Raw genomic sequence first — 72,089 nt, 5'->3', positions numbered from 1 at the left:
TACTCGCATGAATATTTACAATAATTATGTTTAAAAGTTTACAAATGGGTGGTAGTAATGATTGTGTCTAAATGTTCACACGAGTAGGGTGTCATCTGAGTTCTAATGTCTTTCATATGAGTTGTGTGCCCAATGTTATAATTATTATCTTCATCGCATTAAATGATTTCAATTGAACCTAAACCTATGACACGATAATAAACAGTGTGTTATTTCTTATTGGATATATTCGTTATTACATTGTCATAAAATGCTAAAATGATTTTTGCTATTATAGCACGACATTTGACATATCTATATTCTCGAGTCGTTACTATCAATTATATTTTTATAAAGATTGTTTATGATAATTATATTAGCAATTATAATGGGATAACCCTTTAATGATTCACATGATATGCATTGGTTCCAATGATAGTCGTTATAGTTACGTTTAATTGAGCCGCGAATATAACTAAGTAAAGAAGTGCAACTAAAATCCTGATGATTTAGGTAATAATCGTTCATTAATAAAGATAGGACTGAAATGAATATGATGAACCTGTAAATTACGATATATGAGACGACACCTAAACTTGTTTTGTTTAAAGGAATTGAATTGAATTAAGTTTATCTGATTTTGAGTTTCGTAGTAAGCTGTAAATGGATTCTATGACGGCCTGTTATAAGATTTATGTTAGGAAAATTTTTCACCGTCCCGTAAGAAAGTAAAAGTTTTGAAAATGAAGTAAATCTTGTCGTATGAGTATAAATTCAGAATGAGATTTCCAGTCAGTGTCTGGTGGTATGGTTCCATGATAATTTTGCTAGTCTGGGGGAATGAAACTAGAACGGAGTCACAAGTAGTGGGTTAATTTAGTCATGTTGTTCGTTCATGTAGCGAATTGGTGGGTTGTGGTTAATTACGAATGTCAAAACGGGAAACGTAATGTGGTGATTTAAGTGAGTTATGTGTTAACATGGTATATTAATTGTCTTTGGCAATGGATTAGTTAACTTAAGCGAGAGTTGAGAATCTTTTATCCTCTTTCAGTTGTTAGCAGTAGTTTGAGAACGTTAGTTATAATAATGAAGGTTACGAGGACGTAACCATGTTTTTAGTGGGGTAGGATTGTAAAATCTTGATGCTTAATTTGCACTTGTTTGTAGGTTATAGTTGACCAAGTTGACGTTTAGTTGTGGGGTACCTATACAAATGAGTTCTATATGTTTTGTTCCTACTTTTGTTAGTTGGTCGAGGCGTAAAAGGTGAGTGTAGTTAAACTACTGGTATGGAGTTATGAGTAGTGGGGCCTTTGTGCCGAGTTACGTTTGCGGTCCAGTGTGACCATGGTGATTGAGTTACTTGAGTTGAGATCGGAATTTAGATGGAAGATGACGGTGTTCTAAGATGAATATTTAGTTATTATACATTTGTGTTCTCAAATAGTTAGTAGTTGTAGTTAGTGGGTTAAGTAAAAACGAGCTAAACTTCGGGACGAAGTTTATTTTTAGGAGGGCGAAATGTAACATTTCCGTATTTGTTATGTTTAATTGATGTGTCAAAAGTGTGTGTTAACCGTGTTAGAATTGCGTGACGTCCATAAGTACAATATACAATATCTTTCTTTGTTGAGTATGGGAGCGAACTTTGGGACGAAGTTCATTTTAAGGGGGGAAGACTGTAATACCCCGTATTTTTATATAATAAATTAAACGGATATTATTGAATTAAACGGATATTATTAAACGGATATTATTATATATTAACTATTATACATTTTTATATTACTAATTAAGGCGGGATAATTGCTGAGTCGATAATTACGTAAATTATTTTAATTAACCGCGTTGTATCGATATAAGTTAATTGTGACGGGTTTATATGGAATTCGAAATGCGAGTCTAACCTTTCTCGACCTATCATATTTTGACAACACATTCTACTTTTATTAAAATATATCTTTATTATATATATTATTATTATTCTAATATTATTATTACATCATTACTACTACTTTACTTTTTACTTTCCTCTTTCTTGGCTTTCTTTTCTTTCTTTACTCTCCTTTTAGCAAAGCATCCACCTTTTAGCAAAGCAAACACATGCCTTGTTCCCTACTCCCTTCATCAACAACAAACATCGAATCTCACGCATAAAGAGAGGGAGAGAGTGAGCTGGGTTGTTGTCAGTGCAGCAAGGAAGAGCTAGGGACTGTCTTCGACGGTCATGGGTGGCCGTGGTGGCTGTGGTGGTGGCTGCAAGGTAAGCACTCCACACCCTTTTCTGTTTTCATTGTTATGTCGGGGTTTTGGTGGTTGTTTCGTGTCTTAGGAGGGGGATATGGGTGGTTGGTGTCGGGGTATTGGTAAAGGGTGGTAAGGGACGAGTGCTTAGGTGGTGGTTAGGGTGGTTATAGGTGGTGTTGGTGGTCGTGAAAGGCGGCAGCGATAGGGGAGCAGAACACGGGTTTAAGCAGGGGATTCTCAGGTGGTTTATGTGGTTAGGTTGGGGGGTGGCACCACTGTGGACTCGGGGGAGGTCGAAACAGTGGTGCCATGTCGTCTGGGTTCATGGGTTGGCGGTGAGTAGGCAGGTGGTGGTATGGCAGGGGTTAAGTGATGGATGCGGTGGTGGTGAGTCGAGAAAATGTGGCGGTTGGTGAGGTTTGGCGGTGAACCAGGCCAAATGCCAGCCCTGGTTCGACTCGCCGGCGGCAGTCGACCAGGCTGGCGGTGGTTGTTGGTGGTGGGGTCAAAGTGGGCAGCAGGTGCGGTGGTGGTCGTGGTGGTTCTAGTGGTGCGTGAAGGGTGGGGGTGAATGCGAAAGCCGTGTGTGGTGTAGTCGATATAATTCGTTTTAGTTATTATTTAAGTTATCATATTTAGTAATTAATTTAACTTCCGAGTTATTTAAATAATTAGAGAACGGGTTTTGAATCGGGTTGTTGAGTTGTTCAATATTTGACTCGGGTATTTCTTAATCATATAATTCGTTTAATCTTTTATTTATCATATTAGTTATTTAATTTAATTCCCGAGTCATTTAAATAAATTATTCCCGAGTCAATTAAATAATTTATTTAATTTAATTCCCGAGTTGATTAAAATAATTAAAGACGGTTTTGAGTCGGGAATGTTAGAGTTGTTCAAATGCTTGATTCGTTTCATCGTATAATTCGTTAAATCCTCTAATTATCGTTTTGGTTTAAGTTACGAGTTAATTAAAATAAAATAATAATTAATAATAATTAATTAATTAAAGGCGGGTTTTTGAGTCGGGTTTGTTAAAAGAGAAAAGCTACTACATCGGGAAAGTTTCCATTTTAAGAAATTCTACTTTAGTAACTGTCTATTTTGGGAAGTTGGGTCAAATACTAATCGGGTTATTTTAGCTATCAATTGGGCATAAGTTGGTGTCGGGATTGTATTTCGGGAAGCTTCTATTTTGGGAAATTGCTATATTTAGTAGTTAGTAATTATAATTATTATAATTATTTTAGGTGACGGATTCGTGAAGGATCGATAATCAAATTCATTGCTTTATTTCTGGACTGCTTAACTGCTTAATTGGAATTGCTGGCACTCTGAGGTAGGGAAATACACTTGTCCTATTATCGTCATAGTTGAATTGTGTTGACTTGATTCCTGGTTGTTGATTTACGTGATCATTTATATTCGGAAAGGTGGTTGACTGATTTGATCGTATTGAGTATGATATCACAACATCGGGTAACTGGCATGACTTTATGATTTATCAGTTCAGTGAATTATATACATATTGCATTGCATTAATTACTGTTGAGCATGTCATATGCATTGGAGTTGGAGGATGATGTGGTGGTGACGAGGTTGAGATACGATGTGATGTTGTGATAAGGCCCAGGCGGGTTCTGCAGGACTTGACCTGGTGTCCTCAGCTGCGAGCTGGTAGATCGGCTTCGGTCGATATATATAGTCTACCGGGATCGGTATGGGTCAAGGCGTTTCGGGTTATGAGATGTGTGTGATGAGTTGAGATGGAGATGGAGGTGACAGAGTATCATGCATATCATATTTTATTGTTTATTGTTTTCCCTACTCAACCTCGCGGTTGACCACCGTATTCGTGAACACCTGTGATGAACCGTTTTATGGGGAGCAGACTTGACAGGTTTAAGAGATAGGACGGGAGCTGGATGGGCGTGAGACACTGGATCAGACGACTTAGTAACTAGATCATCATCTAGAAGACTTCACTTTTATTTATGTCAGTTCTTGTAATTTAATTTGAAAAGAGAATTTGTAGTAATTAAGTTGAAATATTATATAAATTGCCTTGGAGTTTAATTTGTTATTCACTACCTCGGAAAACCGAGATGGTAACAATCCGTTTATTAGAGAATGTCTTGACGAGGACTTCTTTTATAAACCGGGGTGTTACAAAGTGGTATCGAGCGAACGATCCTCGTGCCTGAACCAATGAGCCCAATGAACATAGGATGTGTCTAAATAAAATGAACTCGGATAGAACTCGTTAGGAGCACACTACGGCAAGGTATGAGTTAGGGGCCCCTCACACCGAACCAAAGTGGTCCTCTCGGTTGAACCGGAAACCATGAGGGTATACGAGAGAAAGGGTAGAATAGTTGATTAAGGTTGAACAGGAAATTCATCTATCATTGCCTAAGTGTTAATTGATTGATACATTGATTATTGCAGGACAACGCTGCGGTAAGTATTTTGTATGAATGATGTGTTGATAGTACTACTATATCTAGTAATATGCGGTTATGTGATCCCGAAGCCATGTTAGTATAGTCTGGTGATAGTTATTAGAAACACTATTGAATTGCACGTTTATAGTCATAGCAATCGTGAGTTAGATATACGGAGTAAGATCGAGACGCGAAGGGATTCTATGGGGTAGATGTTACAAATTGTATAGTGTGAGATTTAAGTTAAGATGAGTTAGTATCGATAGTATGGTGGTAAGAATTTGAAACATAGAAAATGAATGACTTAGTGATAAAAACTCGTTTTGGTTGGTGTTACCCTTTAATTGACCTTACTACCACTTCTTCTCTGTTTATTGCCTATGGATGAAAATTTTATGAGAGGTACCCTCGTGAGTTAGTGTTCATTTGACGTTGGTTTCATGCTTATAAGATATACGGATTAGGAGTAATAAATATTTTGGTGGGCTGTGGTCGGAAGTTTTACGCACAAAGATGTTTGATCAATGATTTTATAAAATCCTCACTTAAATTATATTAATAATTTTCTCATAATTCCAACTCCATCGATCGGAAGATTCGCATATATTTTCAAATTGATAAGCCACGAAAAATCATGATGTCTCAATATTAAATAATAAGTTTTGCAAACTGACCCAAATTTTAGACCAATTGCTGTCACATGTTTGTTTGGACCAACTAAGTTGTAAAATTCTTTAAAAATGGAATTCTTATGCTTTAGACCTAATTATTTTTCCCCTGTGTTTTTAATTCTCCGTGTTTTATAAAAGTAATATGAATCAAGTTTTAATCGAGCAATTATTCATTCGTGATCTTTGAGAGTTACAACGTGAATCATGACTTGTAAAATGTGTATTCTAGGTTGAGTTTTCATACATTTGTTTGGTTAATTCATGAGCTTTAATATTGCGAATTTATAATGTTTTATATGACGACAGTAGCACGCATGTTCAGTAATTATGTATCTTAACAAGTGACAAAAATTTAAAACTTAGTTGATAACATGGTTGGCATGATAGTATGAGTAAAATTGGATAGCTTAATTTGATTTTAATCGAGGGTGAAATATTTTTATAGTAGTCGGATATATATAAATATAAAACTATATTGTCGTGTCTTGGTAAAGTTGATGGCACTAAAAGTTAATTTGATTGTTCCAATATACTCGCATGAATATTTACAATAATTATGTTTAAAAGTTTACAAATGGGTGGTAGTAATGATTGTGTCTAAATGTTCACACGAGTAGGGTGTCATCTGAGTTCTAATGTCTTTCATATGAGTTGTGTGCCCAATGTTATAATTATTATCTTCATCGCATTAAATGATTTCAATTGAACCTAAACCTATGACACGATAATAAACAGTGTGTTATTTCTTATTGGATATATTCGTTATTACATTGTCATAAAATGCTAAAATGATTTTTGCTATTATAGCACGACATTTGACATATCTATATTCTCGAGTCGTTACTATCAATTATATTTTTATAAAGATTGTTTATGATAATTATATTAGCAATTATAATGGGATAACCCTTTAATGATTCACATGATATGCATTGGTTCCAATGATAGTCGTTATAGTTACGTTTAATTGAGCCGCGAATATAACTAAGTAAAGAAGTGCAACTAAAATCCTGATGATTTAGGTAATAATCGTTCATTAATAAAGATAGGACTGAAATGAATATGATGAACCTCAAATTACGATATATGAGACGACACCTAAACTTGTTTTGTTTAAAGGAATTGAATTGAATTAAGTTTATCTGATTTTGAGTTTCGTAGTAAGTTGTAAATGGATTCTATGACGGCCTGTTATAAGATTTATGTTAGGAAAATTTTTCACCGTCCCGTAAGAAAGTAAAAGTTTTGAAAATGAAGTAAATCTTGTCGTATGAGTATAAATTCGAAATGAGATTTCGATCGAGTGTCTGGTGGTATGGTTCCATGATAATTTTGCTAGTCTGGGGGAATGAAACTAGAACGGAGTCACAAGTAGTGGGTTAATTTAGTCATGTTGTTCGTTCATGTAGCGAATTGGTGGGTTGTGGTTAATTACGAATGTCAAAACGGGAAACGTAATGTGGTGATTTAAGTGAGTTATGTGTTAACATGGTATATTAATTGTCTTTGGCAATGGATTAGTTAACTTAAGCGAGAGTTGAGAATCTTTTATCCTCTTTCAGTTGTTAGCAGTAGTTTGAGAACGTTAGTTATAATAATGAAGGTTACGAGGACGTAACCATGTTTTTAGTGGGGTAGGATTGTAAAATCTTGATGCTTAATTTGCACTTGTTTGTAGGTTATAGTTGACCAAGTTGACGTTTAGTTGTGGGGTACCTATACAAATGAGTTCTATATGTTTTGTTCCTACTTTTGTTAGTTGGTCGAGGCGTAAAAGGTGAGTGTAGTTAAACTACTGGTATGGAGTTATGAGTAGTGGGGCCTTTGTGCCGAGTTACGTTTGCGGTCCAGTGTGACCATGGTGATTGAGTTACTTGAGTTGAGATCGGAATTTAGATGGAAGATGACGGTGTTCTAAGATGAATATTTAGTTATTATACATTTGTGTTCTCAAATAGTTAGTAGTTGTAGTTAGTGGGTTAAGTAAAAACGAGCTAAACTTCGGGACGAAGTTTATTTTTAGGAGGGCAGAATGTAACATTTCCGTATTTGTTATGTTTAATTGATGTGTCAAAAGTGTGTGTTAACCGTGTTAGAATTGCGTGACGTCCATAAGTACAATATACAATATCTTTCTGTTGTTGAGTATGGGAGCGAACTTCGGGACGAAGTTCATTTTAAGGAGGGAAGACTGTAATACCCCGTATTTTTATATAATAAATTAAACGGATATTATTGAATTAAACGGATATTATTAAACGGATATTATTATATATTAACTATTATACATTTTTATATTACTAATTAAGGCGGGATAATTGCTGAGTCGATAATTACGTAAATTATTTTAATTAACCGCGTTGTATCGATATAAGTTAATTGTGACGGGTTTATATGGAATTCGAAATGCGAGTCTAACCTTTCTCGACCTATCATATTTTGACAACACATTCTACTTTTATTAAAATATATCTTTATTATATATATTATTATTATTCTAATATTATTATTACATCATTACTACTACTTTACTTTTTACTTTCCTCTTTCTTGGCTTTCTTTTCTTTCTTTACTCTCCTTTTAGCAAAGCATCCACCTTTTAGCAAAGCAAACACATGCCTTGTTCCCTACTCCCTTCATCAACAGCAAACATCGAATCTCACGCATAAAGAGAGGGAGAGAGTGAGCTGGGTTGTTGTCAGTGCAGCAAGGAAGAGCTAGGGACTGTCGTCGACGGTCATGGGTGGCCGTGGTGGCTGTGGTGGTGGCTGCAAGGTAAGCACTCCACACCCTTTTCTGTTTTCATTGTTATGTCGGGGTTTTGGTGGTTGTTTCGTGTCTTAGGAGGGGGATATGGGTGGTTGGTGTCGGGGTATTGGTAAAGGGTGGTAAGGGACGAGTGCTTAGGTGGTGGTTAGGGTGGTTATAGGTGGTGTTGGTGGTCGTGAAAGGCGGCAGCGATAGGGGAGCAGAACACGGGTTTAAGCAGGGGATTCTCAGGTGGTTTATGTGGTTAGGTTGGGGGGTGGCACCACTGTGGACTCGGGGGAGGTCGAAACAGTGGTGCCATGTCGTCTGGGTTCATGGGTTGGCGGTGAGTAGGCAGGTGGTGGTATGGCAGGGGTTAAGTGATGGATGCGGTGGTGGTGAGTCGAGAAAATGTGGCGGTTGGTGAGGTTTGGCGGTGAACCAGGCCAAATGCCAGCCCTGGTTCGACTCGGCGGCAATGATCGACCGTGGCGGTGGTTGTTGGTGGTGGGGGCAAAGTGGGCGAAAGTGCGGTGGTGGTCGTGGTGGTTCTAGTGGTGCGTGAAGGGTGGGGGTGAATGCGAAAGCCGTGTGTGGTGTAGTCGATATAATTCGTTTTAGTTATTATTTAAGTTATCATATTTAGTAATTAATTTAACTTCCGAGTTATTTAAATAATTAGAGAACGGGTTTTGAATCGGGTTGTTGAGTTGTTCAATATTTGACTCGGGTATTTCTTAATCATATAATTCGTTTAATCTTTTATTTATCATATTAGTTATTTAATTTAATTCCCGAGTCATTTAAATAAATTATTCCCGAGTCAATTAAATAATTTATTTAATTTAATTCCCGAGTTGATTAAAATAATTAAAGACGGTTTTGAGTCGGGAATGTTAGAGTTGTTCAAATGCTTGATTCGTTTCATCGTATAATTCGTTAAATCCTCTAATTATCGTTTTGGTTTAAGTTACGAGTTAATTAAAATAAAATAATAATTAATAATAATTAATTAATTAAAGGCGGGTTTTTGAGTCGGGTTTGTTAAAAGAGAAAAGCTACTACATCGGAAAGTTTCCATTTTAAGAAATTCTACTTTAGTAATCGTCTATTTTGGGAAGTTGGGTCAAATACTAATCGGGTTATTTTAGCTATCAATTGGGCATAAGTTGGTGTCGGGATTGTATTTCGGGAAGCTTCTATTTTGGGAAATTGCTATATTTAGTAGTTAGTAATTATAATTATTATAATTATTTTAGGTGACGGATTCGTGAAGGATCGATAATCAAATTCATTGCTTTATTTCTCGACTCGCTTAATCGCTTAATTGGAATTGCCGGCACTGAGAGGTAGGGAAATACACTTGTCCTATTATCGTCATAGTTGAATTGTGTTGACTTGATTCCTGGTTGTTGATTTACGTGATCATTTATATTCGGAAAGGTGGTTGACTGATTTGATCGTATTGAGTATGATATCACAACATCGGGTAACTGGCATGACTTTATGATTTATCAGTTCAGTGAATTATATACATATTGCATTGCATTAATTATTTGTTGAGCATGTCATATGCATTGGAGTTGGAGGATGATGTGGTGGTGACGAGGTTGAGATACGATGTGATGTTGTGATAAGGCCCAAAGCGGGTTCTGCAGACTTGACCTGGTGTCCTCACCAAGCGAGCCGCGGGCGATCGGCTTCGGTCGATATATATAGTCTACCGGGGATCGGTATGGTCACGTTTCGGGTTATGAGATGTGTGTGATGAGTTGAGATGGAGATGGAGGTGACAGAGTATCATGCATATCATATTTTATTGTTTATTGTTTTCCCTACTCAACCTCGCGGTTGACCCTGTGTATTCGTGAACACACCGTGATGAACCGTTTTATGGGGAGCAGACTTGACAGTTTTAAGAGATAGGACGGAGCCGGATGGGCGTGAGACACTGGATCGATCGACTTAGTAACTAGATCATCATCTAGAAGACTTCACTTTTATTTATGTCAGTTCTTGTAATTTAATTTGAAAAGAGAATTTGTAGTAATTAAGTTGAAATATTATATAAATTGCCTTGGAGTTTAATTTGTTATTCACTACCTCGGGAAACCGAGATGGTAACAGTCCGTTTTATTAGAGAATGTCTTGACGAGGACTTCTTTTATAAACCGGGGTGTTACAAAAATACTCAAGTGTGTTCTCTGTCGGTCGACCGGCTGCCGGCCCACCGGCACAGGAACACACCCGTTATAAAAGACACCAAAATTTCATACACTCGCTGCCGGCTGGGTAGGCCGGCTGCCGGCCCACCGGCAGGGACATACAAAGGCTATTTTCCCAATTTTTCTAACTTAGAATTACAATGTGACACTGCCGGTTGGGGAGGCCGGCTGCCAGCCCACCGGCAGGGACACCCTGTACACGAAAAACCCAATGAATGACCATCCAAAGTTCTACAATTTCAATCATCTTACATTCAATCATTTCATACTTCTTTAATATGATGAATACTCAGAAAATTTGGCATAGTAGGATAATTTAAACATATGACATCAATCATGAACCTTCAATTAAGATAGCATGTCACTCAATCATATGAAAATGCTCATAAACCCACTTCATTCAACACAATAATGTAATGAAACATGAAAGTTACCAACTTTAACATTTGTATGCATCCAAACACACATAAAACACCCAAATTTGACTTGTAAGTCGAGTAACCCATCACCGTTACCTTTTGCACTTAAATCCACAATAGATTCGTCTACCTTTAAAGAATCCACTTCCGGGTTAACTAATCTTTCACCTAAATATAAGAAAACACAAATTAAGACTAAGAATCGAAATTAGAAAAGGGTACCATGTATAAAATGGCTCGACAGCCCTATATAAGGAGGAAAGTCGGTTCCTTTCTTACCTAGAAAGATGGAGGGCGATGAGAGGAAGAGATAGACACGAAAATCACTTGATTCAGATAAGAATTGAGCAAGTTATGGAGTTTTGAAGATTTGTAAGAGAAAGGTGTAAAAATGGTGTTTGTTGAATATGGTGTGCTGAAATTTTGAAGAGGAGGATGTAGTTAGGGTTTCCTTCATGATTTTTATGAGAAAGAAATAGTAGTATGTGCGCCCAATAGTCATACTAGGCCCAACATGCAAAATTGAGTCGATACACACTAAAATTTACGTCTCAAGGCCACTACAACTCAAGACGGAACATATTATTATTATTATTATTATTATTATTATTATTATTATTATTATTATTATTATTATTATTATTATTATTATTATTATTATTAGACCAAAATATTTATTTTTGTATAAGCTAAGCTTTAAAAATATAATATTTATAAAAATCATGTTTAATAATAAAATTAATTAAATTAAATAGGGTAAATTGATAATCACTACCAACATAAGTGCACTTTTTCACAATCACTACCAACATAAAAAAAGTTTCATAATTAATACCACAAAACCACCTCCGATCTAAAAACACTACCATTTTGCCGGAAAACCTCATTAAAGACGAGAATTTCAAATTTCCCTCCAATAGTCATGTTTTTTATCCCCAAACTACCCTTCCCCTGTTAATTAAAACCTCCTTCTATCCTATTCTACTCCTCCATTGTTCCTAAATCCCTAAAACGCATCTCCTTTTGTCCCCTTCTTCTTTCTTCCCTTCCCTCTGCTTATTTTTTCTGGTTAAGGTATTCTTCTCCCTATATCTTATAAATTTTTGTTATCTACCATTTTTTTATCTTGTATTACACTTACCCATTCTCATCCCCCTTTTTATTTCTTGCTAAATCTGGGTTTCATTGACATCTCTTATGCTTACCCATTTAATTATGTTCCATTAATTTGATTTTAGCATTGTTATTTGTTGCAAAAACAGAATGGAAGGTGATAATAGGCGACCTAACTACAAGTGTCATTGTCGTGTTCCACCTGCTATTATCAAGTCCTGGACTAGGGACAACCCAGGAAGACGTTTCATGACCTGCAAATTTCGCCATTGTGATTTCTGGAGATGGTTAGATGGTGATCAAAGTGAGTGGCAAAGAAATATTATTAACGAAGTTATGTTGGACAAGCAGATTTTGATTAGTGAGAAAAATATGTTGAAGTCTGAAAATTCTCATTTAATGGAGAACAATGAGAAACTCAAGGCTGAGAATGCTTTACTTAAGACAAAAATCATGGATCTTGAAAGAGAGATGGTTATCCCAGTTTATGAAGCAAGGGGCCACGGCATGAAGGCAAAGGCAATTTATGTTCTTTGTTTAGCTGTTGTTGTGTTGTTGTTGATTAAGTTTAGTACCTAGTATGTTGCTAGATTAAGCCGTTTGATTTAGTACCTAGTATGTACCTAGTATGTACCTAGTATGAAGCAAGTAGTATGTTGTTAGTGCAAATTATGCCATTTTCAAGTATAGGCATAATCTGCCATTTCCAAGTCCTGACATATTTTGCCATTCTCAAGTGTAGGCGTATTTGCCATTTTCAAATGTAGGCATATTCTGCCATTTCCTATGTGTTGTACTCAAATATTGTTAAAGAAATGGAATGCAATGTTTTTCTTTGATTAACCTTTCAAAGTTGCATCATTCATTAAAGCTCCATACATCAGACTGCATACTAAATTAAAGGTCCATACATTAGACAAAATACTAAGATAAGAAATTACAGTGACTGTCTACTTGTACTCCCATCAAAGCCTAACTGTCTCCTACCCTTCTTAGTCTTACATTTCAAAGTTGATTGTTGACTTGGTTGGCTACCTCCATGACTTGATTGTTGACTTACTTGATGTTGGCTGCCAGATGCTATAAACTGAAGTACCTCAGCATCATGTTGCTTTTTTGCCTTCCTCTTGTCAACTAAGGCCCTTACTTTGTTAGTCCACTCAGAGGTGGGTCTTGACTCACAGCAGGGCGCCTTTGGATTGTTCTTACAGGTCTTCACATTATGGCCTAATTCTCCACATTTTCCACAAGTTCTTTGCATTCTTGGCCTTTTAGCTTGCTGTGTACTAGTCCCCTCACCAACTTCTTTCCTTCTCTTTTTGAGGCTAGGTCTACCTGGCAACTTCCTATATGGAGGAGGCAATGGTTCTACCTGACCCACCATTTCCCATTGACATATTCCAGGCATTGGAGGTATAGGAGTTCCATATGCAGCTAAATACTTGTCTTTTGTGTATGCCTGATGAACATAATCCTCATAGGTGGCCCTTTGATGGTGGATGACAGCAATTGCATGTTGGCAGGGAAGCCCACATAACTGCCAATGACCACAACTACAATTGCGTGATGGCAGATCCACCACATACTGCTTGCTCATGTACTCAACCTCAAAAGAATCATCAGAAGATGCATATACATCACAACAGTTTGCCTCATCCACAGCCCACTTCAGAAACTTCTCAACATAGGGCATCAGCTTACTAGTATAACCATTTACACCTTGTCTTTTCTGATAATGTCTTTTCATCACATATCTCCTCATCCACTCCATCATTGTTAATATTGGTTTATCCATAACCTCCTTCAAGACAGAGTTGAAACTCTCACACATGTTGTTTGTTAACATGTTTGATTTGCAGCTTGTGTTGAATGCATGTCTACTCCAGTGACAGGCACCTATTTCATTCAAATAGGTGTAGGCTCTTGCATTTAAAAATTTGATCCCATTCATTTCAAACTTAAATTCTGCCTGTGGAGTCAATAATAGTAGATTGTTAGCAGTGTACATGTGACATTCATAGATTATAAAGCATCAGGGAGTTAAATAGGTACCTCTGTTGATGCCCTAGCTGCTTTCCAGAAGGCTTCTTTGAAAAGTATCCCTGGGAATTGGACTTTGAAGTTGGCCCATATATGCCTCACACAAAATCTGATGTGAGCTTTAGGAGTAACAACTTTGAATGCTTCTCTTATTCCCTTTTGTCTGTCTGACATGATTGTGATGCCCAGTCCTACTTCCATGCCAAGATCTTCCATAAGCAACCTCAAAAACCAACACCAGGTCTCCCCATTCTCAATTTCCACAACGGCCCATGCAACTGGGTAAATGTTGTTGTTACCATCCATCCCAACAACAACTAAGCATAAACCAGGATATGCCCCTTTCAAATGGCAGCCATCCACACCAATAATGGGTCTACAACCATTTAAGAATCCTTCTTTAACTGGTTTCAAGCAAATGTACATCCTTTGAAAAAATGGAGGTGGTCTTTCAATGTTGTCAACAACAACAATAGCAGTTGAACCTGGTATGAATTTCCTTACTGCTGAAACATAATCCCAAACCCTCTTATACTGATCTGAACAATCACCATAAATAATGAGTTTTGCCCTAACTCTTGCTAACCAACACAATCCATATTTCACATCAACACCTAAATCTCTCTTTATCTGCTTTTTCCACAGACTTATCTTGAGGTTAGGATCCAACCTCCAATCCTCTAGATACCTCTCAGCCAAATACTCTGCACTCACCTTCTTATTGACCCCCTTAAACACACACTTGTGCTGTAAATCTACTGTCCTAATCTGACATATGCCAGTACTGCCCATTGCAATTGCATAAACAGTATATGTACACTTTCTAGTAGAATTACAGGTGCACTTACCAAAGTTTGACCTCTTTGTGTTCCACTCACACATACACTTGTGTCTGCAATAAGTTGTTATTCTTTTGCTACCATTATGCTCATAATAAAAGTCATACCTATTCTCTATAGCATGATGAATAAGAGCCTTCTTCAAAGAATATTTGTTAGGAAACCTCAAACCCTGCATCAAAGACACTTGTTTTTTAAAATCAACCTCAGGGTTGAACATTGGCCACTTCTGCTTATCTTCATCCTCAGATCCATCTAAACTCCTTAATTCATCATCATCATCAAGAAAGTCTTCTTCTCCAATAATTGGATCCACATCCTCAAAACCTCTGACCACCCTACTATTTGACAAAGACTTGTCAACTTTATCAATTAGAGACCCCTCTTCAACAGCCACGAATATGTCTTCTGTTCTCAAATCATCTTCTCCCAAGTTGAAATCTATATCAAATTCATCATCAACAGAATCCACATCACTCAATTCAAATTCATGTTCCCATTCCTGATCTACTTTCTTTGATTTACTTTTCTTCAATCCCTGCTTCTTTCCCTTACCTTTCTCTACTTGCTTCCCCTTTCCCTTGTCTTTATGGAAAACCTGTTCTTTTCCCTTACCTTCTTGCTTCCCCTTTCCCTTACCTTTCTCCACCTGTTTCCCCTTCCCTTTATTTTTCTCAACTACAACATCTTCTCCATTACCATTATCCACTTGCTTCCCCTTTCCCTTATCCTTCTCAACTTCTTGTCCCTTAACTATTTCTTTAACCACTTCCTGCCTCACCTCATGCCTCACCTCTTTACTCTGTGCCCTTCTTCTTGGTATAAGTTTTCCCTTACCCTTTCCTAAGTTATCATTGAATACATCAGATATGGGGTGGTTTCTTGGACTTTTCCTTGTAGGTGTACAAGAGTTGAGATTGGAAATAGGAGATTCAGGAGAGCAGTTGACAATGGTTATGCTATTGCTGCCCGTAATAATAGAGTGAAATCTAGGACTTTTTCTTATAGGTGTGGATGGACTAGGCTTTATTTTTGATGGAGCTTTTGAATCTGGGGATGAATTTTTGGGTAAAGGGGGAGTATGTGAAGTGGAGGCATCTTTTGTCCTTAAAGTAATATTCTTTCGGACCACAAATGTGTTGAGATACAAATCCACCATATTTAATTTATCCCTTGACTTCAACACCTCAACCATATCCTCATCCTTAGCAATTACTGCCCTACCATTTGTCAAATTCTTCCCAAACTGTCTATAATACAGTATGGGCATCATGTCTTTGCCAATTAACTTTTTTGCCATGTCATATAGAAACCTATAACTCAATGTGTTTGAATAAACCTCGGGTATAAACCTTGTCTGACCATTAACATACTCAGTTTTATGTTTCGCATATTGAAATTCACCCCCAAAGTGTAGTCTAATGCCCACTGTAAAAGGTGCCACATCCGTCATTCTAGATAAATCGAAAAGAAAAAAGGGTAAACTGATAAGAAAAAAGGGTAAACTGATAACAACAGATAATCAATAACAGTAAAGAAAATAGGCACAAATTATAGACCCTAAATTATAATACACAGCAAAAATGCATAAAACACAAATTATAATCCAACAACAAATCAATATCAACTTCCACAACTCAGTAATACGAAGAAGACGGTGGATGACAGCAAAGGGTAAAAGAAAATGCAATAACAAAAACAAAAGATGTATAATTAAAAAGATGAAGTGAATTTTACCTGGAAAAGACGAAGAACTCGCAAGAAGGATTAAAGGATTGAAGGATTGAAAGGGAATGGAATGATTTGGGGGATTAGGAGACAGAAATCGCCATTTGAAGTTGAGGGAGAAGTTGATGCGTTTGATGTTATGTTAAAATAAGGGCAAACTGGTCTCTTTATTCATTAATTGAACGGAAAGTGTAAAATGGTAGTGTTTTTAGATCGGAGGTGGTTTTGTGGTATTAATTATGAAACTTTTTTTATGTTGGTAGTGATTGTGAAAAAGTGCACTTATGTTGGTAGTGATTATCAATTTACTCAATTAAATAATTTAAAATATAAATAAGACAATAGAATGGTTAATTAAATTATAAATGTCAAAATGGAAAATTCGCAGGTGTTACATTCACACTAATTATCTATACACTTTACCTTGAGTATATATATTTTGATGCACCGAAATTAAAATCCTAGACTCACCACTAATTTTACGTGACCCATCACAAACTTGTGACAAATATTGACCTTCACAAATAAGAGTTGGTTTTAGGTAGGACAGTTTGCTTAAGATGGACCAGCACACTGCTGTATTCTCTCCATTTCCTCTATAATACAACCATATTTTAATATATTTTCTCTCACCATCCATTAAACCTTTATTTTTATGAAACGATTACAAGCATTGGATCATCACAATAGTTAATCCGGACTGTTGATAAGAAATGGATGTCCATTTCTTTTGAGGAAATGGAGAAAATCCGAACCGCGGTAAAATATGGATAGTGTAACAAAAGATATTTGTGTATCTATATTTATGTTCATTTAACTTAACGTGTTACATTTGGTCAAATGCACTTTTAATCTACACAATTCTCATTTTTTCCTAATATACAAGATAAAATATATTTATGTAAAATTTTATTTTATTCATTTCTGGGAGTGGATTAAAAACATCAAAATTTTATAATTTTTAAAATGTGTAACTAAATATATTTAGGATGTAAAATATACGTTGACAAATGTGAAAAAATAAAGAGTATCATTTGGAGTTGAAGGGAGAGAGTGTTGCACTATCCATCTCACAAAAATTCTTTTCTATTTTAAGTTTAAGACCGGTCAAATATATATCACTTGTATATATAAAAAAGTAAAAAATAATAATATATTTGTTTTATATACATAAGTTTTTTTGCTGTAAATAATAATAATATTTGTCTTATAATAATATATTTGTCTTATATACCGACCGTCGACAATAGTTTATTCAGTACACTCGCCGCGCGTGCTCTCGCATAGAGGTAAACCCCCGATCTCATGGTTAAGGGATGAGGTGAGCAACCACCGCACCACATAAGTGGTATAATACTTAACTTGTACTCCCTCCTATTCACTATGATATTCCACATTGGTTTTGGGTAGTTTTTAAGAAGAATGAAATTTGTGGTGGAAAATGGAGGAAATGGAAAGTAAAAGTGGAAATGTGGGGTCACAAATCCTAAGAACCACAAATTATAAACTAATAAGGAAAGTAGAAGATCTTAGTGAATTTGTCATTTTAGGAAATGTGAAAAATGTTAGAAAATAGGAGGGAGTATTAAATTTACGTAATTTATTTTCGCAGTACAATTTTTACTCATTACAGTACTTTTTGCACCAACCTTTCCATTTCTTTACCCTTCACTAAAAAACATCAAATCTAATTATTCTCTCTACTTTCTCTCCACCTTCCCTCCATTGTTAAAAACTTTAAACTTCGTCAATCTCCTTAAAATTCTTCAATTATGAACGATAATTCAAATGAATAGCATGTATTTAATTCGTTAATCTCATATTAATAATTTAATTGACTATTTCTTACAATTTTAATTCTTTTAATTAAAAATCCCTCTTTAATTAGGGTTTATCTAAATTAATTAAGAGATAATTACTACGGTATGGTGGGCTTGTTTGTGGTAATTTATGGCCAGGCATGGCTGGTGTGCTTTGATGGAAGTCTGCCGACGACGTGATAGTTGAAGTTGGAGCATGGTACAGTGATAATGGTGTTTGTGTGAAGTGGTACGGTGTTTGTGTGCAGTAATGCATGAAATGCCATTGATTTTTCTATTTTTTTACTCAATGCCATTTTTTCAATGTAGCACGTAGAAGTTTACGAATATAATACATGTGTTTGTAGAGACAATTTATGAAAAAAGTATATAATTTATTGACGTAGTACATGATTAATTAGGATGGGTAAAATTAGAGGATTATGGGTAAGTGAAATTAGAGAGAATAGTAGTTTAGAGAGAAGTTAGAGAGGGAAAATGGAAAGGGAAATGTGAGGGCTATAATTGTCAATATTGTACTGCGATGAGTAAAATGCGTACTGCGAAAATCAACACCCTAAATTTAAGACAAATAATAAACGATAATTTAACTCTATTTCCTAAGTATATTTGATGCATGTTCTCTGTTCTCTTTAAATGAAGTAAATCAGAAGGCATTTCAGTTGTCATATATAATTGCACTAGTCTGCAACTCTGCGTGTGCTTCAATGATGTTACAAGTGCGTATTAGCTTGTCTTGCACACTAACAACTATTTCTACCATTTCATTGAACACAAAATCTCATTGAAGACGGCGATATCCGTCACTAACTTCTGACGGATACCATTTTCTTTCACAAAATACCCATGAGAGGTGAGTGGGGGAGCACATGGGGGTGCCCCACCTTGTCCCCTCTCCCTTTTTGTGAGAGGTCTTCAACTTGTGACGGGATTAGTCCGTCCCCTCATTAAATTGTTTATGTTTATTTTTTGCGTAAATATTAAGAAATTGGAATATCTCAATTTTTCATATGCTTAATTAGCTAAACACCCTTATAAAGACCCGATTCTAACAGTTGTTTAGAGGGACGGTGGCCTTGGAACCCAACCTTTTTTTTTTTTTGACAACAATAAACTTTGATTAATAAAACAGTTCAAACTACATAGGTCACCTTAAAGTACAAACAAAGGAACAGAACCAAACCTAAAACTACTTGATACCAAAGTAACAGAAGAAACGGTACAAGTAGTTTCAAGCGAAGAAACAAGACGACTCTTTTTGAACGGTGGATGGTAATGGGCGTCGAACTCAATAAGGTGGACTTCCTTTCGCTTCATTCTCCTAACGGCAATTGTACTGCTGGTGTACCTGCAAAAAGAAACTGACAACATAGACCTTTTCTTTGAAGTGGCAGATGCGCGACCCTTACAACCTTTAGTGAGGGAACGATCCTTGGGGACTGTGGTAAGTGAAACATCTCTCGACAAAGAAATAACTCGAACTGGACTGATGAGATCATAGTTGGATAGAGAGAGTCGGAATTAAGTCGAGTCTTTTTATCAACTTGTACCTCAATCTCCTCCTTAACCAATGCATTGTATATAGGCTGGTCAACATTACTGTTAGGCCCAGATTAACCTGGCCTGGCCATAACCTGGCCTGACCTTACAAGGCTGATTGAAGAAAACAAAGACCGGACAAATCTAACTATTATTTAGTTTGTTGAAGAATATTATGGCAAGCGAGGCTACTAAATCCTGGAAGAGAAGCCTGATGGTCAAGATATTATAGCTTGCGATTATTAAAGCAGGTGGATTAAGAAGATAAACAAGAAATACGGTTTGCATGAGTCAAATAACCGTGTCCTATACTCAAGGAAGACCAAGTCCAACCAAAAAACCCTATCATTTATGAATCAAGACGGAAAGGAGAGAAAGAGCCTAAGATTCGTTAAAAGAAGAATAAGTCAAGCGGATTAATAGGGGACATGCCCTATTAATCCCAAGAACAACTCCTACATTTGGGGAGGAGGTTGCTCATTGTAACGTTGTTCATTGTAACGTTGAGAATAGTATGGAGAACTATAAATAGCAGAATCTAAACAATTGTAAGGGCATTCAATCTTAGTCAATTATTTTACACTTTATCTCTTTTTACTCTTGAATATTCAGATATACATACAATATTGTACTCGGCTTATCAAGATAATAAAAACGTTATTCCTTATACTTAATTCTTCCTTTGTTATTTACTCGTATCATTCCAGTCATATAGAACTAGATACCCTGATTACTATATAATCAAGCCGGATCCTTCCAGGAAAATCCTACTAAAACAATTGGCGCCCACCGTGGGGCATCTAGTTCTTCAACCAATAAAATTCTCCTTATCATCTTTCATTTAAATATTCACACACAAAAATGGTGGAACTCACCGCAGAACAACAATTAGCGGTACCTTGGCCAAGATCAAAGAATTGGAAACAATCCAAGAGAGGGCAAACTCAGTGAAGCAATCAATAGGTGAAAGAATCAATCTAGCCTAAAGAAGAAATTGGAAAATCGGGCTTCGGGCTCCAAGACCAGATTCGAACCAGGAACCCCATTCTCATCCATTATCAAAAACATAGACTTCTCCAATTTTGGAACCCCGGAGAAGGATACATCATCCGGTACCCCAACCATTCCCAATGAAGAGACAAACAAAATCAAGCAAGAATAATGATGGCTATGCTTCAAGAAATCCAAAAACTCCACAACAAAATAGAAAATATACCCGAGTGCCGGACCACGTGGTCAAGTAGAAGTTGATGACTTTGCAGATTCACCCTTTGCGGATGAAATTGCAAAGATTGATCTCCCCAAGAAATTTCTTGTTCCGTCCATGAGAACTTATGATGGAACCTCCGATTCACAAAATCATGTTGCCATATTCAAACAAAAAATGTTGGTCGCCTCAATACCCAGTGAACTCGTGCAAGTCTCGCATGTGCAAAGGCTTTGGTACAACCCCGACCGGAGCAAAGATTACAATGGTTCATCAATCTCCCAAATGGAGGTATCAAGAATTTTGCGAACGATCAATGCCTTCAATCAACAATTCGCAAGTAGCAGAGATATGGCCAAGAGACCCAAGAACTGCTGTTCAGGATAAAGCAACTTCCCAAGAATCTCTCAAAGAATTCCCGGCCGATTTGTCAAAGAAAAGGTGGCCATTCCCAGGATGCGATGAAGAAACAAAGGTAGAAGCATTCAGACAAAGGAATCCTGCTGACAAAGTGACATTTATGCAGATCTGACCAAGAAAGCATGTCCAACCTTTGCCACTGTTCAATCCATCGCCTTAGAGCATGTCAGATTAGAAGAAGACCTCAACTTCAGGACGAACTCATCCGGAGGAAAGCAAGGCTATGGACATACTAACAGAAAAGCTCCTACCGAAAGGAGGCAATCCCGGATCGGACCCTATTCCAGGCCCGAACGATCCAAGTCAATATGGCACAAGAACATAAAGGTAACCTTTCTAGCCTTCCAACTATTCCTGAATATAACTTCTCTATTAATACTGCAGGATTAATCAAACGCCTGAAAACCTGGGAGATACAAATGATGGCCAAAGAAATCCGACAACCCCAGGAAAGATCCAACAAGATGGTGTGACTTCCATCGGGACATCGGACATACCACGTAAGAATGCATCCACTTCGAAACAGGTGGCATATCTTCTAAAGAAAGGCTACTTGAAAGACATAATCCAAAGCACCAAAGAACAAAGATGAAGGACAAAACAAGAGAGACCCGAGAAGCGGCAGAGATCCTCCTCCTCCTCCTCCCATCTATGAAGTCAAATTCATAAATGGAGGATCGAAATCAGGGACCGACCACCAAATCGGCCCGCCAAAAGAATATCCAGGGAGTCCAGACTCCAACCTCCTCTCAGATCCAAGTCATTGCCTGCTATTACCTTTGATGACTCGGATCCGCAAGGAATATCGATCTACACCATGACACCGGGTAATCACAATGCAAATCGGCACAAAGAAAAGTGTCAAGAATCCTGATAGACGGAGGAAGCTCAATCAACCTGGTGATGCTTGACGTCCTTAAAGCTATGAAGATAGACGAAGGGAAGATCATCAAGAAATCCAGGCGTCTGGTTGGATTCAAAGTGGAGAAACAAAAAACACCTTGGGAGAAATCAGCTTGTCTACCTATGTGGAAGGCGTGGCTTCATATGAGAGATTTGGAGTAATGGATTGCCTATCCTCGTATAATGTAATCCTGGGCGGACCATGGATCCACAATGTCAAAGCAATCCCATCAACATACCATCAATGCGTGAAAATTCCAACGAAATGGGGGATAACCACCATCGAGGGGAACAAAGGACGGCTCAGGAATGTTACACTCGGGCTTTGAAACCCTCAAAGTCAGGTAAGTCCCTTGCATAGCAATTAAAGTCACCTGTCAGGGAAGAATATATAGCACAAACACGGATGGAAACAGGAGAAGTCACATTAGACCCGAATTCCCCGACAGAAAGTACTTGTAGGGTCGGATGCACCCGACTCAATCGGACCAAATCAGTCGCTTTCTCAAAACTAAAATGTCTTGTTTTGCTTGGTCACATTTTGATATGACTGGTATAGATGTTGATGTTATTACTCATAAGTTGAACATTGACAAATCCTTTAAGCCTCGTACAAAGAAAAGAGAAGAAAATTTGCTGCAGAGAGGCACGAAATCATCAACCAAGAAGTTGACAAGCTATTGGACATGGGAATGATCAGGGAAGTAATGTACCCCGACTGGCTTGCAAACGTGGTAGTCGTCCAAAAGAAAAATGGCAAATGGAGAGTCTGCGTAGATTACACCGACTTAAACAAAGCCTGCCCAAAAGACCCATTTCCCCTACCACACATCGATGCAATGGTAGATGCCACTGCAGCCACGAAATGTTGACATTCATGGATGCCTCCAAAGTGGATTCAATCGATAAAAATGCACCCAGCAGACCAGAAAGCACGACTTTCATCACCGAAAGAGGTATATATTGTTATACTGCTATGCCCTTTGGATTAAAAATGCAGGTGCAACCTACCAAAGGCTAGTCAACATGATGTTCAAAGATCTGATAGGAGACACCATGGAAGTCTACATAGATGACATGGTAGTCAAATCAAAAAGGCGAAGACCACGTCAAAGACCCGGAAGTAGCCTTTCAAATACTGGAAAAATTCAATATGAAGCTCAACCCACAAAAATGCCACTTGAGTCTCAAAGAAGGCAAATTCCTGGGCTACATGGTGACAAAAAGAGGAATAGAAGCCAACCCTGAACAGATCAAAGCTATCCTGGAGCTAGAACCACCAAAGACAGTCAAAGACATACAAAAGTTGACTGGAAGAATAGCGACCCTGAACAGATTCATTTCAAGATCATCAGAAAGATGCAAATCGTTTTATAACCTGCTAAGGAAGAAAAAGGACTTCCAATGGACCCCGATCATCAGTCGCCTTTGAAGACTTGAAAATATATCTATCCTCTCCCCCTTGCTGGCAAAGCCATCAAAGATGAACCCCTGACAATAATACATCGACCACAGAAACTTCTTTGTCGGTGCGATCCTGGTCAAAGAAGCGGACGGACAACAAAGACCACATCTACTATGTAAGTAAAAGTCTACTGGATGCAGAGATCATGTATGGCTTACTTGAAAAATATGTTTTAGCTTTAATTATGAGTTGCACAAAATTGAGACCATATTTTGAAAGCCACCCAATAATAGTCGAACCAATCTCCCTATCAAATCAGTACTCAGAAACCGAATCGTCCGGACGAATGTGCAAATGGTCGATCCCAGCTAAGCACATACAATATAACATTTGAACCAAGGACAGCAATTAAGTCACAAGCATTAGCTGATTTTGTGGCTGATTTTAGTCCGACCCTAGAACCCGACCTAATAAAAGAAGTGAATAAACTGACCATCGACCAAACAGACCTAGAATGGACCCTATTCGTCGATGGTGCAGCCAACATGAGGGGCACAGGACTAGGGTTAGTACTAAAATCGCCACAGGGGGATAAGATAGTACAGGCTATAAACTGTGCATTTGAGGCTACCAACAATGAGGCAGAATATGAAGCCCTGATAGCCGGATTAAAGGTATGTATTGACCTTGGTGTGCAAAACCTAAAGGTACGTACCGATTCCCTTCTTATCTCCAACCAAGTAAATGGGATATATACTGCAAAAGACCCCAAGATGATGCTTTATCTGGACGTTGTCCAAATTTTAAAAAGTAAATTTCGAAATTTTAATATTGGCCAAATTCCCAGGGATTTGAATACCCAGGCCGATGCTCTAGCCGGCCTAGGATCCAACTTTAGTCCCCTTGACTTCGACAAAATACCCATCGTGCATTTATTAGAACCTGCAATAAATAAACAAGATGAGAGTTTCCCAATCTACATTGCTAATTCTTGGACAAAACCCTACTATGACTGGCTACAACAGGGAATCCTTCCCTTAAATAAGCAAGATGCCAGAGCACTAAAAATAAAAGCTGCTTCATATACTATTATTGACAACGTGCTTTTTAAGAAATCGCAGGCCGGGCCCTACCTCAGATGCCTGGAACCACAGGAAGCTGAGCAGATATTATCAGAAATCCATGAAGGATACTGTGGAAATCACAAAGGTGGGAGAAGCCTGGCAAGCAAAGTACTCGAAACGGTTATTATTGGCCTACCTTGAGAGCCGATTGCCTGGATTTTAGCTCTAAATGCAAAGCTTGTCAGATTCACGGACCATATATCCATCAGCCATCTGAGGAACTACATTCCATATCCGCACCATGGCCATTTATGAAGTGGGGCATGGATATAGTAGGAAAACTACCTCAAGCGCCCGGACAAAAGGTTTTCATGTTAGCAATGACTGATTACTTCTCCAAATGGATAGAAGCTGAATCATACAGGCAAGTTAAGGAGAAGGATGTCATAGCATTCATTAAACACAACATCATATGTAGATATGGCATCCCCTCTGAAATAGTATGTGATAATGGCACGCAATTTGTGGGAAAAAGAACAAGAAATTTTCCGTGCTCAATGGAACATCAATCTGGTAACATCCACACCAGGATATCCAAAAGCCAACGGTCAAGCGAGAATCCAAGAATAAGGTGGTAATCACCGCATAAAGAAAAAGCTGGAAAAAAAAAGGCGGATGGGTCAAGAACTCCCCGGTCCTTTGGGGACGAACCACGCCAAAAACATCCACAGGCCAAACCCCTACTCCTTGGTCTATGGATGTGAAGCGATAATCCCAGTGAGGTGGACATTCCATCACCAGATGCAGGCCTGAACACAATCACAAGCAATATACCTCTAATGGAGGACACTGGACCTAACAGAAGAGCTAAGAGATGCAGCCAAAGATCGATTAGCAAAGATACCAAAGAAAGAGTTGCGAAAAGCTATAACAAGACTCAAAGCCAGGGTATTCGGGGTAGGAGACCTTGTCCTCAGGAAAGTATTCCAAAACACAAAAGAAAAGAATGCTGGCAAATTGGCCCCAACCTGGGAAGGTCCCTACCTAATTGACTCAATAGTCGGCAAGGGAGCCTACAGATTACAAACCCTGGAAGGCGAAATGATCCCAAGAGCTTGGAACATTGCACACCTAAAATTATTCCACATATAAAATATATTTCCCGGTTCAGGTATAATTTTCGTGTTCACATTTCCTGCCCAACTTGATGTGAAATTACATGTATGATACTTGCCATTACGTGAATAAATGCAATATATGATTTCTTCAAAATTACGTGACCAAGTACTGATCTATGTTCCCATATTTTTACCAAGTAGAATCTTCAATACTTGTTTTTACATACTGCATTCTATTTAAAACAAATCTTAAAGATTGGGGGCTACCCCCACCAACATTCAACTAATATCCAACTGATATCCAAAATTCAAATGCAAAACAGCCTTATAATACGAGCTCAACTTATCATACAAACCTGGAAAATCTATTCCTGGATTGTATAACATAAATGGGTAATAAGCCCTCCCAGGCATGGCAAGGGACATAAGCCCTCCAGGGCAGCAACGATCCCACCCATAACACATTAAACGGCGATCCAAGACAAAATCGGCGACCCGGTTGAATAACGGCCGATCCGATAGACATTCAACATCACCTTTTGAAAACATAAGAAGAAAATTTGACCAAATATTTATTCATCCAAAATAAATGGCCTTACCACACACCTAAAAAACATCAATTCCAGGGACATCCCCCCTGGATGGGTCAAAAAAAATGTTTCTAAATATTCATTCCAGGGACATTCCCCCTGGATAGACCAAAACCTAAAAGAAAAACAAAACTAAGCTATTTTTGAGCCAAGGACCGACTCACAACCATCCGCCATTTCCGATCATCGGACTTTGCCTTGGAAGGAGGAGAATCCACTTCTTCTTCTTAACCCATATTGGCCAAATCGGGATACGAGCGTCCAAAGCCATCTCATCCCGGTCCGGATTCCAATTAGCCCTGGTCGGATTCTGATCCCTCATAGCATCAACCCGGCCTTTCCCGAAGAAGTACTTGAGCAAAGATCGACCAACCGCGCCTCCACCAACTCCTTTTCAAGAAGAATCTCCTCGTTTTTCCTTAATTGATCCCGCATTGCCTGCTTCTCGCCTTCCAACTCTTGCCGACGACCTTCTCGGATTCTTTGCGCTACCTCACAAACTACGCAGCACCCCGACCGCCTCCTTAGTCATTCCCCAACCGAGATTGAAGTACCACTTCATTACCCCCGGATGTGTGCGGTCACGGTTTAGCCTATCCAGTTTTTCCTCCAAATTAGTAACCTTGGCTTGGGCATCCCTAAGTGACAAGCGAGCTTGACCCGGCATCCAACCCCTACATACATACAAAATCAATTAGCCAAATACAAGGTAAAACAAAAAGCACATAAACAATTAAAAATATCCCTTTACAACTAACCTCCCTAGCACGGGAAGCAAGTTCAGTGACCCTTGTTACAAGAGAAGTCCGAATAGAAACCACCCTGGTAGACGACTCAAGGGTACTAGCAGACAATAGTTGGTCGCTCATCTTTGCAGAAAACTCATCTATCCGAGCCCGGGCATCATCCATGTCATCAATCCTAGCAGGCACTTGCCTTATACTCCCGATTGGTTGAGCCGGATAGGTCGTTTCTCTCCTTCCTCCTCTGCCAAGATAACATCTTCCCTCTTTCTTTTACGAGCCTGGACAATCTCCTGTGAAATTACCCTGGGGAGGATCTTGAAGAGGTCAATCTCGAAACCAGGGATATCAAGCGTTTTGTCGCTCCCACTAGCCTCCCGGCTCTTAGACTGTTCAAGCAATCCTAGCCACCCCACCTTCAAATCCTTTGCGAAAAAGCGGCCAGCCTAGCGAAGACCTAAATACTGAATATATAATAAATATACGTGAATATCAAGCAAAGAACGACAGGAAGATAACGGCCAACATAAAAGCATACATAAGACGTACGGAAAGAGCGGAGAACTAGGCTTGCCTTTGGGTACTCGACCCCGATCGGCTTGGTCTTCATATACCGGGGCAACAACTCCCTGCCCAAACTAGTTGGCCAGGTCCTCTCCTCCTCAGGAATAGCAAGGAAAGCTTCTATCCTGGAAACAGCCTCCTCATCAAGAGGATCACAACTCCAATCAGGAGCTGCAAAAACCGTCAAAGTTACACGGTAAGAATCGAATCCATTAATTTCATATAATATATATTGCAAAATAAAAAGTACAAGGAACCTACCACTCTCCAAGGGAGGATATCTCGTATAATCAAAGCCCGATCCCAAAGTCTCGGTCCGGACAAACAGGAAAGTCTTTGCCCAATTCTTATCATCTCCAGAGTCCAGGTTAGTAATTAATGGAGACATTTTCGATTTTATTCTCAAATTAAAACGACCATCAACAGGATTTTTCATATAATAAACTGCCTTGATATCATTAATAGTAATTACAAGATTATGTCTAGCACATAAATTTTCAATAGAATGGACAAGTTTCCAAACCATTGGCATAATCTAAAAAGGTGACACCTCCATAGCACGAATGGTATCAATCATCAAGGGAGTAAAAGGTAACTTACTGCTTTGAACGCCCATTCAAAAATACAGAACCACCAGGTGATACCCGATTAGCCCCGACCGGACAAGACTCAGGGATCCATACCTCGGTAGATTCAGGAATTATTTTCTTCTCCCTTAGAATCTTGTCATAGTTTGTTTTTAGTAAATTCTCCTCGGGAAAGAAGAATCCAGAGATTGAAGAGCAAGAAAAACGAAATCCTGATACTTGAAAGCCACAGCACGAGCGGGAGGGTCAATTTCCCTTACCTCCTCCTCTTGGATGTCTCGTGGGTTCGAGCTCAACAATGACAGCACTCTCTCGGGATGCGGGACGTTTCTTGGCTCCCATATCTCTGAATGTTTGATTTATTGTGATGAGATTGAAATTATTGAGAAAGTATAAATTAGCAAAACAAGGTTCCTAGGAAATAGAGGAGAATTTCAGAAGAATACTTAGCAAAGAAAGTGGAGGAAATTTGGTGAAAAATAACCTCGCCCAAGATACCGTATTTATAGAAAATCTATAACGGTATGAAAACCCTAGGGATTGCAAAACCCTCGGATGACATCACCTAGCCGTTATAGTGTTCAACGGTAACTAGGAGTCTAAGAGTCATTGATTAAGTGTAAGTCTCTTTATTATTCAACCCGGTAAAATTGACATCTCACCCCGGCCCGATATAGCACGGGTAAAATGTCAAGGGGCAATTGTTAGGCCCAGATTAACCTGGCCTGACCATAACCTGGCCTGACCTTACAAGGCCGATTGAAGAAAACAAAGACCGGACAAATCTAACTATTATTTAGTTTGTTGAAGAATATTATGGCAAGCGAGCTACTAAATCCTGGAAGAGAAGCCCGATGGTCGGTATATTATAGCTTGCGATTATTAAAGCAGGCTGGATTAAGAAGATAAACAAGAAATACAGTTGCATGAGTCAAATAACCGTGTCCTATACTCAAGGAAGACCAAGTCCAACCAAAAAACCCTATCATTTATGAATCAAGACGGAAAGGAGAGAAAGAGCCTAAGATTCGTTAAAAGAAGAATAAGTCAAGCGGATTAATAGGGGACATGCCCTATTAATCCGGCAACAACTCCTACATTTGGGGAGGAGGTTGCTCATTGTAACGTTGTTCATTGTAACGTTGAGAATAGTATGGAGAACTATAAATAGCAGAATCTAAACAATTGTAAGGGCATTCAATCTTAGTCAATTATTTTACACTTTATCTCTTTTTACTCTTGAATATTCAGATATACATACAATATTGTACTCGGCTTATCAAGATAATAAAAACGTTATTCCTTATACTTAATTCTTCCTTTGTTATTTACTCGTATCATTCCAGTCATATAGAACTAGATACCCTGATTACTATATAATCAAGCCGGATCCTTCCAGGAAAATCCTGCTAAAACAATTACTAACATGAGAAAAGCTCTCCCGTGGAGGAGAGGAGTTGGGAACTTCTGCTGTCCCATGAATGACGTCATGGGGAGTTCCCGTCTGGATAGTTTTAGAGATGAGGGGACGAACCCTCATAAAAGACATGGACCTTGGGTGGTAGAAACCCAAATTCTTGCCATGTAGCAAATTTTCGTAATCTTGAGATGATAAATGAAGTGAGTTATGAGATCGCTTCTTGTTGGTGAAGCAGAATTGAGGTGATTTTGTGGTAGGAGAAGAGGAAGAAGTAAACACCTGTGTATCATTCGAGGCTTCATCAGTCACATTGCCACTATCAGAATCCATGGGCTCATCTGGTGAACTAGAAATATCACAAACAGCAGAAGCAGAAGACGTAGCTGAATACGATAAGGTCTTCCTGCCAGTCGCTTCAACTTCAGAACAGAGCGACGATGCAATAGTCACAGACTCTGTTATCTTTTCGGCCACTTCAGCCACTTGAGGTTGGAGAGAAGAAACTACTTTCTGACTATCAAGAGAAGAACCAAACAACTTTCCTGCCCGAGCATCATCGGCATTTAAGGAGTCAACGACAACTCGCTTACCATTTTTGTTGATCACTAAAGACTGCTTAATGTCTTCCAGCTCATGTGCAATATCTTTATTATTAGGCTCAATCGACCTTGCCTCCTCCAAAGTAGTACATGCTTCCGATAACCTGTCCAATTTTTTAAGGGCAACAGCCTTACGAAAAAGAGCTTTAGCATGTCGTGGAAAGAAGTGCAAAACCATTGAGCAATATGTCAAAGCGACCTCAGGAGCCTGAAGCTTGTTCGCACACGCGGCCAAATTTAAGCACAAAGAAACAGCGAGCGGCAAAGTTGCATTTAAATCAAGTGCACTTTTTCCTTTGAGAGACGAACTGAGTAAACGGCATGCCTTATCATAACAATCACCCGCCTGATCAAACTGTTGTTGGCGAAAAAGGTTATTGCCCAAATCTTTCAGAGCTTGAATTTGAGAAGAAGAAGAAAAGTTCAACTGGTTAAGGACCTTCAAAAATTCAATTTCCTCATCCGACAACTTCTCATTACCATAAATAAGGACGAAGTACTCAAAAAACTCGGTAGTGGAAAAGGACGACATATTTTAACTACAGAGGTAAACTAAGGTAAACTCTTAAAAACCAACTACGAAAACTTAAGCAAAGTAGGTGAAAGAAGGTAAAAGCGAAGAGTGAAAGCTACTACAACCAACCATCCACACAACACCAACCCAATCACACGACCTCCGACAAACACTCGACCAAAGTGAAACATACAGAAAAGACACCACCTCCAACAACAGCCCCGACAACCTCTAAGAAACAGGACTGCCCTACATAAGAATGAAACCAAGAAATAGCTGAGTTCCGAAAAAAGATGTAGCTACAGCCTAACTCCCTGAAGGAGTTAGAACCCACCACAAACCAACCACTGGAGCACGACATACTCGGAACACACAAGTCCCTTCAAGACAACAAACCCTTGGATGACGAAACGAAACGGATGTAATCAACCGACGATATGTAAATACTGAAATAAAGATCAAATTTAACAACCAGAAATAAACCATATAAGACAAAGATTTGTGTTGTGATTTGAGTGAATTAAAGCACTTTGAAACAGCTGAAACGCAGAAACCACAAATCAATTCGGCATCAAAAACAGCAGGAACTCAAAACCCCGAAAAACATTCATCAGAATATAGATCAAAACAGAGAAATCAACCTTGAGGACTTAAAAAGCAGAGGTACAAGCTGAAATCGGAATCGGAACCCTTGGAAGAAACCAGACGCAAAACAAATTACATAAACCCTTCAAAAAACAGATAAAGACGAAAAACGAACCGTCATATTGAAACTAGGCAGTCAAAGAAAGATTCAAGAAGCCCGATAACGACGGAAACACCATAAACCAAAGCTCCGAGCATCTAAACAAAAGAGGCTGAAGAAAGGTGGGTCGAAAACGGAAAGAGTAGGGAAACAAACTTCAGTCAAGCGTTTGAGGCCGTCGGAGATAAGCAGAATCTCCGGCGGCGCCGGAGGTGCGAAAGGGAGGTCAGGAGGATGGCAGCGGTAGTAGATCTAGGGTTTCTTAATGGGGGAGGAAAAGGACCCGTCTTTTACCGTTTAAAATGAAATAATAAAACAACGTAATTTATTTTCGCAGTACATATTTTACTCATCTCAGTACATTTTGTGTTCTACTTTCCATTACCTACCCCTGTCTAAAAAAGTATCACGACATAATTTTCTCCATGGCTAACCTCCATCTCTTCTCAAAACAAGCCATTTTTTTAATCATAGATGGTAATGTAAGTATAAAATAGGTATTTAATTCACTAATTGTGTTACTATTAATCAAATTAATGATTCAATCTATTTTTTTCATTAATTTAGTTTTTATGTTAAAATTAATTTAGGGTTTTAATTCATAGTGGAGGGATGATGATTGTTGGTGCCTGCTTGGATTAAGGTTCCGAGTGGTGGACGTCGCCGGAAAGAGTGGTGGACATGAAAGGATTAAGGCTCCGACAACGGAGCGGGATACAAAGGGAAAAAGAGGAAAGGCGGTATAGGGACAACCGGAAAGTGGTTCGGATAAGCGGCAGCCGGTGAGGGTAGTGGCCGTCGGTGTAGCCTTGTTTCCCGACGTTGTTGGCCTGTGGTGGACAGGAAAGAGGGTGGGTGATGTCAAATTTAATGGTGGTGAATGACTATTGAACGTGTTTTCTGGGTTTTTCCTTCATTTTTTTTCTTAATTTCTTTATTTAGGTAGTACGTAGTAGTACGATTATTTGTATTTTATGCACTACATTTCATGTAAAATTAATTAATTTACGCAATACACTTTATTGGGAAAAAAATATCGATGCAGTACACGTGGTAAGGTGGTTGATAGCGGATGTTGACAATGGTGAATTGGTGATTGATGGCAGTGAGGATGAGAAACTAGAGGAGAGAAGTTAGAGAGAAATCAGAGAGAGAATGAGAGGGGAAAATGAGAGGGGTAAAACTGTCAATATTGTACTACATGAGTAAAATGTGTACTGCGAAAATTTTAGGGTTTTTATAGTATACCCTTGAGTTTTTCAGTTTTCTATGTTATATACTTACATTTTTGCAATTTTATGATGTCACTCTGAACTTTATACCTTATTTAAACAATGACCTTATTTATTATCTTTACTAACTTAGTTTCTTAATTAATTTATTAAATCGTCTACTTATCTTTCCAATTACTCGAGAACGTACTCAAATAATTAGTTCGGTGAACGTACTGCCCATTAACCGAATTACCAGATGAACCTGCGGACCGGATAACCACTTTCCCAAAAATCGGAGACAAGATCGGCACTTAGGAGGGGACCCGAAGCGGAATACTTTAGGTTCGATTTTTGGGTTTAGACTGGACCGAGGACCAATTCTTCATGTTCTACTCGTAGTAATATACTCCGTACTACGGAGTATATAGAAAGCTAATCTTTTAATAGGAAGAGTGAATCTCCAAGTCCCAATATATTAGCCCGCTTCATATCTTTGAAGGGGTGTTTGATTCAACAATTGGTCTCCCTTGTGATGGGTCACCATTTGTGGCGGATATTTTGTGAGTTAAAGTGGTAACAAAATGGGTTAGTGGAGAAAGGGGACCACATAAATAGTGTTGCAGAGAGAGAAAAAGTGGATATTTTGTGAGGTAAAATGGTATCCGTCACTCAAGAGTGACGGATATTGTGCCGTCACAAATGAGATTTTGTGTTGATTCAAACACAAAAGGTATGAGGTATGAGTTTGGATTGAGCCAAACCCATACAAAGTGTTTGTTTGACAAATTTGGGGGTTTCATACCCATACCTCAAACCCATGAGGTATGAGTTTCTCATATCCAAGGAGAGGGGTGAGTATGAGATTGATACCACACGGGTATCAAATTATAATAAATAAAAATGTGAAAATAAATATTATGACATATTGTAAATGCAACATTTTATATAATTATTTGATTAAATCTTTATTTTCATAATTTTATATTTTATTATTTAAAGTATTGGATTTTACATATTTCAACTTTAACTTAGTTTCAAACCCATACCGCTTATAATTGAAACAAACCCAAGATATGAGGAATGAAGTTCCAATCTCATACCACCCAGGTATGATTCCTTATTCCAAACCCATACCCATGCGCGAAACAAACGCCCCGTAATTCCGTAAATTTTGAAATAAGAACTTCATACTCCCTCCTATTCTACATAAGTTTTCCATTGTCCATTTCCGTCTATTCACAATAATATCTCATTGTCTATTTTTGGTTAACTTTTATACTTATTTTAATCACTTCAACCCCACAACAATATGCCACCTCAAACCAAAACAATACTTATTTTAATCACTTTACTCACAATAATACCACACAATACCTTCCCTCTCTCCAATTACCTCACCCACCACAATACTTTACATTATTTAACTCATTTCCTTAATTTTTGTGTCAACCCTACAATGAAACAATTATCTAAAATAAGGAGTAAAAAACTAACCTGGCATGTTCACTTATAAATATCGAGAAAAACTTCAATCAAGATTAACAAAAATCTAGCAAATATGACCAAATTGACCCTAAAATCTCCATAGATAGGGAGTAAAATTGACATCCAAGAAATTTATAAACCACAAAAATATAGTGGAAAATGACAAAAATACCCCTAACTACACACCACAAATCCGCAACACCACACGCCATTTAACTGAATTCCAACAATCTATAACGGTCCCAACTTCCACACTCCTTCGCCAACTCATCACACAATGATCTCACTCATATTCAACTCCACTCTCTTTCCTCTCGAAAAAATCCCCAATTCTCACCTTTTTCCCAAATTAGGGTTCTTCGTGCGGCGGAATGCGCTCAATTTCAACCGTGGAATCGACGATTATTCGGAGAAATCGACTGTTGTGGCAAATGCGTATGCCGTCAATGGGGGATTTGAGATGGGAGGAGGCAGAGAGGAAGAGAGGGAATCTCGTGAGCGTCAGGTTAATTGTGAAGTTGAGGTAGTTTCGTGGCGAGAGCGGAGGATTAAGGCGGAGATTTCTGTTAATTCTGATGTTGATTCTGTTTGGAATGCTCTTACTGATTATGAACGTCTTGCTGATTTTGTACCTAATCTTGTTTACAGGTTGCTTCATTATTTCAATTCTTGTTTTTATATTTTTTTTTTCAAGTTATTTTTGTTTGCTGATTTGTGATTATCTGGATTTTTGTTGTTGGTCGTATGTTGTTAGAAACGTGTGTGACGCGAAAGTGTCCACTTTATATTATTCCGACTCTTCATATTATATTGTGCTAGACCCTTGATACTTCGACACGGGGTTTGACATTTGTTACTTCATTTTAGAACAAAAATGTGATTTTTTTTCACAAATAACCAAGTCTGACACTTGGAGATGCACCCGTGCCAAAGACTTCTAACCGAGTTTTAGTAACACAAAATAGGAGTAGCTCCATAGTTTGTGAGGTGTTCAATTCTCTCCATGTGGCATCTTACTTGAGTTGGAGTTATCTAGATAAATACGAGTTTAATGAGTTTGAGTTGCAATTTTAATAATCTGATATTTTATAATGACATAGACGTATTTGAGTAACGAGGACTCGAGGAGGCGCAAGAGCTACTTGTGATGATGGATTAATGTAAATTTTTCAATGTCCTCAAAAAATTTAGCATTGGATTTTGGGGAATTCTTATTATAATTGTTCATTTAATCTGATTTTTCTTACTTTAAGATGACAATGTTCAATGATAATTAGGTGTGAGGTGTGAATCCTAGCATTCTCGCAATCTTACACCGTATGACAACTCAGTGATTACCCCCACTTCACCCAGCAGTTTGCGGGAGCCCTTGAGTTATTTGTAGGGTGTGCGATTCCTTGAACATGATCGACAAGTCCAATTTTCACAGTTGAAAATCTTATTCACTGAAGTTTGGAGGAAGCTAGTTTATTGTTGCATTAGAAGGACCTAATAGTTTCGAATGTGAAGCCTCTAACATGATTCATATGAGAATTCCTATGAAAATTTCAGTTTTTTATTCACTATTCTGATTGTAGCCGTCAGGTGAAGTTATTGTCCACCTACTGATTTGCTTTATTTCATGGCATATATTATATTCTCAGTGGAAGAATCCCATGTCCTTTCCCTGGTAGAATATGGTTAGAGCAAAGAGGCTTGCAAAGGGCATTGTATTGGCATATTGAGGCACGCGTTGTCTTGGATCTCCAAGAAATTACGAACTCTGTAAGCAACTAAACTTAATCCTATAATTACACATCTGGAGGGAAGAAAGAGTTATGTTTAGAAACTCAAGAAGACGAGAAACCATTGAGTGTCTTATGCATAGTACGGAGTATATAATAGGTTAGGTCAAAGTATAGTCGTTTGTGCGACATTCAATGCTGGATCTTAGTAAACGAGCAACTGTTAATTTTCCAGGAATTGGTCTTTGAGTTTGTGTTTAATTCCTGATTTCAATGAGAAGACCAGCTGGAGCAGTCTCTTCAGTTTGCATACTCGCTCAAAAACTGTTCACATGCTGTCCCTAATTACTCCTTAGTATATATGGAGTAATGTAGAATGGGACACTGACTGTATGAGCATATAATTTTGTGTCCTTGAACCATTCTAAAAAGCTTCTACCATCTGATAGGGATTCTGTTGTGGATGCAGCCAAATGACCGTGAACTTCACTTCTCCATGGTGGATGGAGACTTCAAGAAGTTTGAAGGGAAATGGTCTGTGAAATCAAAAAGAAGGTTTGTGGACATGGCATTTACCATGTTAGTTTTGGCCTTGACAGGTCTATATTTTTGTTTGCATGTTAGCAGGCACGGCTAGTTTATAAAATAATCATGCTTCAGATAAATTAAGCATTAGAGTGTCGTATTATGTTGGAAGCATAACACACAACCAAAGTGAAGTGTCAGAATAGCACGCGTCGCCATATTTATTAGGTTTTAAATGCCAACAAAAGTAAAGAGTCTGGTGTTTCATTGTCTACATTGGGTATGCTGCGAATGTGGATAAATATAGTATCATCTCCTATGAAGCTTAAGGAAGGAGTCTCATTAGAGTGTCTGACGCAAACCTTTTTGTATTGGTAATTTTCCCTGGGTTGAGTTAGCTTGAATCTGACAATCGATCTGGCTTACAAACCACAAAGTCGTTTTTGTTGACTGGAGTTCTGAAGTCTGAAGACAGTGAGATTTTATTTTTATTTGTATTTATTGAGTGAAGACGCTGAGATGATCAAACTAAACATGCTGTTAATTATCTGACAACAACTTTGACTGAATGTTAAGAAGCAAACTTGGTAATATCTATAGTTGCTGCTTTACATCTGCATTATTGCATGCCTTCAGATCTTTGTCAACTACATTGTCTTATGAGGTCAATGTCATACCAAGATTCAACTTCCCTGCTATTTTTTTGGAGAGGATTATCCGATCAGACCTGCCTGTCAATCTGCGGGCCTTGGCTTGCAGAGCTGAGTGCAACTTTGAAGTGTTTCAAAACAGACCTACACCTGATAGCTCAACAACAGGAAACTCTACAGATCCTAGCAGCAAAATATTACTCGATTCTTCAGTGGATAACGACACACCTATGAAGCAGCCTAACAAGGGTTCCTCCACTTCTAGCCAGGGGCCTCTACCTCAGGCACCTTCTGAGTTGAATAGTAACTGGGGGATATTTGGTAATGTCTGCAGAATTGACAGACCCTGCCAAGTGGATGAAATCCACCTTCGTAGATTTGATGGCCTATTGGTAATTGATTTAAGTAACTTTATTTTACAGTCATTTCTGATGAAAAAATATCACAGTGATTACTGCTACTAACTAAAAGTAATGTACTAAAGGAAAATGGTGGGGTTCATCGCTGCGTTGCTGCTAGCATAACTGTAAAAGCTCCTGTGCGTGATGTCTGGGATGTTTTGACAGCTTATGAAAGACTTCCTGAGTAAGTAGCTAAAACTCATTATATAATTTGATTTGCAATTCTCAAAAATCTCTCCTTTTTTTTTCTTTTTTTTTTCCATTTTAGGGGGGTTTGGAACTTCTATAAAAATCTATTACTTATATAGGCTTATCCAATAAGCTGCTTATTCCAATTGCATCTCAAGACAAATCGCACCAGCCCTTGACCCTTGTACACCAGACCTGAATGACTGGCTAGAGTGACTTCTGTATTCTTTGGTATGTAGCTTCACTTTGACGGCCACAAAAGAAGAGTTAAACTAAGGAGAATTTGTGGTCCGATTTCAAGTTCTGGATTTGCCATCAACATATGCAAAGTTCTGTTTAGGTCTATACTGCATCATGCTTCAACTGCTTTGTGCAGCTGAAACACACTCTGGCTTGTGCTTCTTGCATTGAATTACATGGAGTATATCCTAATTCAAGTTAGTTCTTTGCAGGATAGTTCCTAATCTAGCTATCAGCAAAGTTTTATCTCGAGATAATAACAAAGTTCGTATCGTCCAGGTAAGAGACAGACAGTTTTACTGCTTTTTATTGTAATTCATGCTTCTTTGCTATTGGGATCCTTTCTAGTTTTGCAAGTAAAAAGTAATTACTATGCTGAGCTTAGTTTAAAAAAGCGTGCCTTGAGTGCGCCTAGGGTGCGCCTTGGATAAGGCACTAGCCAAAGCGCCTCGATGCGTTTTAGGTGCGCCTTTTAGACAAGGCTCACCGAACAAGGCTAACTTAATTAGCACTTTCCATATTTTTAGACAAGGCTCACCATTTCTTTTCCTTATTATTCCTAACTTAACTCCTTGACATGTAAGCCAACTTGAAAACTCTAAAAAGGCTATTGTTGCCCAAAAATTTAATCGGAAACTACAAATTTGTTATCAAAAATAGAGCCCCTCGCTTCCAAAAGGCGTGCCTTCAGCCCCTTAGCGTCTAGGTGCGCCTTACGCATTTTCAAACTAAGATGCTGAGCAAACATTGGTTGCTGACTTAAATACCCTAGTGATCAGGAATGGAACAATCCCCTTATTCCCTTAAACTGGTGAATCCATGTGCAGGAAGGATGCAAGGGACTATTGTATATGGTACTTCATGCACGAGTTATTATGGAATTATGTGAGCAGCTTGAACAAGAGATCATCTTTGAGCAGGTTGAGGGAGACTTTGACTCTTTTTGTGGAAAATGGCAACTTGAACGCCTTGGAAACCATCACACGTTGCTTAAATATTACGTGGAGTCAAAAATGCGTTCAGACACCTTTCTATCAGAAGCATTAATGGAAGAGGTTTGCAGATAATTTACAGTCTTTAGTAGTTAATATCCTTCGAGCAGTTCCTTCTATCAGTTCAGTGTAACTGTCAATTATCAATGGGGCAGGCTGTCAAAAATCAGTACCTCCATCTATGCATAAACTTTCTGGCTTGTTTTGCACAAAAATATGGATCAGATCATCAGAATGTGTCAATAGAAGAAGTGCAGACAAAAATCGTAATGACCATAAATAAGATACAAGAAAAAGGGGAATTTATTCTTGGAACCCCAAAATGGAAACCTGAATGGTTAATCATGGGCACAAGGATTAATAGTGGGTGGCATGAAAATATAACACAAAATATTTTATGTCTGTTTCAGGTTATATATGAGGATCTTCCATCAAACCTATGTGCTATTCGAGATTACATTGAAAAAAGGACAGGTACAGATTCTGCTGATGAGTATGATGAAGCACATATGGACCAGCAAAGGGGTGAAACTGGCCGAGAGCTACCTAGCACATCTTCAAGTTGTGGAAGTGACACTGATCAAGGAGCTGTCGGAATTGGGTCAAACAATAGTACACCGAGTCCCATTAGGCAAAAGCTTAAAGTTCCTGGCTTACAACAAGACATTGAAGTTCTCAAGTCTGAGATCCTGACATTTATTTCAGAGCATGGCCAGGAGGGATTTATGCCCATGAGGAAGCAACTTCGTGCTCATGGGAGAGTTGACATTGAGAAGGCAATCAACAGAATGGGCGGTTTTCGGAGGATTGCGACTCTGATGAATCTATCTCTTGCTTACAAACATAGGAAGCCAAAAGGTTACTGGGACAATCTTGAAATTTTACAAGATGAGGTAAGTTACCAACTTATAAAATACAGTAAATGTCAAGGTTTGCTTCCCTTAATTTCCCTTCCCAAAATCACTATATATGTGGCTAATATTTAAAAGAATTTGTCATTTCTCTATTTCAGATAACTAGTTTCCAGAAAAACTGGGGAATGGATCCGTCATACATGCCCAGTAGAAAAGCCTTCGAACGAGCAGGTTACCAAATATCTTCTCCTGAAATCTGCACTGTAACGCTTTCTTAGCGGGTAAAGTTAATGGGTATTGACTATTGAGTATCAATACTCATTATCTTGTACTCTTGTGTACAATCCCGTCACCATCAAACTTCAAATTGTGCTTTCTCCCCTTCCACCAAAAAGAAAAGAAAAAGGATGGCTATGTACATAGACACCTTACCTCGTCATATTTTGGGAGACCACAAGTCATTACGGCAATGTCCTTGTCGTTTTATGTTATACCATAAGCTAGACTGAGGCAAATATTTACCTACAGGACGGTATGACATTGCTCGCGCCCTGGAAAAGTGGGGTGGTCTGCATGAAGTATCGCGCCTTCTATCACTCAAATTGAGACATCCCAACAGGCAGACCCATCTGGGCAGTGACAAGAAGACTGATTTTGGTTCATCTGCTGTTGTAGAAGCTCGTGGCAAAGCAGCATCTAAAACTTATATTTCTCAAGGCACTCAGAAATGGCTTACCGAACTCGAAGACTTGGACATAATAGATATTTGAATAGAGGTATATTTTTTTCTTCATATGATCCAAAATCTTAATTGCTAATGTTATACCCCCAATTGAACTGCTGATAGAAACATTAGAATGTAAATATGAAGTGTAAATGCATGTCTGAGTTTATTGAGCTATACAGATTATCCAAAAAAGAAATGTATCAAAAGAAACAAAAACATTATCCAGTAAATAAACAGGAAAAAATCATATTATGTGAAAGTATTTGATTTGTCGTAAGAGGAAGGCTGCAGTGCTCGAATCCTGATGTCGTAAGTTTCCGATTTACCAGAAATGCCATCCCATCCCCATGATTTTTCTGGTGGCAGAGATTGGGAGCGGCTATAGTTGCTGAATTTATAAGCATTGCCAACATAGTTGCCACATTTCTTGCAAAGAAGCTTGGTTTGTGGCCGGAACAAACCCCATGACCGAGCTGAATCAAAGTACGGCTTGCACCTCCTTTGCTCTATTCGGGTAAATTTCGTTTCATCTATCGAGTAGAACGAAATGATTCCCCTCTTTATGGATTTCCCATAGTTCTTTGATCCGATCACAGAGGCATTTCGATTACATGAGTTCAGGTTCAGCTCATACCCACAAGAACCACAACTACAAGATGGGACATTTCGGAAAAAAATATTAAATGTCAGCTAGCTCAGCGAATAATGCATTTTTTATTGACATCAAAACTATCTCAACTCGCATTTTATTAATGAATATCCTCCTATCTAAGAGAAAAATGTAAACAAGAGAGGGGTAGGGAGAAATGAAAAGAGAAGGAACGAACCAGTAGCCGACATCTCGGAGGGAGGAGGAGGAGAGGGAAAGGTCAGGGGCGCCAATGGAGTGATTTTGATCGAGCAGCATCATGTTGTGGAGGGAATGTTGGTTTCCAGGATGGAAAACAAGATTATTGCATTTTTAGGTGTTGACAGCTTTCAAGTTACCGTTAGCCTCTACTTTGTTTTATTCAAACAACTTTGATTAATAACTAAAGTTGGCGTAAATGGGGCAAAGGACGCTCCTGTCCCCTCTTCTTTCTCCTAAACCGTTGGCTTTCAGGTATTCACTGGTTCTTTTATAAGACGGTTTCATAATAAATGTTATTGGGAGACCTCTCGTATAAGGGGTGGTTATTATTTCTTTTATTTTATTTTTTCCTTTTTTTCTTATGTTAGTTGTTAAAATACTTTATATGTTTTCTCAAATTACTTTTACATGAGACCGTCTCTTAGAAGACTTGATCGGATTCACTAATTAAGGGTAGGTATCCCACTTTAGTTTTCTTTAACATTAATTATTGATATATCTGCAGAATCATCCTAAAGATGATCTAGCTTGTAGGCCATATATTTTTTAATGAATTAATGGGTAGATATGTATAATTTCCTTGCCATGTTTTATGCATACATTGATCTCTGTAACTAAATGTGCACCGTCGGTTTTGTAAAGTCGTGTACGCGGTCGGTTTTACAGGATAATTGGTAAAAATGCAATACCCTATCGCTTATTAATAATTGCCGCATTTATTCTATGAAATCCTAATCTACGATTGTTATGTGATTGATTGATGAGAATTCTGATGAAGAAAAGAACGAAGAAGATGAAGAATTAGAGAGGAAAAAAGAGAAAACAAATGTGTGAAGAAATATAATTCTTGTATTATGAAAATCTGATTTGATTACAAAGTAGATTGGAGTTTATATAGGCTAGGTGGTTATACTCATAACTAACTTCCTTAACCAACTTGTAACAACTTTCCTAACAATCTAGAAGTTGTTAGGTCAACTAACTCTATTTCCATAACCAGGGTTGCCCAATACGTAATACGCTCGATACGGATTCGTAATACGAATTCGCGATTCGCTCTATTGAGCGTATCCGATACGTTGAGCGTATTAAAAATAATATAATTCGCTAAGACGTATCAATTCGCTTAATGTACAAAACAAATAAAATAAAAAATAATTTTAGCAAAATACTTAAATTAATGATAAAAGAAATTAAAAAGAGTGAAACTTATTAATTAACCAACAAAATTTGGAATCTATAGGAAAACTCAAGGGCCATATTCATTACCTAGAGAAGGCACAAGTTACAAGTTGGAAAATGTTTTATTCTCAAGAAAGATCTAGATGTCTACTTGACTACTTTTTGAGTTTGTCTATCTTTATAGCCTTTATGATTTGCCAAAAGACCCTTCATTTTTATCAAAAAGAAAAAAAACTACTGTATTCAACTCATCTTCATTACGTCAAACCCATTCAACTCATCTTCATCTTCTTCAATTTAGCATTAAAAATCAAGTCAGAACTTTCATCAATGGTGACCACACAGCCTTCATCTACTTCCTTGATCCTCCATCCTCGTCCTCCATCTCAACTTTCCTTTAAATTTACTAACTTCATATCAAAATGAGTACATAAGTGTAAGTATCTTTCATTTAATTTACTTTCTTCAATTTTCCTTGTTTTGGCAAAGTATTTCAGTTCGTTCTTTTTGGGCGAATTCCTAACGAATTAGGGCGAACTGATACGCTAACGAATCCCGAATTGATACGATCGTATCGATTCGCTAGACGGTGGAGCGAATTCGGCAACCCTATCCATAACACCCCTCCCCCAAGCTAGGCTGCACTCACTGATGTGTAAGCCAAGCTTGAAGCAAAAAGCTCTATGCTCCACAACACCAAGAGGTTTGGTCATTATGTCTGCAAGTTGATCAGTAATCTTCACATGAGCAGTCTGCAGTAGCCCTTCATGTTGTTTATCACGTACGAAGTGACAGTCCACATTGAGATGCTTTGTACGCTCATGGAAAACAGGGTGCATGGCAATGTGTTCTGCTGCTGTATTGTCACAATTGAGGGTGATAGGCAATGACACTTGAACTTTTAAATCTGATAACAAACGTTCTAACCAAACAATCTCAGATGTAGTGTAAGACATACTGCGATATTCAGCTTCAGGAGTACTTTTACTAACTGTGACTTGTTTCTTGGTTTTCCAAGAAACCAAATTTGAACCTAGTAAAATGCAATAGCCACTAAGGGACCTGCAGCTGAATGCACAGATTGCCCAATCAGCATCTGAATATGCTGTTAAACTTGTTGTGGTTGCTGATTTATAAAATAAACCAGTATTTACAGTCCCTATTAAATACTTGATGACATGAATGGCTGCCTGATAGTGTGCCTCCCTTGGTTGCTTGACAAATTGACTTAGGTGCTGGACACTATAGGAAATATATGGCCTAGTCATGTTTAGGTATAATAGCCTTCCTATTAATCTCCTGTATGGCTCAGGATCATCTAGGATCAATCATTTGTCTGTAGAAAGTTTCAAACCCTTCTGCATAGAAAAAGAAACAGGCTTGCAGTCTTCTAAACCAACATCCTTAATAATATCAAGGATGTATTTCCTTTGATTTATCATAATACCAGTGTTATTCCTGGCAACCTCCAGGCCTAAAAAATACCTCATGGGTCCGAGATCCTTAATTGTAAACTTATCATTAAGGCTAGTTTTTATTGAGATAATATCATCCAAACTATCCCCTGTTATCAAGACATCATCAACATACACTAAGACAGCAAGAAAACACCCTGTACTGGCATCAGTCCGAGTAAAAAGGGAGTAATCCTGTCTAGACTGGAGAAATCCAATACCAGTAAGGAATTTAGTCAGCTCAAGGTTCCATTGCCTGAAAGCCTGCTTAAGACCATATAGTGAACTTTTAAGCTTACATACCTGACCTTTCTTAGCCTTGGTATAGCCTTGCGGGGGTACCATGTACACTTCCTCATCCAAAAAGCCATGGAGGAAGGCATTATTTATATCTAGTTGATGCAATGGCCAATTCTTAATGGCCGCCAATGCCATCAATACTCTAACAGTAGCAAATTTAGCAACTGGACTAAAAGTATGTTTATAATCTTTATTCTTGACCTGATTGTAACCCTTGGCAACTAGTCTGGCCTTGAACCTTTTGTGGACAATGGGCCCACGGGGGCGCTTGGGAAGAATAAGCGTTTGCATTTGTCGAGTCGCCACCAATTTATTGTGGAAAATTGGAAACCGTTCGAATACCTCGTGCCATGTCAAGACACAAAGTAGTGACATGAACACTAAGAACTCGTTACCCTTAGCATTTTATGTCTAGAATGACTCTCGTGGATGCCAATAAACACGGATGTTCACAGAGACCTGGAGTAAGGGGTGAGGGTACGTATTAGGAAGCTCTTTTGATCGAACACCTAATCCCGCCCGCCTCGATAGCGGCCTCTACTAATGATTAGGGAAAATCGTCTATACTCGATATATTGTCGATTATATGCATGCAATGCAACATCCATTAGATTAATCCTAGCATGTGAGAATTAACTACGTCGGTGAACACGTGATTTAATCATACAATTGATGTCAAAGTCGGGATTTAAGTTCAATTACATGTGAAGGCATACAAGTAATAATAAAGAAATACAAAGATAAATACAATAAAGGAAAATTACAATAAAGAAAATTACAATAATTACATCGGGTTTAATGATTTATGTCGAAAATACATCTAAAACGGATAGTTTGGAAAAGAACAAAATGAATGAATTAACGAACATGAATTAAGGCGATAATACGAATAATAGTTAATTAATTACGTAATTAAATAAACTAGGTCAAGGCAAAACGGGAGTTCAGAGAGAGAAGTCAGCCAGGAACAGGCGCAGCAGAGCTGCGCCCTCTGGAAGAGGCGCAGCAGTCACTACGTCTGTTCCTTGGCTCAGTTCTGGCTGTGAAGCCGGAATTGCGAATTGTTAATGCTCGTTGGTGATTTTAATGATTGATTAGATTATTTACTCGGATGAAAGTGATTAACATGTTATTTACATATGATTGATGGTCATGAAAACGATAAACATGGATGAAACGGAATTAGGATAAATTATACATGATTTATAAAGATTAATTAATGGATTAAACAAACTAACTAATTAATTAGGTTAAATATGATGAACTAATGATGAACTAATGATGAATACGGTAATAAACAGGTGAGAATATATCAAAGATCGAATTCCAGAAACTCAATATGAATGAATCGAATTTCTACAACCCGGTTTGACTTTAATGACGAAAACCCGCAAATATTAATTACTTGGGATTTAAGTCGGGAATTTAAAAGATGAATTATATGTTAATGACGATTAATAATATACATGTCAAATTATTATGCTCAGATTGTTACATTAAAACAAGGAACAAACGAAAGCAAAAGAAAAAGAACGAACGAATTAACGAAAGATGAAAGACGAAGGAAGAAGAAAGGAAGCAGGAACTGCGGCAGCCTCACGAAGAGGCGCAGCAGGTACTGCGTCCCTTCGAAGAAGCGCAGCAGTTGCTGCGTCCTTTCTTGACGGTTGTCCTCTGATAATCCGTAAAAAGGGTTTTAAGCATGGTTTTATAAATCGGTTTTAATTGTATTTTCGACATAAATATTACAATTGTGATTGCAATAAATAAATAACAATAAGTAAAAGAGAGATTTACACCCTCAGACTTACATGTTTGACGAAACGAGATGAACTAAGTTAACGTTTAGTGATGCTCGACTCGAATGTAACGAAAGTGCCCTCGTAAGCGGAAAACGAATAAGATTGATTAAAGTTGATTATTGTGGAGTTGGTCAAATTGGTCGGTCATGCAACGAGGCTGGTACTCAGAAGGATCCGAGCTTACGTGGTCAAAAGTTCAAGCACGTAGACGCCAAAAAGTAAGAACGTGGTCTAGAATGCAAAGGGAGAAGAGAAGGGCGGACACTCGCGTGAGAAATATGTGAGACCGAAGGTCTCTATTTATACTAATCACGTGGAGGAAGTAGGGTTTTCGGAGGGACTTTGGAAGTGAATCTCGAAAAGATATGAAAAGATACGAAAAAATACGCAGAAAAGGACTTGGGAAGAGGCGCAGCAGGCACTGCGTCTCTTGGAAGAGGCGCAACACCTGCTGCGTCTATTCCCAAGTGGTTTCCTCCTGCGGAAGAAAGATTTTCGTGTTTAGTTTATGGAATAACGAAATAATATGATTTTCCTTAATATTTTGTGTGAATATTTCGGGAAACTATTTACCAAAGACTAAAAGATTTATAAAATATGGAATAGAAATATCCGGAACATTCCAGAACATTCCGACTCGGCATTTTAATGGCTGTCAGAAAATGAAGACGGGTTTAGGCCCGAACTCCAAATGTACTCTAATTACTGCCAAAACGACCGTATCAGCGTGTAGATGACAATTAAGAGGTAGACATAAATGTTTGAGCGATCACTTGACGATAAACTTACGAACTGTCACAAATCGTTCCACGTACCAAACATGCGGCCCAATCATCACCGGGTGGTTGGCGGGAGGTGCAGAAATGAGGTATCTACTGAGCCCCCACTTTGACTGAGGCTTGGACAAGGCGAAAGTAAAATTATAGCCATCAGGTCAGTCGAAGATTACAACCTGACGACTATGGCGACGCGAGGCGGCTCAAGGGGTCTGAACCAAGGAACTGTCGTCGGGAACATTTTAGAGTCTGTCGACTATCGGGGAGGGTCGTTTAAAGTCCATTAGATTACGTAAGGAGGCTCGCCAGCCATAAGAAGAGACCATACCTGAGATACCCCTGGGTGAAACGGGACTGAAGACGCTTCGGCGAAACTCTTTGGTCTGAAGATTACTTGGTGTCTGAAGGCATTAGGGGTCACAGTGATTCTGAAGAAACTTCAGGAAAAACGAAAAATGATATTGGGAGAAGACAGCAGGACACAGTCGGGAACTGCTAGGAGAAATCTGCTTGTGTTCAGCTTCAAACAAACTTCGGAAGAATTTGGGGGTCGATGTTGATCTCCATGTCTCGAGAGAGAAGTGACTGTCAGTCGTGAACTCTCGTTGGGGGAACATAATCGGGAACTGATCTCCATGTCTCGAGAGGGAAAGTCTATTCGTGTACTCTCGCTGGGGGAACTTAATCGGGAACTGATCTCCATGTCTCGAGAGGGAAAGTCTATCCGTGTACTCTCGCTGAGGGAACAGAATAAAGGCGTGTCGAAACACCTGTCAAAGAGGGATGCTCGTTGTGACAAGCTAGGTCTTGGATAAGAAATAAGGCGATAATTTGTTGTTAGCTTGGAGGATGCGGATCCGGGCGAAGAACATGCGTCAAACGGACCAAATACGTGATGTAGCATCAAGGAAGAGGCGTACCAAAGATGGGCCCACAAAAATAACGAACTCATAACGAATTTTGAAAATTCGTATGAAGGGAAGCTGAGGAAGAGGCGCAGCAAGAGCTACGTCCCTTGAAAGAGGCGCAGCACCTGCTGCGTCTATTCCTGGGCGTGTCTTTTCTGCGTAAAAACCCGATGAAACAGGGGTTTCATTTCATTTATTCGAAACACAAAATCTCAATTACTCTCTCAAATTCCAACCATTTCCGTCGAAATTTGACCCAAAATCTTGCATTTGCCATGACTAATCGAGGTATGTGTATCAATCTTGCATTTATCTTCCGTATTTGCTCAAATGGGATCGACAAAATTAGAGTTTTCGACCCTAATTAGTCGAAAATTTGGGGCTTTTCCCCCAAACGATTTTGCCTTGCCAAATTGACTTTGTAAACGGCCAATTGGTAATATAAGGATCATAACCATGTATTTGTTTCGAATTTTCATTGAGTTTTGAGCATTCGAGTGAAATTGAGACGGTTTCACAGCTAAACCGTAAATTGCTTCGAAAATGGCCTTAGGATTGCCCATTTGTGACGAAACTTGATATTTGGAATCCTTGTGTTATGGGTAAACTTCCTACCATCTCGGAATTTTGGTTTGTGACAGCTTTTCCAGGACACTTTTCTTAGGGCATAATCGCCGTTATAACGAAATGCTGCTGAAATTCCGACTCGAACCCATGACTAGGCTTCAACTTAGGCTTGACTTGACCCAAATTATCACATGAGCGGACGGGTTTGTGGGAAAATTGTTGGAATATGTGTCCTCCGACAATAATGCGATCACAACTGTTGATCATGATGATCACATGTTTAAATCTCATTTTAAAAGAATACGATTGGGAAGTATTTATACTGTCAACTGGTCCACACATATCGGTAATGATTGGCTGACTAGAGTTTGACATTACTTTCGTGCGACGGTGGTGATCAGTTTATCCCCTAGGTCATACCTAAAGGATATTACTCTTAATTGATCATTTAATTAATCGTATAACGTTACGAGTTAATTAAATTACTTGAAAAATTGACGGACGATTTTGGAAGTAAAATTTACGTATTTCATTATAATCTGATTAAATGAGATACGGTCTGAGTAATCGAATTGTTTCATTACTCAGATGAAATTATTGTTTAAGGAAACAATTGAAATTGAATGAATTATTATAAATACAAGTTATTGTGATTTATAATTGGTAAAATATTTTGGTATAAGTAATTATGAATTACTAAGTCGATTTTTGTATATGACGTATTTTTAATTAATACGTTGATTTTTAATATGATAAAAATACATAACAATTTTATGTGACATGTGACATATTGACAAAGATAAAATGGAATCCATTTTATCTCAATTTGGCCGAAATATTGGGAGGAATTAACATATATATTATGTTGATTAAAGTTAATGGAAAGCATAATGATGTTAACCTATTGCTAGCCATGCACACCTACACATTCTTGTAAAGAACACATTGTGCATGCATTGACCACACTTCCCCCACCCTACCCGGTTTTTGGACAAAAGAGGAGCCAAGGGTTTTCTCTTATTTTCTCCAATTTACACTACATGATATCTAGTGTAAAGATAATTCATTCTAACAACACATAAATATTTTTAGTGAGATAAAAATATTCTCTTCCTCCTTCTTCCTCCTCTTGACCGAAAATTAGAGAGGACCAAATATTTTTGGGTCATTTTATTTAAAAGATTAATGTTATTCTAGTATTAATAATATTAATTTTATTAAGGGTATATCTTGGGTATCATTCCTTGGGAGGGATTCTACATTTGAGTCCTTGTTCATCCATTGAGGAAAGCACAAGAACAAAAGAGAAGGAGATCTCTTTTGTGCCCATATAAATCGAAAATCCAATGTAAGATAAAGATTTCTTCCTTAAATTGTTTATAGTTTGCATGCATAAGATCACTATTTAATTTTATGAGTAAATTAACAAAAACATACTCCCTCCCATCCAGACCAAAGGTTACAGTTGCTTTTTGGCACTATTCATGGTCGTAGGGAATCTTTGATATTATTCTTAATCTATAAGACAAAATATAGTCATGTGAGATTTTGTTTGATTTATCGTCATGAATGCTATAAGAATATCAAATTTTTATAATTTTTAATAATATGTAACTAAAGATATGCACGTTATAAAACGTGCCTCGACAAGTGTGATAAAGCAACTGTAACCTTTGGTCTGGATGAGAGGAAGTATATGAATATGTTAGTATATAGGTCTACTTTTCCTTCAATCGGTATCAAGAGCCTTGGTTGTTTGCATGAAAATCGGTTAAAAGTTTTTCCGAGTTATACGATTAACATATAAAACTTGTTTAATTTGTGTTATTATGATATATCACGCAAATCATTATGCATGTTAAAATTTCTGGTCCTAAAATGTTTTTAGGATATTTTGGTTAATTTATGGATTTTTATTGTTCATATTATATAATAATGGCATTAAAAATATGATTTTATGAATAAAATGTCATTTTCGGACTAAAATTAGCTAAACTTCGAATTTTCAAGTGATATTTGGATATGTTATCACATATATTATTTTGAGATGACCTGTAAATTTTCATAATTTTTGGACTTCTTATGCTCGAAAAATGGATTTTTCATTATTAAAATCGGATTTAGATGAAAAATAGGTTAATATGAGATAAATTTTGAATCTGGTCATAGAAATTTAGTATGTTGTCACATGCTATTTTAAAAGATGTGTGTAAAATAATAGGCTATATTGAAGTCTTTATGCATGATTTATGATTTTTTGAAGAAAAATGGCATAAATAGTGACTTAATTAGTGAAATATTAATAAAACATACTCTATGACTAAGGAAAAACATCACATGTTGCATTTTATTATCTTTTTCAGATATAAAATTGAAAAGTTGATGAATATAATTTTTCTTATGTTTTTATGATTATTTTGTTAAAACCGATAAACCGCAACATTGTTTTTCCGGATAAATTTCGAAATTTTAACCTAAGATTTTGAACATTATGAGTGTCATGGTATTTTTCCAGAATGTTCATGAGTTTAAATTTCAAATTTCAAATTTATTTGAAATTTTGTGATTTATTTGAAGTTTATAGCTTATTTTTATAATTTTAGGTCCATTAATGAACAAATTTTAGAAATATGAGTTAATTATGGTCAAATAATTAGTGAAGACTAAATTTTGAGTCCTAAGAGGTTAGGGTAATTAACTTATGCATAAATATGAATTTATGTAATTTTTGTGATTATAAAATGTTGAAATCACGCAAATCCGTAAAAACCGAGTAATATACGATATTGGCTATTTAAAGGCGATTTAGCATAAAATTGGGCATGTTCATACATATTATAATGCTGCATTTTCCTTATGATTGTCATAATTTTATTTTATGTAATTTTTGATATATGTAATTTTTACTTAGTATGGCCTTAGTTTTTAATTGGTATTACCCGAAATGTATGGGAATATCGATTCGATTGTAATTTATTGTGATCTCGTATCACCGTTTTGTAATTTAATAGATTTATTTTATTTTAGTTACAAATGTATAATAGGAAATTATGTAATTTGTTATGTAATTTTATTTTATTTCGGAGTTCCCAAAGAAGGATTTCTTCAAGATGGCGATACATAAAGACGGTGTTACCTCGAGATGCGTGCCACAACCGAAGTTCAAGGGACCAATGGAGTTGGTTTCCGAATATGTAATAGTTAATTAGATTTTCTATTTTAGGAAGGCCATACTAGGATTTTTATGCTTTGCATTTTATTTATATGTCACATGCATCGCTAAATCGCCATAACTAAAACATGCATCATCTTTCATCGAGTTTATCGACCGTGTCAATTACAATTATCGTAGTTCACCGCTTTAGTTCACTTAAAACGTGATAGATAATAAATTGACATGACCTCTCGCTAAAACAATCAATTGAGACATAGCTTTACCAAATAGTAGAAACCATGAAAACCTATTTCGCGAGGGAGTGCACTCGACCCTACCGGGGTACAAACCTTGTTACGTAGGGGAAGTGGGTGATAAATGTCAATCCACCGAATTCATGTTAATGAGGGGTATTTCGGCACGCCGTGCCCTAAGTTGATATGGGTTTGGATTACGGACACATTTATTCGAAATTTGGGTTGTACTCAACGAAAGCATTCACGACGATTTCCGGATGTGTTTCGGGCTAGAGATAAATATTTAATGTAAATTTTATCGACCAAGAGTTCTAAAAGTAGAATCGATTAAGAGGTTAATCCACCGAGTTATGTTAATAAAGGGTAATTCGGCATACCGTGCCCTAAATTAATATGAATTTGGGTCTTGGAATCATTTATATTAGTTGAGTAGAGGTCACTATATAAATGTTCATATCTTGTTAATTATTTACAAGTATGATTTAAAAAGACAAATGTTAATAATTCCTTTTCCTCCATACTTGTAGTTCATTACAATGAATCCATCAAACGCTACCGCACCGATAACTATTGAGTCTTACCACAATGTTTTTGACGACGTTTGCTCCAACAATGATTTCGACACTACTAGAGAACTTCATTTTGGAATAGGTTCGGATGGAAACCTTAACTTCATCACTTCTTCTAAACCACCTACTACTACTAGATCTCGTGTGAGCCCGTCTTAGGAAGACTACCTCATACAATCTATAGGGTCTTTATCTCTGGAAGATAAAGATGCCAAAACTAGTGGGAGCTCAAGCAATCAAGTTCTTGCTTCAAAGGGCAAAAAGTTCAAGAAGAAGGGAAAGAAAGTCAAAAACTTCAAGCAAGTTAATGATGAGTGCCATTATTGCTATGGCATGGGACATTGGCTTAGGAATTGTCCCGTATATTTGCGAAATATAAGGGAAGGAATCATCACTCCAAAAGGTAAAATTCCTAAGGAAATTTATGTTATTGATATAAATTATACTTCCACTACGACATGGGTACTGGATACCGGTTGTGGTTCTCACATTTGTAATCATTTACAGGGTTTAAGAGATGTGAAGAGGCTTAGCAAGGGAGATGTGGATCTACGCCTTGGAAATGGGGCTCGAGTAACAGCCGAATCCAAAGGAACTTATGTTTTAGCTTTGCCTAACGGATTTGAGTTGTATTTACATAATTGTTTTTATGTGCCTACACTCTCTAAAAACTTTATTTCAATCGCCATGCTAGACATGGACGGTTTTTGTTTTGTCATTAAGAACAATCATTGTATTATTTCAAGGAACGACTTGGTTATAGGCCAAGCTTCCTCTATCAATGGCATTTACATTTTAGAGACCTCGAATCCGACTAATGATATCTATAACATTCAATCAAAAAAACTCAAAACAAGTGACCCAAGTGAAGCGTTCATTTGGCATTGTCGATTAGGTCACATAAACGAGAATCGCATCAAAAGATTAATTTCGACTAATGTGATTACACCATTTGATTATCAATCATATGGTACATGCGAATATTGCCTACTTGGCAAAATGACTCGTAATCCTTTTAGTGGTAAAGGGACACGAGCTAGTGAACTATTGGGACTCATACACACCGATGTATGTGGACCAATGAGTATCACCGCTCGTGGTAATTATGACTACTTTATAACCTTCACTGATGACTTGAGTAGATATGGGTATATCTATTTAATGAAGCATAAGAGTGAAGCGTTTGAGAAATTCAAGGAATTTCAAAACGAAGTAGAGAACTAATTAAACAAAAGGATTAAGGCACTACGATCCGATCGTGGTGGAGAATACCTTAGCCTTGAATTTGATTCACACTTGAAAGGTCGTGGTATTATATCACAACTTACTCCACCCGGAACACCACAACTTAATAGTGTTGCCGAAAGGAGGAATCGAACCCTACTTTATATGGTTCGATCCATGATGAGTCAAACCGAGTTACCGAACTCGTTTTGGGGATTTACAATTCAAACCGCAATAAAATCTTTGAACGTAAGTCCAACCAAAGCAACTGAAAAGACTCCATATGAGATATGGAGAGGAAAGGTTCCAAATATATCCCATATGAGAATTTGGGGATGTGATGCTTATGTCAAAATTAAAAATGATAATAAGTTGGCACCCCGATCCGAAAAATGCATTTTTGTAGGTTATCCCATGGCCTCACGAGGCTATTACTTCTATAAGCCTCAAGAGAACAAAGTAATTGTGTCTCAAGATGCTGTCTTCCTAGAAAGTGATTTTATTTCTAGGAGACAGAGTGGGAGAAATTTTGAACTTGATGAAGTTCAAGAGCCACAAACCGAGATAGAGACGCAAGAAGAAGTTCCTTCGTCGTCTAATGCGGTTATTCCTCCTCCTCTTAGAAGAACGGGCCGTGTTATTCGCCATCCCGATCGATATGTGGGACTTATCGAAGAAGATGGAACACTTGATGTGTTGCTTATAGAAAGTGACGAGCCCGCTACCTACAAGACCGCAATCTCTAGTCCAAATTCCTCCTTATGTCTTGAAGCCATGAAGTCCGAAATGGATTCTATGCAAGAAAACCAAGTTTGGGACTTGGTAGATTTGCCTAAAGGGGCAAGACCCCTTCAATGCAAATGGATATTCAAAGTCAAGAATGGCATAGAAGGACATGACGATGTCTACAAAGCTAGGCTAGTGGCAAAAGGATTTACCCAAGTCCAAGGTCTCCATTATGATGAGACCTTCGCCCCCGTAGCCATGCTAAGATCCATACGGATTTTGTTAGCGATTGCCGCATTTCATGATCATGAAATATGGCAAATGGATGTCAAAACCACTTTTCTAAATGGACATTTAGAAGAGGAGGTGTACATGATACAACCCGAAGGTTTTGTTGATTCTAAAAATCCTAACAAAGTGTGCAAGCTTAAGAGATCCATTTATGGTTTTAAGCAAGCATCTAGAAGTTGGAATCATCGATTCAATCATGTTATAAAAGAAAATGGTTTCACTCGAAGTGTTGAGGAACCATGTTTATACATGAAATTTAGTGGGAGCAATGCTGTGTTCCTAATCTTGTATGTCGATGACATACTACTCATTGGAAATGATATTCCAATGTTGTCTTCTGTTAAGAAGTGGTTAGGTAACCACTTCCAAATGAAGGATTTAGGAGAAGCACAACACATATTAGGTATCCGGATCCATAGAGATAGATCCAAGAGGATATTGGCACTAAGTCAAGAATCTTATGTTGATAAGATTCTTCGACGGTTCAGCATGGACAAATCTAAAAGGAGTTTGGTACCTATGGTAACTGGGACTATATTGAGCAAGACTCAATCTCCCACCGAACCCCATGATGTTGAACGCATGAAGATGATCCCTTACGCTTCCGCTGTCGGATCAATCATGTACGCCATGATATGCACACGTCCTGATGTCTCGTATGCCTTGAGCATGACGAGTAGATATCAAGGAAATCCAGGTGAGAGTCACTGGATTACTGTCAAGAACATCCTTAAGTACTTGAGAAGAACTAAGGATTCTATCCTAGTGTTTGGAGGAGACACTGAGCTGCGTGTTAATGGATACACGGACTCAAGTTTTCAAACAGATAGAGATGACATGAAATCACAAGCTGGTTTCGTTTTCATGCTCAATGGTGGTGCCGTAAGTGGAGAAGCTTCAAGGAAGTCATTACATGGATTCTACAACGGAGGGTGAGTACATTGCGGATCGGAAGGCTAAGGAAGCTGTGTGGATCAGGCAATTCACGGAAGGTCTAAGAGTAGTACCTACCGTCAATGATCCCATCACTCTCTATTGTGATAATAGTGGGACGATCTTCCAAGCTAAGGAGCCGAAGTCTAGTAATAGATTTAGACATGTACTTAGAAAATATCATGTAATAAGAGATTTCATTGAAAGAAAGGAAATTGCGATTTGTAAGGTTGGGACGGATGACAATATAGCCGATCCGCTCACCAAGCCTTTATCGCAGGCTAAACATGATGGACATATGGCGTCCATGGGACTTAAACGTGTACCAAGTCTATGTTAGATTTTGAAATGAAATAAAAGTGTTGTTGTTGTTCATGTTCATAATCACATTTCTCTTTTATCTTTAATTTATACATTGTTATATCCAAACGGGTTATGGTGACAATTGAACCCCGTTAAAGTGAACACGGATTAACATAGTATTTGCCCATAGTCACTTGTATGAGGTGACGTCTCGAAGTGACTAGAGTGTGATGCGATTGATGGCAAGTTCAAGTGCCATAGAGTCATGTGAGATGACTAGTCGATCACATAGGCGGACTGTTAGGAACATTTTGTCGGACCTTATGACCGCTTATAGAGTTCTGGCAAATTTATATAGCCTGGTCGTGGCGAGAGCTGCTATAGTATTCAAATGAGTCGATTCTTTTGACTAAAGACTATTCGTCTAAGATGGCACAGTTTCAGATTAACTTTGATTTGTGTTACTACGACCTTCGTAAATGGGGTCAAATGGGCATATTTTGGGTTATGATGGCTGTGGCTAGTTGAAGGGAATGAGTGCAATAGGAATTGTCCACCCCTAGTCAGGGTTATAACAATATCTCAGGGCTACTCGAGGAGTAATGAACTGGAAATGCGTGGCCACGCTCGGAATGTATCCATGGTGGATAAATCCGGTCAATCAGTTATTCTCCAGATCGAGGAAACCACTCTCGATATGATCACTTGCAAGTACGACCTGAAAGACACCTTGCATTGAGTGGGAGATAGTAATAGGATAAGAGAATTGGTGACGCAGACTTGTCGAGGACAAGTGGGAGATTGTTGGAATATGTGTCCTCCGACAATAATGCTATCACAACTGTTGATCATGATGATCACATGTTTAAATCTCATTTTAAAAGAATACGATTGGGAAGTATTTATACTGTCAACTGGTCCACACATATCGGTAATGATTGGCTGACTAGAGTTTGACATTACTGTCGTGCGACGGTGGTGATCAGTTGATCCCCTAGGTCATACCTAAAGGATATTACTCTTAATTGATCATTTAATTAATCGTATAACGTTACGAGTTAATTAAATTACTTGAAAAATTGACGGACGATTTTGGAAGTAAAATTTACGTATTTCATTATAATCTGATTAAATGAGATACGGTCTGAGTAATCGAATTGTTTCATTACTCAGATGAAACTATTGTTGAAGGAAACAATTGAAATTGAATGAATTATTATAAATACAAGTTATTGTGATTTATAATTGGTAAAATATTTTGGTATAAGTAATTATGAATTACTAAGTCGATTTTTGTATATGATGTATTTTTAATTAATACGTTGATTTTTAATATGATAAAAATACATAACAATTTTATGTGACATGTGACATGTGACATATTGACAAAGATAAAATGGAATCCATTTTATCTCAATTTGGCCGAAATATTGGGAGGAATTAACATATATATTATGTTGATTAAAGTTAATGGAAAGCATAATGATGTTAACCTATTGCTAGCCATGCACACCTACACATTCTTGTAAAGAACACATTGTGCATGCATTGGCCACACTTCCCCCACCCTACCCGGTTTTTGGACAAAAGAGGAGCCAAGGGTTTTCTCTTATTTTCTCCAATTTACACTACATGATATCTAGTGTAAAGATAATTCATTCTAACAACACATAAATATTTTTAGTGAGATAAAAATATTCTCTTCCTCCTTCTTCCTCCTCTTGACCGAAAATTAGAGAGGACCAAATATTTTTGGGTCATTTTATTTAAAAGATTAATGTTATTCTAGTATTAATAATATTAATTTTATTAAGGGTATATCTTGGGTATCATTCCTTGGGAGGGATTCTACATTTGAGTCCTTGTTCATCCATTGAGGAAAGCACAAGAACAAAAGAGAAAGAGATCTCTTTTGTGCCCATATAAACCGAAAATCCAATGTAAGATAAAGATTTCTTCCTTAAATTGTTTATAGTTTGCATGCATAAGATCACTATTTAATTTTATGAGTAAATTAACAAAAAACATATATGAATATGTTAGTATATAGATCTACTCTTCCTTCAAAAATTGCCAATGATGGCGAGAAAAGAGCGATTTGGAGCTCCGAAAACTCAAAAATCCCCTAATCAAGGCTTGTCGTCACTTGACGCGGCCTAAATTTACCTTAATTTTGCAGGTGACGAGGCTTCTACGTCTGGGAGGGCTCCCGTGGACATAGACACTGTTGTTTACCCTTCTCAATTGCTTGAGGAGGCGTTGGAGGAGGCTTTCACCGCTGCGGTGATGGCTGCTGAGAACGAGGTCCTAGAGGAGGAGGCTGCTGAGGAGGAGGAGGCCCCGAGATGGGCCAACGTTGGACGAGGTGGTCGCCAGTCGAGGGGAGCACCTGTGTGGGCTGAGACCTGGGACAGTAGGCACCTGCTCTGGGCTGCGGAGGGTCACCTGTCCTACAGGATGGTGAAGAGCTTGGTAAATAGGATTCATACTCTTCATTCATCTTCTTTCATTTCTGTTTGTCATTCCTTTTCTTCTTCACTTTAGCTAAAGATAGCTGTTAGGCCCAAAATCTGGATATGGGCTGACTTGGGGCAGCAGGCCTGGAAGCATTGCGGGATGCAGGGTATCGGGGAGTTAGGGTGGCAGCATCAGCAAGCAGCGCAGGATGTGGGCTTTGATTCGCACGGAGGAAGCATGTGAGAGCCCAATCTCTTGCCGAATCCAAAGAAGGAAAGTCCTACCCGGTGTCAAATTAGGAATAACTTGAAGGGAAAGCAAGAAACCCTAGCTCATCGAGCTCCCCTATATAAGGAGCCTCAATGCAAAGAAGAAGGATTATCAGAAAATACAAGAGCTACACCCTAACATTCATAAGCAAACATACGAACTGTATTTCCTCCCGAATTATAGTGAAAATATTGGTGGGATTCCGTCTCCCTTCGCGGTTGTTTCTCACATTGGGTTTTCCGCGTCACCAAAATCGCTTGTGTTCTTTATTTACGTTGCACATACAGGTTAACATACAACAATCAAACAAATCATAATTCAGACCTAACGTTAAGACTACTTTAACCCTAAATTGGTAGAAATTTACCAAAACAGTTTGGCGCCCACCGTGGGGCATAGTGGTCGTCTTCGTTAGCTAGTCTACTTAGCAATCAAAACATGTCCGGACACAAGGAAACCAACCCAGGCAGCACCAGCGGTGCCCCAGCAACACAGGTACCATCCCCCTCAGCAGCGACACAGATACCATCTCCCTCGGCAGCAGCGGCCGCACGTACAACTTCAGCCCAAACCACCACTGCTGCTCAGATACCAACAGTCAAGCAGAGTCAAAGTTCCCAGGCAGCAGCAAGGCCATCTTCGAGGAGGGTCCAGACTAGGGATCCAGGAGTCGTTCAGGGACGGCAGGGAGTCATACAGTCTGAAAGAGGAGCACAATCTAGGCCACAGGTTCAGGCTCCTCCGAGTCCCACCAGCATCATGATAAGCGGATTGGACACATTGGCAAGGACAATTCAGACAATGCAAAACGAGAATAGAAGCATGAGAACCCAGATGGAAGAGGACAACAATCTCCTCCGAGCACAGATCAACGAGTTGAGGAGCCATGCCGCCAGTTCGGCCCCTTGGATGCAAGAAGACAGACCCGGAGGTCCACCAGGAGGAAGTGGAGATCGGAGGCAGACACGAGTATTGCCGCGCGAAGTGGCGCTCAGGCTAGATATGGATGCAACACCGTAGCCAAGAGGAGGCCTGGTCTCAACTGGAATGGGGGCATTGACACCAGATGAGGAGCCAGCGCGCCAAGAGCTTGCACCCGCTTTGAATGCAGAGGGACGCCAGAGGAACAGGGCTGCAACTGCGGTCCCAATGATCAGGACTCCAGTTACAAATCAAGTGGAATATACCTGGGAAAGCGCCCCGGCGGCAGCAGCGTCGCAGATGCACCCACCAGCAGTCCAGGAACAGCAAAACTTCGGACGAGGAACAGGACATCAGTCACAGGAGCATCTGCGACTCACCGGGAAAGAAACATACCTAGAACAGCAGTACCAGGAGCTACGGAGCCTCCTCCGGAGGGTCCCAGGAATGCCTCTGCCTATGGAGATGGCTGCACCAGAAAGCTATGCTGACTCACCGTTTACTAACGATATAGCTACGGTGGCCTTACCAAAAGGATTTAGCGTCCCAACGATGACCCTCTTCGATGGAACCACAGACCCCTGCGATCACATTAGTCAATTCAAGCAGAAAATGATGGTTACCACTGCCACGGGAAGCTCAAAAGAGGCATGTATGTGTAAAGGATTTGGTTCGACCCTAACCGGAGTAGCATTACAATGGTTCGTCGGCTTACCTAATGGGACCATATCTTCATTCACCGATTTGGTCAACGCGTTCAATCAGCAGTTCTCCAGCAGCCGGAGAACACCCAAGCAGCCAAGTGATCTATACAGGATTGTTCAAGAGATAGGTGAATCAATCAAAGATTACGTCACCAGGTTCAATGCAGAAAAAGTCTCCATACGAGGCTGTGATATGTCCACTGCCATCAACGCCTTCAGGCAGGACCTGGACAAGGAATCCCACATCTAAAAAGAATTAACGATGTATCCTTGTGAGAGATTCGAAGAAGTACAGCAGAGAGCTACAGCGGCATTAAGGTTAGAAGAAGACATACATGCTCGAAAGGGAATAACAAGCTTCAACAAGTCAAGCAGGAAATACGCAACAGAAAAGAAAGACGAACGAGTTAAGCCGTACAGCAGACCCAATATCAGTAGAACAACAGAAAAAAATCAGCAAATTGATGACTCTCCGCATCCTCCTAAGCTATCTGAATACGGATTCAACACGGGAATGGAAGGATTGTTGAAAGCACTCAGAAGCCTGGGTGATCAGGTGAGGTGGCCAAAGCCCCCCACTCAGGATCGACCAAACGACGACAAAGACAGCAACAAGAGGTGTGAATGGCACCAGGACATAGGTTACAGGACAGAAGATTGCTACAGGTTGCGGAGGGAGGTGAAGTTCCAGGTACGCAAGGGAAACTTGGACCACCTGTTATCACGTGGGGGCAAGCAGGATAGGAGAGAAGCAGCAAATCAGGTGCTTCCTTCTGCTCCACCAATATGCACGAAAATTATTAATGTGATAACAGGCGGACCTGAGTTATCAGGTTTGACATATTCCACTGCCAAAAGGAAAGCCATCGGAAGTAAAGGGGATCATCCAAAAACTTCATACAGAGTAAGTCAGAGCAATTTACCCCAGTAACTTTCGACAAGACTGACATGGAAAGCGGTGCAGAGCAACACGACGATGCCCTAACTATAACGTTATCCATTGGCAATTGCACCGTACGAAAAGCATTAGTGGATACAGGGAGTTCAGTGAACCTTATCATGCTCGAAACCCTCAAAACCATGGGTTTCGATAAAGAAAACCTGGTAAAGAAATCTGTGCCCTTGGTGGGGTTCAGTGGTGAGACTGCACATTCAGTGGGTGAGATAACCATCCCAACATATATTGAAGGAGTTAATAAACTAGTGAGATACCTAATCATCGAGGGTCCAACCACCTACAACGTGATACTAGGAAGACCGTGGCTGCATCAGATGAAGGCGGTGCCTTTAACATATCATCAGTGTCTCAAGTTCCCAACACCATGGGGCACGGTTACAGTAAAAGGAGACCGAGAGGAATCCAAAAACTGCTACGCCCAAGCCCTTAAGGCTACAACCAAGCTCCCCTCATAGCAATTACAGGACCGGGGCACCTCGACAGAATACAAGGAACCTCCCTCAGAGGAACTAGACCAGATACACCTGGACGAGGAACACCCGGATAGGACAGTGTTGATTGGAGCAACTTGCAATGAAGAGCTGCGCAACCAGCTGATTCGATTTCTCAAAAGCAACATGGATTGCTTCGCTTGGTCCCACAATGATATGGTGGGTATAGACCCATCCGTTATTTCTCATAAATTAAGCGTGAACCCAAGCTGCACTCCGGTACAGCAGAAGAGAAGAAAATTTGCGGCAGAACGAAATGAGGTCATTAACAAAGAAGTAGACAGTCTCCTGGAAGCGGATAAAATTAGGGAAGTTAGCTACCCTGAATGGCTTTCTAATGTGGTAGTTGTGCCCAAGAAGAACGGCAAATGGAGGGTGTGCGTGAACTTCACGGATTTAAACAAAGCTTGTCCCAAGGACCCCTTTCCACGACCACATATCGATGCAATGGTGGACGCTACTGCGGGACACGAGATACTCACTTTCCTCGATGCCTGGAGCGGTTACAACCAGATCAAGATACATCCACAAGATCAGGAGAAAACAACATTCATGTCGGAAAGAGGCATATATTGTTACAAGGTTATGCCCTTTGGCCTAAAGAACGCAGGGTCCACTTATCAACGGTTGGTAAATAAAATGTTCAAGCAGCAAATAGGAAAGACCATGGAAGTATACATAGACGACATGGTGGTGAAGTCCAAAAAAGCAGAAATGCATATGGAACACTTGGCAGACACCTTCCAGACGTTGAGAGAGTTTAAAATGAAACTCAATCCATCCAAGTGCTCGTTTGGGGTATCTTCAGGAAAATTCTTAGGGTATATGGTGACCCAGAGGGGAATTAAAGCAAGCAAAGAATAGATAAGAGCAATACTCCAGCTGGAATCACCCCAAAAACCAAAGGACGTGCAAAGGCTGGCAGGGAAGGTGGCGGCCCTCAACAGGTTCATATCAAGGGCCTCGGATAGGTGCAAGCTGTTCTATGATATATTGAGGAAAAGTCAGAAATTCGAATGGACTGAGGAACATGAAAAAGCATTTGCGGAACTCAAAAGCTACCTAAGCACGCCACCACTACTCGCAAAACCAGAGCATGGGGAACCACTATTCTTGTACCTGTCAGTCACGGAAGCAGCTGTAAGCGCGGTCTTGGTCAAAGAACAGGAAGGAGTGCTGCATCCCGTATATTACATTAGCAAGTCTCTGCTTCCTGCAGAGACCAGGTACACTTCCTTTGAGAAACTGGCATTGGCTTTGGTTATTGCTTCTTATAAACTGCGGCCATACTTTGAATCTCACACCATCCATGTAATAACCAACTACCCGCTAAAGACTATTATGAGGAAGCCTGAATTCTCGGGCAGAATAACTAAATGGTCGGTACATCTTAGTGGGTATGACTTTCAATTTGAACCCAGAACGACGATAAAATCCCAGGCCCTAGCAGATTTCATCTCTGACTTCTGCCCCGCTACCCGTGGGGAGGCAGAAGAAGGAATGCTGACAATGATGGGGAGTCAGGATGGTGAGATATGGACCCTATACATTGATGGAGCCTCAAATGCAAGAGGGGCTGGTGTGGGTTTGGTCCTGCGATCTCCTAAAGGAGATATGATAGTACAAGTTATTAGGTGTGAATTCAAGGCAACCAACAACGAGGTCGAGTACGAAGCCCTTATACTTGGGATGCAGATGGCGTCAGGGCTCAAGGTACGGAACCTGAGGGTGTATAGTGACTCCTTACTTGTGGTAAATCATGTGAACAACGAGTATGTGGCACGAGATTAAAAAATAATAGCCTACTTGAAGATAGCCACAGAACAAAAATCAAAGTTTAGAACATTCAAGATCACTCAGGTGCCACGGGATCAGAACGTGGAGGCAGACGCCCTGGCAACGTTGGGGGCAACCTTTCAGCCCACAGAGCTATCAAACATACCTATTACACATGTATTGATCCCAGCAATACACAAGGAGCCAGATCACAATCCGGTGAAACAGGATGTACGCACGCAGTATACGCAGGGAGCCAGGACGCTGGTTTCCACAAAGGGCGACGGGATGCGATTGGAGGGTCCCATACCTAAATTGGCTAAGGGATGGGACACTCCCTGAAGACAAAAAGGAAGCACGAGTTTCGGGATAAAGGCTTCCGGGTATATCATGATTTATAACACTCTCTTGAGAAAGTCATTGGCGGACCATGCCTCGGTGTTGAGCAAAGAGGAAGCGAAAACAGATCTTTGCAGGATGTACACGGCGGAGAGTGCGGGAACCATGCTGGAGGACGAAGTCTGTCAAACAAAATTTTGAGACAAGGGTATTTGGCCCACCATGCGCGCAGATGCCGTGAATCATTCCAAACGATGTGAGTCATGTCAAAAGGCAGCTCCAGCAATCCACCAGCCAGCAGAACCAATGCATCCGATTATCTCTCCATGGCCATTCATGATGTGGGGCATGGACATAGTGGGTAAGCTGCCCAGAGCTCCAGGAAACAGAGTGTATATGCTAGCTATGACCGACTACTTCTCAAAGTGGATTGAAGCAGAGACAATGACAGAGGTAAAAGAACAACAAGTGATCTCTTTCATCAAACGCAACATCATAAGCAGATTTGGGATACCATCCGAAATCATATGTGACAACGGGTCCCAGTTCATATCAGATAACACCGAGGGCTTCTGTGCACGGTGGAACATAACATTAAGGAAATCAGCCCCCAGATATCCACAAACCAATGGCCAAGCCGGATCCAGCAACAAGATCATTGTGGAGAACCTCAGGAAACGGCTGGAAGAGCTAGGGGGAAAATGGGCTGATGAACTACCATTGGTACTCTGGTCAGACAGAACAACGCCGAAAATGGCAACAGGCCAAACTCCGTTTAGCCTTGTATACGGAGCAGAGGCAGTAATACCCTCGGAAGTTCTGGTACCCACGCACAGATACGGCTGTCAGACGGCAGAGCAAAACAAGATCGAAATGGCCAGGAGCCTGGACACAGTTGATGAGTTGCGAGAAAGCGCCTACATACGTATGGCATCGTATAAACAGTCCGTAGCAAGGACATACAATAAGAATGTCAAAATCAGGACCATTGAGGTAGGGGACCTCGTACTCAGAAGGGTATTCGAAAATACCAAGAACCACAAAGCAGGCAAGTTTGCCTATTAATGGGAAGGGCCATATCAGGTCGAAAGCGTTATCAAGAATGGGGCATACAGGTTGATGACCATGCACGGTCAAATCCTGGATAAACCCTGGAACATCCGTCACTTGAAACAGTACTTTGTCTGACAAAGTGCCAAAACTTTAGTGTACAAAGGACATTTCAAAAGTCCGTGAAGCAAAAAAAAAAAAAAGGGGGTGGGGGTTAGTATATGCTTTAGGTATTGGCGTGTTTCCAAAAACTTTTTCTTTTGTCTTTCTTAGTTTTCCTTTAACCAAATAGAGTCGTTTTTAAACCAAGTAGTTCAGGCTGTGGCTTCCTGGATCCAGGTGTTGCCCTGGAACACCATGAGATAGCACCAGGTAATTTGCACTACTTTGGACTTTATAATGCTTCTACGAAGAAAGGCTTTGGTACTAATGTTGGTTACCTGTCAGATGAGGCACACTTTGAGGGTCCAGTCCCTGCCATGTGAGGCTACGAAGACGCTTATCTTAATTTAAGCCACATGGGGAGCATACGCCGAGGTAGCGCGCAGGGTACGGCATACTAAGACCACCCATACCTTAACGTTAACTCTGTAATTCCATAGCTATGTCGTAGATCAATGGGTGCACGCACGGATTTCAAACGTCTGGAACCACAAGGAACGCAACATTCCTTGTTAGTCAGAAACATTCAATGAAGGTATGCTCCAGTCAGCTAATCCTAGTGATAACATATTTTATGTCATGAGTAAAATATGTTATCAAAAACCGCTCGCCAGGAACAGGGGCTGTGCACCTAGAACCAGGTCAGCCACCTGGGTACACCTACGTGGAATCAAAACTCCAGAAACCAATGGCAAAAACGCAAGTATAACAAAAGTAGGGCCTAAAAACTTGGGCCCAGAGCTACTTTAAGTTAAGGCACCTGCTACCTTTAGCAGGCGCCATCAGAAGTTCAAAACCTGCACACCGGCAGACACAAAACAAGCCAAAACAAGAAAGAAAATAAAAAAGAGTTTTTTACAAAACTTGCGCCACACAGGGCCAAGTCCCCAGATAATTTGAAATAAAATTTAAGAGAGGTCAATCCTCTCAACAACTGCACACTGACCACTGCTCTGCTCCCCATGCTCTGTTTGCTTCTCTGTTGCAGATGCCTGAACAGCCTCAGGAGTTGCAGTGGCACCATTACCAGTCTCCCCCGCCAGGATCTCCTCAACAGTCCCAGAGATGGCTCCAGAGATATCTATGGCTGTACACTCAGGCTCCGGGTTAGCAGCTTCAGGAGGAAACAGGGCGCTCAGGTCCATGCCATTGGGAAATGCACGGGTAAACTCGACCAGCTCCTCCTCCAGGTTCCAGGACGCGTGCCTCCCCTCGGTATAAGCACGGATGCAGTCAATCCGCCCCTTGAAAGCAGTGTAGGCTCCCACATTTTTGGCTAGCTCAACCATCTCTTCAGCACGGGCCTCTGCCTTTGTTAGCCCGGAAGTCAGAACGCAATTAGCCTCCTGGGTCCTCGCCAGCTGGTCTTTAGCTGCCTCTTTCTCTTTTAAAGCCGTGTGGAGCTGTTCCCTCAATTTAGCACAGGTGGCTGTGAGCTCCTTATTCTTCCCCACGGAAGCCAGGCACTCAACCTTGGCTCTCTGCAACATCTTGCGAAGATAGAGAGATGATTGAAGAGCTTGTGATAAGAAAACCGAGAGTCAGGAAAGCGCAGGGGCAAAGAGAGAAAGGAGACAGTGAGAAAAAAAACTCACAAGGAAGCAGTGTTCAGCAGCTAGGTCACTCATCTCCTGGGGGCAGTCGAGTCGAATGCCTTAGAGCAAGCCGGAGTCAGGAACCTTTCCAGCGCAGGCCAGTAGTTGGCCTGATCAGCATCCCCAAAGTTAGCAGGAAGGCGCAGCAGCAGCTCGTCATCATGAACGGGGGACCCAGGCGCATGAGATATGAGAGTCACTTCAATAGGTTCTGGGGCAGGTCTGGAGTTGGACCTCCTCCTTGAGGAGGCAGGAGAGGTAAAGGAGTCAGCAGTTATTTTCCTGGCATGGCGCATCAGGATCTCAGAAGCAAACGGTCTAGCACTTCCTACGGGGGCACCAGAATGCAAGGGATCAGAACGAAGAACCAATGGGTAAGCATGCTTCTAAAGATTTAGAAAAAAAAGGGTGTTTACCAGAAGACATGGTTTATTCAGTAGCAGAGTCGACTAAGCCAGAGAGCAGAAGGGGAAACAGTCTGCGGTCTTCAGGAATGGAAAAGAGCTTGACAACAGAAGTGTCCTCGTCCTCAGATTTCTCAGGGTTCTTGAGTTCTGCATCAGATCAAAGAGTAAGGACAGTGAGTGACAAGAGCAACCAAGAAAAGACATGCGAAATATACTTACTCTTAGCAAAAACCCAGTTCTCGAACAAGTAATCGGCGTGAATGGTAAGAGAGTCAAGCTTGACATAGAAGAAATCCTCGTACCACCCGTCATCCTTCCCCTTGGCAGCCGACTGAAGAAAATTCTCAGTCTTATCCACGGCCCTAAAAGTGTATTGGCCATGTCCCAACGACCGACACTCAAACCTATGGGCTAGATCTGATAGCCCAATTTCAGCGCCCAGGCTGTTGTTCAGAGCAACGGTAGACAAGAGGATTCTCCATGCATAGGGGGCAATTTGGGCTATGGGTAGGGAGTTCAGATGAATGAACTCTTGAATCATCAAGGGAAAAGAGAATCTAAGGCCAAGGGAGAAGGGGTAAGTGTATAAGCAGATCCACCCCGCACGGAAGGCGTCTGCTTTCTGACCAGGTTTGGGGATGAGGAACACCACATCATCACCCAATCCAAGCAGAGCTTTGATTCTAGGGTTGTCCTCTTGGGTTAGGTGGGAGTCGCCGGAATGTGGTCTTTTGAGAACTCCCTGTGAAGAGAAGTCATCATTTTCGAGGTCGATGGTGGTGGAGGAGGATGATGTTAAACGGGTCTTTGCCATGGTAAACAAGGAGAGAGAAGCAGAAGTACCTGAGAAGATGGATGAAGGCGGCGCTGGCAGTCAAAGGACGTTGACGAGGAGGGATTTTGGCGAGACGGAAATTTGAAGATTTTGAGGAAATGAAATGATGATGAAAGAGAAAAAGGCGGACGGGTGAGATTAAATAGGAGGGGGTAGTTGGGGTTTTGAGAAATGTGAATTGAAGTGGAGTATGCGAGAAGTCACTCAACGATACACTGCAATTTCCCGCTCAAACAATTAGGGTTGCACTTTCGCGGAAAATTGGGGGCAAACTGTTAGGCCCAAAATCTGGATATGGGCTGACTTGGGGCAGCAGGCCTGGAAGCATTGCGGATGCAGGGTATCGGGGAGTCAGGGTGGCAGCATCAGCAAGCAGCGCAGGATATGTGCATTGATCTGCACGGAGGAAGCATGTGAGAGCCCAATCTCTTGCCGAATCCAAAGAAGGAAAGTCCTACCCGGTATCAAATTAGGAATAACTTGGAGGGAAAGCAAGAAACCCTAGCTCATCGAGCTCCCCTATATAAGGAGCCTCAATGTAAAGAAGAAGGATCATCAAAAAATACAAGAGCTACACCCTAACATTCATAAGCAAACATACGAACTGTATTTCCTCCCGAATTATAGTGAAAATATTGGTGGGATTCCGTCTCCCCCCGCGGTTGTTTCCCACATTGGGTTTTCCGCGTCACCAAAATCGCTTGTGTTCTTTATTTACGTTGCACATACAGGTTAACATACAACAATCAAACGAATCATAATTCAGACCTAACGTTAAGACTACTTTAACCCTAAATTGGTAGAAATTTACCAAAACAATAGCTTTTGTTTCAAATCAACATAGGAGGCCGGGAACATCAGGTCGTTCTCGGGCTATACGACAACGATGGGGTGCTACGAAAAGCTGTCGGCTGAGGAGCGGGCTATGATCGAGCGGGGAGCGTTCGACGCCTTGGTGCAGGCCTGAAGGGATATTGCGAGGAGGAAGCTTCGGGCTAACCTCAGTCTCGTCGAGCGTTCTTGGACCGGTTTTGGGACACGACCTCCACGTTTCACATGCCTTTTGGTGAGGTAGGGGTCACGTTGGAGGACTACGGCATGATTTCTGGTCTATCGTGTGGGACAGAGGTGGTGGAGTGGCCAGAGACGGCCATGAGGGTTGACTCGGCGAAGGCCAAGAGGTTGATCGGCTGGAACTTGGCGCCGAAGGCGGCTGCGGTACCTGGCTTGGTGCCTAGTTCTTACGTGTGGGACTACTTCGCGGAGAAGACCCCGACGTTGGTGGTGATTGAGGGGAGAGAGACGGCTCCTCCTCCCTGCACTGCAGAGCAGAGAGTCTGCTTGTGGCTTTGGTGGTTTCTGTCTTCGACTTACCTCGGAGACAAGGGCGAGAGGCTTTCGACGAAGCTTATTCCCTTCCTTTCTGACCTGAGCTCCATAGGCCGTTGGGACTGGGTCACTGTTGGTTTTGCGGTCCCCATTCGCTTCATGAGGGCCATGGTTCGTCCGGAGTTGATGGAGAAGGGGACTTCTCCTGCTGCTGTCGGCCCTGGACTGTTGTTGGAGGTATGAACCTTCACTTCTTCTCATGAAAGATCATCTCTTTTTCTTGTCAAATCATGAAAGATCATTGCTGAGTATCTTGATTTACAGGCGTGGGTGTACTCCTACTTTCCGGGCCTCGCGCCCAAGAGGACGGAGCCGGTGGAGAAGGCCTATCCCGTTGTGAGGGATTGGGTGATGTGCCGCACGAGGAGTCGGCGTTCCTTCCACGACGTCTGTCGGCGGGAGGTGAACGCTCTTCAGCTGGACGGCGTGAGTATTTTACCTTACATTTGTGTGTGTTTTCTCTTTCTTTTATAAATGATCATAAGAATGACCCTTCGTTTTCTTTTCTAGTGGGTACCTAGGCCTTGGGAGGAGTACGCTGGCGCTCCTCCTTTCGTGGCTGAGGTCCTTCGACCTAGGAGCTCGAGCCGGCTGCTTCTGAGGACGTCGATGGGTCCTGTGTGGTACTTGGGTGAGCGCTTGGCTCGGTAGTTGATGCATGTCTTTTATATGATGTTTTACATCCCATTTTACACGCATTTCAGAGCTCATTCATGTAGTTTATGCTACATTTCTCCCTATTTCCGTCTACTTCCGTATTTTTGTAAATTATTGCAGAAATGTGAAGAATCCAGCGGAAATCGAGCTAAATCCGTCCCCGAGTATCCTGCATTGCATATGACGTGAAGTATTAACCCGAGGAACGAGCTTGGTGCGCAATTCAAGGCCCAAAAGACAAATCAACGAGTTTATAGAAGTCAAGTAGGCCTATCCCGTTGTGAGGCAAGTTGCTCCAGCGGTAAAGAAGCCGATCATTCAAAGAGGAGGTCTTGGTTGCCTGAGCTATGGAATTGATGAGGTAGTTGATGACGAGCCGGTCAAAGCCAGAAAGTCTGATTTGGATTCTGACAAGCCCAAAGAGATCCTTGACTGGGGAGATGATGAGAGTGTTGATCCGTTGAGCCATACGGACGTGGAAGCAAAGAAGGGTGCAGCTGCTCAGATAAGCACCGTTGAGGCTACCTCTAGTAGCCAGAAGCCGACGAAGTGGGCCATACCGTGGTCATTCTTGATCAACTATTAGTTGATCGAGCTCGTTATAAACTTCATTTTATTTGCTTTTGTTAGACGTTTTTTATTGCTTTTGTGTGCGCGAAACTTCGCATTTTATTTTGTTTGTTTAGGATTTTTAAGTACTTTAGACTTTATTTTGGGTTTTGCGCAATTTTGGGCGCGTATTACTGTGCATTTGCAGGTTTTTAGAGCTCATTAGCTCAAGTAATTGAGCAATTACGAAGAAATAAGGAATACAGCAGTATTTTCAGTCGATCGACTGGCTACATTGGTCGATCGACTGAGTTGCACTTTCCAGGAGCTACTGTTCCTGACACCTTAGTCGATCGACTGCCAACCTTAGTCGATCGACCAAAGACGCTGCTGTACCTATTCACGACCTCTCCCCTGCAGTGTTTGGTCTATTTGCGGACTTAAGGGAGTTTTCTACTCCACTTTTCTCTCCGTCATATTATTTATTTCTTCTAATTTTCTCAATTGTGCACATATCTACCGCTTCAAAATTGTCTTCTCGATTTTATGCGTGGGTTTTATTTGTCTTTCAGGTACCTTTTTAGTAGCATCATTGCTCATCAAAACCTCCTAGCTCACGCTGGTTTGGGGAGGTTTCCCTTTTGCTGCGCTTAAAGTCTTGTAAGTTCCCGATTTTCACTTCATGTCTTATTTATTTCATTTTCCCGCAAATTCCCATTTCTCTTTTCTTCATTACATGATTTTGCACAATGGGGACATTGTGTGATTTGGTTTGGGGAAGGGTTTTGCGTTGCATATCATTTGCTTGCATCCACGTTTACATTTTGTCTTGCATTGTTGTTTATTTATTCATATACATCAAAAATCAAAAAAAAATTGATAAAATTTCAAAAATTTCCATAAAATGCACGTTTATTTTAGCATATAAGTCGAGTCGGAACGGTAGCAGTGGTGAAGCTAGGGGGGGCTAGCGGGGGCGGTCGCCCCCCCTGACGGATGAAATTTTAGAAGTTTTTAGTTAAATTTTTCGAAATTTTTTTGGGGTGCCTTATGAAATAAGTCGTTCGCCCCCTCCCCCCCCTAAAATCTTTCGCCCCCCCTAAGATCAAATCCTGGCTCCGCCACTGATACGGTAGTATTTCAAGGATGATTTTGCATTTGCACCTGTTTTGCTTGAACCTTGCTAAATTAACATGTTATTAGTGGAATCGTATTTGCATATCTACGAGTTTTCGTTAAAAATCTTGCTGAGCTTGAGACTTGACTTTGATTTTTGGCAAACTACTTATATTTTCTGAGGTTTAGAGCTTATAACTGGTGACATTCATGACCGGTTTATTTAGGAATGTGAGTAGTACTCCTTATGAGGCATGTCACATAAATGTGCATAAATATGAACTTAATCTGCTTAATACCTGTACGCATTCGGTCGGTGGTTAGTTGACACATGTGGTAGAGGTTTCCTTTTCTCGTTTTGCCCATAAGCTCCACACCGCCAAAAATATCCTTTTTGTCCTAATTACTACATCCTACAT

The 72,089-nt window shown here is 39.7% G+C and overlaps 1 protein-coding gene across 1 annotated transcript; it reads left to right on the top strand.

Annotated features, from left to right (window-relative positions):
• The first annotated feature begins 34,530 nt into the window (after window positions 1–34,530).
• On the top strand, window positions 34,531–40,967 carry LOC141647388 (uncharacterized). The gene is made up of 10 exons (XM_074455539.1): window positions 34,531–35,044; window positions 36,040–36,160; window positions 36,590–36,675; window positions 37,282–37,687; window positions 37,780–37,880; window positions 38,338–38,404; window positions 38,953–39,180; window positions 39,528–40,010; window positions 40,130–40,202; window positions 40,500–40,967. Exons 1-10 carry the CDS (start codon window positions 34,674–34,676, stop codon window positions 40,739–40,741), a joined length of 2,178 nt encoding a protein of 725 aa, XP_074311640.1. The 5' UTR covers window positions 34,531–34,673; the 3' UTR covers window positions 40,742–40,967.
• The last annotated feature ends 31,122 nt before the right edge of the window (window positions 40,968–72,089 follow it).

The sequence above is a fragment of the Silene latifolia genome, chromosome 3, assembly GCF_048544455.1.
Source record: "Silene latifolia isolate original U9 population chromosome 3, ASM4854445v1, whole genome shotgun sequence".
Taxonomy (NCBI): Eukaryota; Viridiplantae; Streptophyta; class Magnoliopsida; order Caryophyllales; family Caryophyllaceae; genus Silene; species Silene latifolia.
The sequence above is the reverse complement of the archived record's forward strand: the minus strand, read 5'-3'. Positions and strand labels throughout refer to the sequence as shown.

Excerpts from the sequence above, each read along its gene's own strand:
- LOC141647388 (XM_074455539.1), top strand. The coding sequence starts at position 34,674 with ATGATCTCACTCATATTCAACTCCACTCTCTTTCCTCTCGAAAAAATC. Across the intron at positions 37,688-37,779 it reads GTAGATTTGATGGCCTATTG|GAAAATGGTGGGGTTCATCG; the intron begins GTAATTGATTTA and ends AATGTACTAAAG. Across the intron at positions 40,011-40,129 it reads TTGAAATTTTACAAGATGAG|ATAACTAGTTTCCAGAAAAA; the intron begins GTAAGTTACCAA and ends TCTCTATTTCAG.